The following is a 72,089-nucleotide window of genomic DNA, read 5'->3' as shown; positions in this document are numbered from 1 at the left end:
ATTTGACGAGATATTTCAGTCTAGACCAAAGTGATGGGCGGATCCACCAACCAACATCGTCATCTCCACAGCCAAGACACTACCTTAGAGGGTTAACACTTTATTTCATCCAAAATGAAACCATTGATTAAATTACATTTCATCTTGACTTTAAATTTTGCATATATGTCAAAGTAATAATTACAGTTCTGTTACGCTCCAAAGTGCTGCCAAATGTAAACTTGTTTTACCTCTAACTTTTCTGCCAGAATGCCAGAATATCAGGGGGACAGTTTTGACATGTTTTGATGTCTGAATTCAAGGGTTGACGATGGCTCACGGCTTGTCGAGCTGGGCAGAGCCTTTGTGGATAGAGGCATCTCATGGGCATACAGTGCACAAAAGAAAACTAATCTTTGATTAAAATGTCATTATAGCTCTTTAAAGTACGTTCTGCCCACAGTGAGTTTGTCACTTCCATAGAGCCTTTTTTTTTTTTTAACTTTGTCATGTCAGTAAATCCAAACACATTAAAATACAAGGAGTCTGTAGCTGTGAATGTGTTTGTTTGTGTGGTATGGACTTGGTTTGGCCTTGAAATGGACTTAATGACTCACAGTGTCTATCTGCTTCTCACCTGATGCATGCCTGGATTGGCTTGTGGAACTGTGACCCTAAGCAAAGTAAGCAAGTAAAGAAATGGCTGGATGGAAAAGGTGCATAATAAAGGATATTGTTTGAAGCTTATGTTGCTTAAGTATGTTGCTTTAAGTAAATACAGGCATGGCAAACAAATATCCCTGTCAGGATTATGCACTAAGGGAAGGGAGGGTAATCGTTTGTTTTTCTGAAATGCTTTAGAAACGCAAACAGAAAAGGTATAAAAGCCTTCGCTTCACAGGTATAGAAACTTTTCAAGAAAGGGGGCAACATGGAAGAAAGTTCATCTCAGCGTGCAGCTTAGCCTCTTGCGCCTCATTGGGTCTAGATTGATCCCTTCAAGAAACATCTCACTGTGGCTTTTACCTTGTCATTTGAACCTTGGTGGCTGATTATCGAGACATTTTCATCCTTTTCTCTCCACACTCAATTACTGTTCATCCTTATCACTGGCTTGTTCCCTGAGGATGATAAGACACACTCAGTTCTCAATTGTGTGACAACAAAATCATAGATCGTGCTTTTCCTGATTCAAACCACAACAGAATTTTGATTAAGTAGCTGCTATTGAGATCATAAGCTCAGTTGGTAGAACAGAAATGACTTTAATGATTGATCAGTCCCACTGGCTGTGCTGTGCATGCTTCAGTGACTGGGACGATGTTTTGGTAAATTGCCTATGGTAGAATTTTTAGATTTTTGATATCCTTAACCACCAGGGCTGCCCTATAGCAAGAAATTATCTTCGGTCCCCAAGTCTCAGGAGCTTTAGAGAGGCTTTGCTCCACTGACTGACTGGCTCAGAATATATTCTTGTCACTTCCACCACTGCTTTAGATTCATGTTGAACACCCATAGTGCGTGTGCTACATGACACATGAAATATTTACAATATCTATGCAGGTCTTTACTCCTGTATTCCATCACTTATTTTAAAGGTATCATGATGTTTTTTGACCATGTTGTAATTTGGTTTTAACAATCTGTTCAAACTCTGTTTCCAAAACCACCTAACTGGAAGACAATTAAAGGGACATATATTTTTCGTCTTACCTGTAGTGGTGTTTTTCTGTCTAGATAGTTTTAGCATAAGTTGCCAAGTGTTGCAAATATCTTCCGTAGAGATGTCTGTTGTCTCTGCAATATAATGGAACTGGATGCCACTCGGCTTATTGTGCTCAAAGCACCAAAATTTACATTTGAAAACTCAACAGCAATGCCTCTTTCCAGATACTCAAGAAAATCCACAGACCTTGTTGTGAACAGTTTCATGTAGGAACTATTTTCTTTGTACCAAACTACACCTGCCAACCATATCACTGTGTAGAAGAACGTGTGTGGCTTCTCATGGATGAGAGGCTTGAGTTTGCGATAGCGCAAGATGTAAACATTAATGGCGTCCTCCTCGGCTGAGCTGTAACTTTAGCGAGCTCATTGTTGCTAGGTAAGCTAGCACTAGATGTACATTTCTATCTGTACAGTGATAAAGTTGGTGGGTGTAGTTTGGTAGAGTAGTTCCTACATGAAACTGCTCACAACAGGGCCTGTGGGTTATTTTGAGTAACCTGGTCATAATTTCTGGAAAGAGACATTGCTGTTGAGTTTTTCAAACTTTTTCTTTTGGCACTTTGAACATCACAAGCCGAGTGCTATCTAACTCAATTATATTGAGAAGTAGGCAGACTTCTCTATGGCTGATATCGCAAACACTTTGCAACTCACACCAAAACAATCTAGATTGATAAATAGAGCTACAGGTAAGAGGAAACATATTTATTTTTGATTTTGGGGTGAACTGCCCCTTTAAACATGATTTTTCTGATAAGACTCTTATTGCTGTCAACTGATGGAGGAGTTAGCTGACATACTCCTAGACACCCTCAAACGCACTATTATACACACACGTGCGCTCACACGCACTCACTGTGGTAAAAAAAAAAATGAACATGATCTACTGATTTTATGCAGCAATTATATGCAACTATAAATATTAAGATTTAAGAATTTGTTTGACTGTGGTGAGAGATGAAGTTGCACTAATGATTTTATTACTTTAAACCCCTAAAAACAAATTAGCTCGGTTTCTCACAAAAACATGGAAAAAATGCAATGAGTAACTACAAGAAATTACCCCAAAATTAGAACAAAAGAGTAAAAGAACAGAAACAGGGAATTAATAAAAATGTTAAAAAATAAATAATACAAATATTTTTTCTTTCTGTAACCTAATTTTGAATATATAATCATTGATATTATAAATTGTTTTATTGATATCTTGCCTAGTTATTTGATATGTTTTCTATTCCTTCTTTAAAAGCTGATTTTCAGGTCATGTTCTCATCACCTTTCACATTTTTTAGCAACTTGTGGGACATTTCATACAAAGATGCTGATTTTTGCAATCAAACCAGTGTGCTTACATTTCAAATATTAAATACTTATGAAAGGCAATTGAATGCAGCATGTTGATCCAGGTAAATCCACTATTGGATTTACCCTTCATATTGGCGTTCTGCTTTCCCACTTTAAAGGGGAACAGACATGACTTCTCCAAGGTGACGGAAATGTTCCATGTGTTCTCCAAAGACTTATATAACATGTGATCATGTCACATAATAGTGTCATCTGTCCATACCCAAGCAATTTTCTATGCATACTGATATCAAAGTTTCAGATTATAAGAAACAAAAAATTCACATATTTGCTTTGCGATTCCACGATATATGAGCTGACTGAGTCACGCCTTTATGACTCACAGGCTGGAGGAGTAAGCCTGCTCTGTGAACAGGGTCTGAAGTACAGTGGTGGGTTCAGGGTAGCAATGTGTTTAACATGTTTTTAAATACATTTAATAATCTTTCCCCATTCCTGAGGGGATTAACTTCCCCATATTGAAAGGCCAGGCAGCATTTCATTAAATTAGATCAGATTTCTTTATCATTTAAAAGAACACACAGTCTCAGTTGAATACCTTATAAATATCCATGTATAGCATTGCTGTGCAAACATCTACTACACTAATATGTACACATTAATGAATTGTCAAGACTCAGCGTGCACTGTTATATGACTGATTCTGTAATACCTCTTAAATTCATTTAGAACTTATAAACAACAGTATTCCATATTTAGCGTGTGCATAATAAACAAGCATCAAATCAAAAGACAGCGCTCACATGTTTGGAGACAGTAAGGTCGTTGGAGTCCCATGATCTCAGCAGTGGTGGAAAAAAAATCTTTTGCTTGAGTAAAAGTAGCAATCCCACATTGTGACATTACTCTGTCACAAGTGAAAAGCCTACATTCAGAATTTTAATTATCCCTTTGAAATCTGGATCAACAATCTTTTTTTTTTTTTTTTGATGCTGCATTCAGGCGCCTTTAATAACCTGCCTAATCTTTTCAGCAAATTGGTTTGATTTCTTTCAAAATCACAGGGGGGAAGGCAGTGAGCAACTTAAGAAATATCCCACACATATCAAGATATCAAGAAAAGACCTATATATAATTGTGTTTTTTAAGAAGGAAGTTTAAATATCACAATTTTTAATGTTTTGGTTTTTTGTCCCCAGCACTTTTTGGGGGTCATTTTCTTGTAGGTTTTGTGCGCGCGCGTGTGTGTGTGTGTGTGTGTGTGTGTGTGTGTGTGTGTGTGTGTGTGTGTGTGTGTGTGTCTTTTTCAAGTGATTTTATTTAAACTTTTTAAAATAATTTTTTGGCTAATTTTGGGCCATTCTTAGGTTCTCCCTGTGTTTTTTGTGAGGTATCAAACCAATTTCCTTAGGTTGCGAGGGTTGAAAAGTACAAAATTATTAGAATCAACATAAACAGCCATTCAAAAGTTTGGAATCTCCTGCCACAAAAGCTTGACTCGCTACAGGCGGCTTAGAGGAGTGCTGTATATTTTTGAATGGCCTTTTATGCTTCAGGTTGCAGAAAGTCGCCTTTACAAATGAATCTTATTTTATATGATGAGTTTACAGAAAGTTGTGTTTTGTCAATGGGTTGATTTATAAGACAAAGGGCCCCTGGACATAAATGTGCAAAAGTCTTTGTGTCTGGCCCCACCGCCTATGCTACACAGGAGCCAGACACAAAGACTCTGTGTTGGTTTTCTTCTTTTTTGTTGTTTTGCATTTTTTTGTAGCCATTATGCATCTTTTTCTCATTTTGTGTCTTTTTAATTTTGCTTCATTTTTGGCCGCTTTGTCTCTGGGGTACTTTAACTTCATTTTAGCTAATTTTGTTTTTCTCTTTAAGGTAATTTTGCTTTATTTTTGGACATCTTGCCTCTGGGGTATTTCTTTGCCCCATTCATGCTAAATTTGTGTCTCTTCAAGCTAATTTGGTTTATTTTTTAGTCAATCTGTGTATCTTCAACATAATTTTATTTTATTTTGTTGTCTTGCTTCTGAGCGAATGTTAAAAAAATAAATAAATTTTGTTTCTCTTTAAGGTTATTTTGTTGCACTTTTAGTTGTCTTGTTTTAGAGGTATGTTTGTTTTTGGAAGCTTCTTGTCTCTCCAAGGTAATTTTGTTTCAGTTTTAGTCATTTTGTCTCTGGGTTGTTCTTGCCTCATTTTTGCTAACTTTCTGTTTCTTTAAAGTCATTTTGTTTTGTCTTTGGTCTTTTTATGTCTCTTTAAGATAGTTATATTTCACCTTTTGGTGTCTTGCCTCTAGGCATATTTTGTACAAATAAGTACAAATAATGCCCATGACAAGCTGTAATCAGTAGGCAATATGTTGTTATAGCAAAGCTGTTCTACAGACTTAACAATAGAAGCAGAGGAGTAGTTTCTGGGTTAACATTATCTGAATATCAGCTGAACATACTATGTACTTGCAAATCACAGCATAAATCTATTCAATCTAACCACTGAGTTAGTTGAGCAGAGGTCCCAAAGGAAAACGGCTCTAAAATATTTAGAGCCCAGTTGTGCTGTTGTGATTATATTATTAATCTGAATCAATGGAGATGCCATTTTTTTGAAAGTAGCAGGCATCTGCTAAAATTGCCAGAAAAGTTAAAATATCAAAAGCACCAAACAGCAGACAGACAAAGTTAGACACTAACTGGTAACCATAGTCAAGAATTCAGCAGCTGAAGAGCCACATTTGGTGGAGACCAGACGGCAACCTACAGGGCTGAAAAATGAAGCCAATGCACTACAAAAACTGAAGTTCCTCAAAAAGGCCACTTTAAGCTGGCTTCAGAAGTAAGTCAGTCCCCAAATACCACCATGTAAAGATGCCCAAATTTGAGCTCAACATTTATGCACTTGTGTTTTTAGCTCTTTTCAGCTTTATTGCCTTATTTAAAATATTTGATAGAAAAGTAATAAAATGTGGTAAGTTACATTGCTTTGATGAAGTAATTAAAATAGTTATGCAACTTATTACATTTTTTAACAGGGTAACTAATCATTTGTCACCTCTACATTCCAAAAGTAACCTTCCCATAAACTGCAGACCAAGCACCTGAAAATGAGTTTTGTTCTGTTTTAAAGGAGATAAAATTATTATTAAAGAAGTATTTAAAAATACAGGGGAAAATGTCCAGAAAAATGTGTTTATTTTTTTCTATATTTACAATTATGTTATGGAAAATGTATGTGTGTATATTAGCACTTTTCTTTTATTCATTTCCTTGTTATTTATCAATTAATTTATTTATCAGTAAACCCTTTTTTTCCTTTTCTGTCATTTTCTTGTAACTTTTTCTTTTCTTTTAGCAAATTTTCAGGACATTTTCTCATAACTTATTTCTCATTTTTTCCTTTTAAATTTGGCAAATTTTAGGGTCATTTTCTTGGGACTTTTTTCTTTCTTTTGGCAATTTTTTTAGGTCATTGTCTTGTAACTTCGAATTTCATTAACAAATCTTTGCCAATTTTAAGTAATTTCTTGTTAATTTGCTCATGGCCTTCTCCTTGTGTTTTTGAAAGAAACCATGCCAAATAACTTTCAAAGGGTTAACTTACTGCATTTATGTTGTTTTTCTGGTCCAGGAGGTAAGCCATTTCACATTTGCAATTTTCACCTCAGAAAGCTTTGCCCAAGTGAAAGAGCCCAAATAAATAACAACAAAGCCAGAACTCCAAAGACTTCTAAAGGCATCACTCCAGCATTTAAGCAGCTCTCAGGGGACCAACACATGGACCCCTAATGCAGCTGCCGCTCGCTCATCCCGAGGCTCCTCTGTCCTCATCTCACTGTGAAATTTGCATTCATAACTCAAACTTCATTCTCCTTCTGGCTTAATCAACTAGAAGCTAATTATGTTCCCTGGAAAATAGCCATGATATTGTGAAAACTATCTTGATCTGTCCATCTGAGAAATCATTAGCTCCCAAACACTGCTCTTTATTTTTCTTGGTGACGTGTCCCTCTGTCATTATTAAAAATATGTCGCACACAAGTTTTACCCTTTGAAACCTGAGAAAATTGGCCTGATTTCTGTCAAAAACATGGGAAGAAGGCGATGAGCAAGGAAAGAATAAATGACCCCAAAAATCAGCAAGAAATTGTTCAAAAGAAAAGAAGTATAAGAAAACTACCTGAAAAACATTTCAGAACGTAACATTTCTCAACAAGTTGAACATTTGCTTTGTCCTGCTGTTTGAAAGAAATCCAATGTGCTATGGGTTTAAAGAGTTAAATACTTGTAAAAAGGCATCTGTTAAATACTTGTAAAAAGGCATCTGAAAGGCATTTGAAGCCGCACACAAAAAATGGCTTTTAAAGGGTTAATGTCTTTTTTCCCCTGTACATCTGTGCCTGTGTTTTAATTTATTATTTAAATCTGTTCTTTTAGCTACCAAGTAAATAATAACTTTTCCTGCGTCTTTGCGGTTTTCTACTTTGAGCTCAGTCTTCATGAACTTTAAAGGTTCTCTATGCAACATTCAGAGCATTAAGTGTCAAGCGAGCAAGTCAAGTCAAGTCAATTTTATTTATAAAGCCCATTATCACAAAACACGATTTGCCTCAGAGGGCTTAACAGCGTACGACATCCCTCAACAAACACAGGCGTAGCTTCAGACAGGAACACAGCAATGGCAAAACCAAACAGCCATTTGCTCTGTCAAGATATAGTGGAGTAATGGCAGCTCGAGTAGAGAATAAAGTCATTCTCTGTGCATGTGCTGTAATCTGAGCTTCTCTGTTTTTTGTTGTGGTAGAGGGTCCAGCCACACATGCATGTAAGTGCATGTTAGCCCTGTGTGTGAGTCCAAACGACTACCAATCACTGCAGCTCTGCACTACATGCTCTTTGGATCGACATCACTTTTCTTGTGCTGCATTCAGAGGCCTTTCGCTAGAATTTAACCCTCTGAACCCAGAGCAAATTGGCTTAGCAATCAGCAACTTTACAAGAGCTGTCCCGCAATTAGTGGATTTTGATTTTTTTTTCTTTTAAAGCTAGGGAAAAATGTCAACATTCCATTATATATATTTTTTTGTCTTTCCCTTTTGTGGTGCAAATTTTCAGATTCCGAATTTCAGAATTTTCTTCTACTTTCTTGTACTGAATTCTAACGCACATAGCTTTAATATTTTAGCATTTACATTTATTGAGCAACTTGGTGGTATTTTTTCAAACACGTGGGGAAAAGGCAGTGAGCGACATCATAAGAAATGTTCCACCAACTGCAAGGAATTAGTAGATTTAAAGAAAAACTATGAAAAAATGTCTGTTTTTTTCTTTTATTGTAGTTGTTTTTGTTTTTTTTTATTACCAATTTTTAGGGTAATTTTCTTGTACTTTTTCTTAATTTCTTGATAGTTTTTGGGTCATGTCTTCTTTCATTGGTCATTGCCTTCTTCTATGGTCTTTTTAAAAGAAATCAAGCTAATTTGCCTTTTAGGGTTAACCTAAAAAAAAACTAAACCAAAAATAACAGGTCTAAACATGCTGCATATTAAAATATTTGTTTTGGGGCCCTTCTCACCACCTCTGCTATCAACACTGAATCACTCAAGTAGGCAGGACAACGGCGTTTCCAACTGCATCATGCTAGTGACCACTTCAAAATTACAGCCAACTAGTATGGAGAATAAAAAAAGAGCTTATTGTCCACATTATCTTTCACAACATACCTGCTTACCTGCTGAACTGCGAAGACAGAAAAATCAAACAAACAAACAAACTATCACACAACTATAACACAATTCAATTTTAAACCTTTTGGCATGTTTTTTCAGACCTTTCTCATCAATAATTTCTCATCACTTTATGCTTGACTAAATAAAAATAATAAAAGACATTTACAAAACTATGAACACGCTGAGGTTTATTTTGTGTAACATGAAAGTCTGAGAGCAGTTTTTTAGTTTTTTTTTTTTTCCGCACAGTGGTGCTTATAATACAGACTCTCTGTGAAGCTCCCTCACTAATGAGCCTGATAACTCATACACTGTGGAATGCACAGATCAAGTTGATCTTTCGTCTTTGTATTAACTTTCAGATCATCTCGACTTCATACTCTCTTATCATTGAAAGGAGTACACATAAGTTATACAAGCAATATATGTACTGTGATTAAACACATCTGAGTTATGCACTGATTATGTAAATGACTCAGATCCCTTCAGCACCTGCCTGCCCTTTCCTTCTGTAAATAATAAACAAGCGCTAGAATAATCTCATCAAATTATATCTGAGATCATTTGCTGTTTGGTTGTTTTCAAATCCAAAACAACTATTCTAGTTTGCTGCTCATTCTCATTGTTGTTAAATAAAACTGTAAACCCTTTAAGACCTGAATAAATCTGTGCTATGTCTTTAAACCAAAAAAAAAAAAAAAGGCGAAAAAGGCATTGATCAACTTGGCTGCTTGGGTGGGGCAAGGTAAAAACATAGCCGGTATGTTTGGGGTTCAAAGCTTAGAGGGCTTAAAGCAAAGCAAAATGAGTTGCAGTTTGATGGCATGGTTAATATTTATACTGACCCTTTCTGTAATGCCAGAACAGGCAGTAGATACTTGTCTGTAAGCTGGTTAACACATTAAACAAATCCCATGGTGGGAAGCACAGAGGAGATTTTCTTGAGCCTCGAGGGCTGAAGTTGATGCTCACTGTGAGCATAACTCCTTCATTTCACCCAAGGCACAGAATCTTAAGTCTGTCCTGAGGAGCTGCAGTATTTACTTACGGACAAACCCAAAACTTCACAGTACATTTACAGCTGCTTGGAAACTCGACAGCTAATTTCTGCTCTAACTGCCAACATACTATCTGCTCTAAGAGGATCCATGGTCACTGTCTTGCTCTCTCTCCCCACCACACACTCCTTACGCCCACACAACACATGCAGCTATTCCTTAAAGGAGCTAAGCTACTCCTATTACACCTGATTCACAATCAGCTGTGTGCATCACTTTTTAGTGTCCTGGAAACAGTTTCATTGTGCTGTGTGTGTTCTGTGTTTACAGCTCAACCAGGAGCACAAAACATATTAACATGTTCTCATCTCAAGTTGTCACATGCTTTGCAGTGGACTTCTGATTCTCTATATTACGTTTTTCATTCAGAAAAACATTACATTCAGAAAGGGGGTGAACACCTGGACTGAAGTCTGGGGTTTGTTGGACCCATACACTGCCCCTCCCTCCCGTAGTATAAGTGCCCGGCTGCATTCTCACCTGACGCCATCTAGCTGCAGTTCGTACTGATGCTAAAGGTGGCTTTTGGCGTTGCGATCTTAGGCCAAAAGCACCGTCAAAGCCGCAATATTTTACAAGTTGGTAATGAGAATGGGCTGAAAATTTATACTGACCCTTCTCTGTCATGAAAGAACAGGCAGTAGCTATTTAATTGTTAGATGATTAACATAATAAACAAATCCAGTGGTGGGAAAGCACAGAGGAGACTGTTTTGCCTTGAGGGCTGAAGTTGATGCTCATTGCAGGGATAACTCAAGGGATAGCTCACTCAACAGCTGTGAAGCAAGAAACACAAACTTAACTCTGTCTTGAGGAGCTGCAGTATATATTCATGGACAAGCCCACAGCTACACGGTACATTTAATTTAATTTATTATTATTATTTAATTTAGTGACAATGGGTGCCAATTCTTTTTTTATATCTTTCTCACCATTTTGTCTTGCGGCAGCCAGTTTTAAGTGGCCAGTTTGTGGTCACTGAGTCGGTATCGAGTAAGAATTTGTCTCTCTATTGGGGGTTTAATTTGGTTTAGACATTGGACAAATTGATATGCTTTGTCTAGTAAATTATGGCATTCTCATTTATGTATTCATTGAATTTCTTTTTGCTACTGATTAAAAAATATCAATTTAATAACTCCGTCAAATTGTTTTCGTTGTGGGAATTATTTTTATGCTATCACTTTGACGTAGGAAGGCTGTATGTTGGTCTGAGTCTGGATCCAACTCTAATGGATAATTCCAAAATTGATCCTCTTACTCCTCCTCTTACTTATTTTAATTAAGAGGGGGAATTGACCAAGTTCTGCTCTGCAACCATGATTTGGACAAATTCAGTGAACTCTTAGAGTTAGATTTATTATTTTGACAGGGTTTGAGTCCTAGTGTTCTTGTTTAATTAACCTTTTAAAACATCAGTTTTCTTGTGCTGTGTTCACACACCTTTAACAAGCTGTTTATCCCGTTACAACCTTTTGTTAACTGAAATGCTTGGTGCTTCAAGCGCGTGCCTTCTTCAATTCTATAAATGTGCTTGAAGTGGAAAGCTCTTCTTCTTCTTCTGTCCATATGTTGTGTTAGATGCTGTATGTACAGTCCACTCTCCCTGCTCTTTGTTAGATCTAGTTTCTGTTTTCCAGACACTTGCCCCTCATTGACCAACGAGTGACCATCTGCTTTGTGTCAGCACCTTAAGACTCAGTGACACCCCTACAAGTAAGTTTAAAATATATGTATGAAGGCTGAAAAGCAAATAGCAATTCTTATCTGTTGTGCATATTCATGTTCTCAGAGAGTTGTTTCCCATGCAGACTATTGTGTCCATTTTCTGCACAATTTACTGCATCTCTGCAGTCAACAATTATTCCACCATGGTATAATAGCTCGTAAACTGGCAGTTTATAAAAGACACTGGGTTTAAGGCGGAAACCCCTGTGGTTGTCCAGAACAGTTATCCCAGCTTCCCACAGAGTTTGCTTATAATGAAATTTTTAATTCCAAGTTTGACATTTAGAAAAAAAAATCTCATCCACCTTCCTGCCAAGAGTCAGAAGAGAAGATTGATTTTCCTTAATTAATTTGCTTGTGTTTCATGTTTTCTTAATTTGAAGTGTGTTGAGCTCTCAGAGCCACAGGTTACTGCAGATAAACACGGGAATATAGAATTTTGGGAAACAGGCTTATTGGCTTTGTTGCAGAGGGTTCGATGGGAAGATAATGCTCTGTTTTTGTGTTTAGTATGGAGCTGAAGCCAGGAGGTAATTAGCATAACTTAACATAAAGACTGGAAATGGAGAAACAGTCAACCGTTGTAAAAAAAAAACAAAAAAAAAAAACACTTCTAAAATTCACTACTTAAATGTGACCATATGACTCACCTTGAAATCAACAATTTCTGAATGGACATACAGTGATAAACAACATGTTCATGACCTTTGGAGGAGCTTGTTTGTTTTTATTTTTAACCCTGAAGACAACTAGGCTAGCTGTGTTACCCTGTTTTTCTGTCTTTATGCTAAACTAAGCTAAGCTAAGCTAAACTTGGCTAATTTCCTCCTAGCTTAAGTACATGTACTCTACTAATTTGAGGTATTTGTACTTGTGCCTTTTAATGTTACTTTTTACTTCTACTCAACACTACAATTATTTGACAGCTTTAGTCACGTTACCAATAAGGACATTTAATAGCCTATTAACCCTTTGACACCTGGATCAACATCACTTTCCTTGTGCTGCTTTCTTGCAATTTGTGGGACATTTCTTACCAAGTTGCTTACTGCCCTTTTCCTGATGTTTTAGGCCACAAAGAGAATGGAAATGAAGTAAGCAAAAAAGAAAAAAACTTTTGATATTGTCTAAGTTTGTTTTTAGCCATTGAACATGTTCATTATTGTTTGTGCTATTGTTCTTTGCACATGGTAAATGTACTTAGTTGTGTAAACATCAGGTTGTGTTTTTAATATGCTAACTGGCTAATCGGCACCTTGAATCTGTTCTGTTGGTTTTTCAGTTTCCCTTTTTGAATGACCAACATGGACTACCACTGCCTGCTGGTATGGAGAGCTGTTTTCTCTCACAAAGGTGTGGAACATGCTAGTTGACTGCTGGCTGTAGTCTTTGCAGTGCATTCAAGCTCAATGAGACACAGGCGACATGAAGCAGTGCAACAGTCCGTCAGTCAACCGGAGTACTTCAGTAATGTCGATTTGGTGAAGCTGGGCCTTTAAAGCTCTACGAATGTCACTATTCTATGCAGCATGGTAATTTAGAGATAAAACTCCCTGTAGGGGGAAGTCTTCATCAGGTATACAAAAAGATTCTTGCAAACAGAAATGTCACTAGTTTGCTGTACAAAGTTGCCTAAGATATTTATTGAAACATGAACAAAATGCCAAAAAAAAAGGAAAAATACAAACCTGGCCATATTGAAAAAAAAAAGGAAAAAATAAAACCTCAAAGACTTCTATCATGTGGTGACTTGGTGGTTTAGACTTAATGTTAAGCAATGCATCATGCAGACATGAAAGGTGGCTTTTAGCAGCTGGATCTTATGCAAAGAGCATTGCAAAAGCAGAGGAATTTGATGACATCAGAATGAGAACAGGCTGGAAGAGCACTGACTCCTATAAATTATGGTTATATACAACTAATTCGAAACAGCAGCATGTTTTCTGTTAACATAATGAGGAAATGTTGCTACTAAGGTTCCTGGCCAGTCAAAAAATGTTGACAATGAATGTATCAGCAAAATTTTTACTGACGACATATTTCAATTGTTTTCCTTTACTACTGTTACTATTTTTTTTTTTAATAAATCAAAAGATTGGAAAACTTCTTTCACATCTGCATTAGTCTGAACTCATGTGAGGACACCCATTAATAAAAAATGATAAATCATCTAAAGACCCAACCTCAGCTGTGGCTTGCATGGCTTCCATTGTGATTACTTGTTTGATTTTTCTATTTAGCTGAAAAGTAACAAAAAGTCTTGAAGAGTAAAGACATGTAGTTATAGAACAGCAAATTGCAGGCCAAGAAGAAAGCAATGTTTAAAAAATGATTGCATGTTCATAATTACATTTCAATGTGAACAGGGTGAAAACAGAGTGCTGAAGGGTGACAAAAGCTTAAATGACTATGTGCCGTGGAGTAATGAATAAAATGGAGGGGCTGTGCGACTACTGAGCGGGTGCATTGTGATGTCCTCAAAGCACCTGGAGGCGACAAACCGTGTGACGCGATCAAGAGTAACTATGAATTAGTAATGCTTTTGGGGTAATGGGCGAGTGTTTTGACTCAGATTCCCCAGCTGCTTCACTGATTAAATGTTAAAACATTCATCAACCATCTTCCTCTGAAACTAAATAATTACATAAATGTACCTCATCAAACACGCATGTTGCAGCTTTGTTGGTTGACCTCACATTGAGGGGTGGGTTAAAGGAGCAAATGTGCCGACAAAGTCAAAGATCGGAGAGTTTGGCATAGTTTGCATGATACTGGATCAACAAGTTCTCTGGGTTACAATGAAAAGCCCTGTTGTTTGGTGTGAAATACTCTTGCAAGGTTAGGGAAAAACTGTTCGAATTTAAACAACCGACTCATCAGCGACCTTCGCTGTCATGGTTACAGTTCGAAACACTAAGTTAATGCTAGTGCACTAGAATAAACAGAGTAATGACAACGGATGCTTAGGCGTCACGTGACTCATGGAGGCTTCGAATAGTTCCCCGGAAGTATCTGGCGGGCCGTTTGAATACATTATACGGAGAGACAAAATACAGTTTTTCGCTAAATAGCAGTGAATAACCGCATTGATTTACAATATACATGAAGCGCATTGTCTTTAGTTTCATTGTTTTATTGTTTTCTAACGTAAAAAATGCTTATATTTGAACATAAATGTTAACAGCTAGGGTTAGATTAGACACACATTTCAGCTGCTCAAGAGTTGGAAACAATAGAGAATAAGCAAGTGAGTGCCAAATAAGGGTTAAATATGATTAAAATACAACAAATAAAATAGATTGTAAAACACTATATGTATGTGTGTATATATATATATATATATATATATATATATATATATATACATAGAGAGAGAGAGAGAGAGAGAGAGAGAGACTATATATATGTATATATACACATATATAGTAGTTTTATATGTAAAATGTACAATGACATAGTATTAATATGAGCGATGTGGATATGACATATATGGTTATGCTAACATATTTTAGATTTACCACGGTAAAGGAGCAGGTTGCTGTTTATTGCTTATATATATATAAACGTGTATTTTATCTATCTTTGTCTTTCTACAGACTTACTGCAATTAATTAATTAAATTAATATCTAATAAACTAAGAAACATAAATAGCACATCAAGCAGTTGGTATATGTCCTTCTCTTGTGGTGTCCTCTCAGATTGTCTCCACCATGCTTTGCTGCGCTGCACAGGGACGATCCAGGTGTGTAGAGAGAGACACACTGACACGCAGATGAGAAAAATGTTGTTGAGTAATGCCAGCAGGAGTAGTCTGATACTCACCACAGATTACAACTACAAAGAATATGTGAGGTTATCCTTTTCAAAAACTGCATTAGAACATTTTACCCAAACAAAAAGCTCAACATTGAGAGGCCTTGTATATGGTTTAATAAAAATAAGAAACAGGGAATGGTCCAACGGTCCATTGGAGCAAACGGAGATGACGCGACTCTCTCTTAAAGGGCTCTGGTTAATGCTAGTGAATGATCATGGTCACACTTTAAAGAAAATACCATTGAATATAGCCCTTTAAACACAGAGATCATACAATTGGGATGCTTTAAAGAAAACGCCATTGACCTCTCATGTGACACAACATATGCAACAGTGGCCCTTTCTAAACAATAACAATGGCATTACTTGTCAATAGGCGGGTTTACATTAATCCTCAAATGCACAAATTGAAACTGTAAATATAAAATATCCCCCATGAATACACGTCAATTTTAAAAAAAACTAACATTTATCGCAAAAAGTTTTTGCGCTCACATGAGGCGATATTTCAGGAGATTCAAAAAAGCCATATTTCGCAAAAAAACGCTTAATGGACACTTTTTTTGCCTTCTATAGGTCACATGATGCTATGACTGTGCTTGTCAGTAGGGAACTGGCTCCCTCATGATGCAGCAGACGCTACAAGAGGTGATATTGCATCACTTAACTCTTCAAAAGCTGAGATCATCCACACTTGCATCCACACTTGACCCAGATTTTACAAAATGACAGCCTTCAAAAGCACAAGGATCCAGCGAGAAAACACGCAGTCGAAATTTTAATGAACTTCCTAAATTCAACGTATAGTAATCTTTATCCATGAACGAAATCTGAACCCTTAAATAGTCTTCTGAGAATGTGAGGAAAATACCTAATGTTCCTGAAAGACAAGACGTCGTCACTCTCAAAGTAAGATTGGTCCTCACAAAGACAGACAACAGCCTTTGGAAGATACCGAACAGTTATCTTACAGCACCGGCTCTTTACTGTCTCTCTACAGGAAGAGATAACGAGAGCGAGGGAGGGAGAGCGACACCCTTTTGTGCTGAACATTAAGGACTCTTCATTGTTGTGCACATAGGAATGCAGTTATGTATTGTGCAATCTTATTATAGTACATCCAGATCTGCAACTATTCAAATGCAAATTTAGTCACGGATGGGCTGGAGGGAAGAAAAATATCTTGGCACTTGCTGACCTGCTGAGGCAGCCTGTTAGTGAAATTGCAGTCCAAATGTACAACTTGTGCAAAGACATCTAGTCAGGTAATCACAACTATTAGCCGTGTTGATTTGAAACATTTCTCTGCATGAGCTTAAGGAAAAAGACAGTCAGTTGCCCTTTTATTTGCTCAGCAATCAGCCTTATGAGTCTGTCTCACACTGCTGTTATGAAATACTGCAAGAGATGCACTGTTGTGCAGGTTTTATTTTTCATTTATATAACCAGATAAGAACCCCATTGAGATCAAGATCTCTTTCACAAGGGTGACCAGGCCAAGAGGTCAGCAGCACACGTCATGATGAACAAATATTAACAGACAGGTAACAGATACGTTAAGACACACACCTATTTTAAAGGTGCAAACTTGCTCACAATTAAAGTGCAGGAGTTTTTGACACAAGTGACTGTTTAAAAACACAGGCACTATTCAATGGTCTTGCATTGTCTATCTTTTAAGACAGAACGAAAGGCTCCCAAGATTGCATTTTCCCTACATAACAGCAGGAGTTGGTTGGGATTAAAAAAATGAGGTTGCTCGTACATGACCCTAAAGGCCGTGACACACCAAGCTGATGGCCAGCAACCCGCCCACATTGGGCCAACGGCCAGCAGCCTTGTCACAGCGGTGTGTCCCTCACCGTTGGCCTTTGTCAACCCTCGTCTGTTTTTTTTCCACCAGTTTAGTTTTGGATGTTGAATCAGCAGTGGCCACTGAACCCATCTGTGAGTGACATCACTCTGATTGGATGTTCAGCTTGGTGCACGAGAAGTGAAACAGAAGTGAAAAATGTCTACAAGGGGCTAAAGACAAGAGGAAGTGAGGGTGAAACTAATTTGTTCTAATTGGTACAATTGTTTTTCTTTAGCCATTGCGCTCTTAACAGAAACTTTTCCTGATAGTTTGTGGTGTTATTCACTTGTACACACTGAATATGTTGTGTTCTTTCAGCACTGGATTGTGTTTTTAATGAGTATACTGGCTTACTAGCATCATAATTGCCTCCAGTTTCCGGTTTTGAATGATGAATACCGCCTCATTTCATGCAGACATGGCAGGTCCCACCTGTCCTTCTGCCGCTGTATAATAACACCGCGAATGATTTCCTCTGGCTTCATTCTCACCTGATACCCTCCAGTGGTGCTTCATGCGCACACGAAAGCTGTTTTTTTGTGTTGCAATCTCCTGCTAAAAGCAATGTCAAAGTCGCACTATTTTACGAGTTCTGAATGCAAACAGGCTCAATATTTGCTTTGATTTTGTTAGTAAGATCACACACACTCAACACACTTTTTATGTGCTAAATTTTTATGGGATTGCCTTGTAGTTTTTGATTATATAGTGTAGGGCTGCAACAACTAATCAATAAAATCGATTATAATCGATCATTATATGTGTTGGAAACAAATAAAATTATCAATTCGTTGTGTCGCACGATTATTATTCACCATTTTTCTAGTAGCACTTGTTCGGAGTGTCTCCGCTGCGTGTCAGCTGCAGCACATCTAGAGAAACGGTGGTTCGCCGATTTTTTATGTGTGATACGCACGTTTGTCAGCAGAAATAGACAGTGAAGATTGCGTTTTGATGATTATATTGAAAGAAAAAACCCTCTGACAGCGTTTCTGTGGAATCCCATCAGTTGCTGATACAAGGCATTTTATTTTTAAACATTTACAGGACCGTGTTGTCGGCTGTGTGGGAGCTTGCAAGACTTCATAAATGAGTAGAATTTGTGCTTGTAAATGTGGAAGTACAGTACTAATATCTGTGGTCCGTGACACAACAGCGACATTGCAACAACACTGCATGCGTGAACACCACAAGCATGAAACACGCTGCAGTTTGGCAAGGCTGAAGTCAAACTGAACATATGTCGTTTTTTGTCGACTCAAAGTAAGGAAATGTACCAGGATCTTGTAAAAGCAGTCAACATTTAGTTTTTGAACTGTTTTATATTTGATTTTGCAGTTATTTATTATTTATAATTTAATATTATTTTGACAGCTCAGGGATGTTCAAGCAACCCCATTTATGCACTTTTTTAACTGTTGCCAATGATAATCTATTTTTGAGCAAAGTGTTGGGAAAATCCGATTCATCTATAATCAAAAAAAATAATCGACCAATTAATCGATTATCAAAATAATCGTTAATTGCAGCCCTAAAATACTCAAAGACACTGATGATCTGAGCTTGAGCATTTGTAATATTAAGCACTGTTGTTTCCCTTCTGGTGCATGGCATTAAAGGTCTCTCCATCTCATAGCCCCAGTCCATCACTGCTAGTCATTAGTCCATACTCCACTCCGGCACCCAAAAGACTCTGCACCACAGACAGAGGAAGTGTGATTCATGCCATCCAAAGAAGCCAAGAGGGCCCTCACTGCCTGGGTATCTATTATGTCAACCTATACATGAAAAAAACACTCTGAAATAGTACAAAGCTATGATGGAGATAACAAAACCAAGAAGAACTTCTACTACCCAATACATCATGGAGTACTCCAAAACCATCAAATGAGGACATCACAAATTTCATGGGAGACATGAACTCAAGGACACAGAGAAACAACAACGGTTTGAGATGATAATGGGAAAAGTTACATGAATATACATGGAGAAAGATTTGCAATATTCTGTCCAGACAGCAACTCGATTATCAGAGGCTCGTCTTTGCCACACAAGGCCATCCATAAAGCAACATGGGTTTCTGCAAACCAAACAATGGAAAATCAAACTGACTTTATTTTCATTGACCAAACTAGCCTGCTATTTTTTGATGAGAGTCAACTTTTCACATTCAGAACCAAGTTATTTTTGGTAGAAACTTCTGAACAGTACAAAATTAGGTTTTGAAACCGCAACGGAACCAGTTCCGTGGTGGCTTGAAAAAGGGTTAAGAGCGAAAAGCACTACAACACCAAGAAACAGAAACCCCAAGTTGCAGAGATGCGGAAAGATCCGAAAAGCATATGGCAGGATTGGTGAAAAAGCAGTAGGGAGAAAGACAAAAAGCAAAGTCTGGTTATCCACAGAAAGACACAAGAAAGTAAGTGAGAGAAGGGGAAAATGAAAGAAACAGAACAAAAAAAGCAGCAACACAGAAGAATATGAGGCAGCAAACAAGGCAGTGAAGAAAAGTCTCACAAGGCACGAAAATAATCACACTGAGGATTTAGTGCAGCAGACAGAAGATGCAAGAGGATCAAAATGATCAAACGAGCGCACGTACGCACGTACGCACGTACGCACGTACGCATTCAGGACACAAAAGTATGAAAGCAAAATAGGGTCTGTGTGTCACTTCATCTGAATGTGTGAGAACATTTTTGTGTGAATACATTTAAATGTTCGAATATTTCTGAACTGATAAGTTTAATTTTTTTGATGTGTAAAGTGATCTATAACCATGCACAACATTTTGTAAATAGATGAAAAAAGATTTGCACAAATAATTCCCCAAAGTGTGAATGCATAAAGACGACTTGCACAAAGGTTTGCTGCTACAAAGAGGGTTTGCAGTACCGAGTCTGTGGGTAAAAAAAAAAAAAATTTCAAACACAATTGTATGTTTGAAACCTTGTAAAATTTTCTGCTACAAATCAAACCTACCAGTACAAGTACTTTAGACTATTATTTAAAGATTCCCTCCTAGATAAACATTATGTAACTATCCAACTATGAAGCCAGAAGGGCGAGCCTTCTTTGTTGCAAGTCTGAGGCTACAGTGTCTCCAAAAACAGCAATATGGGACACTGAATTTAATTAATTTACTGTTTATCGGACCACCAAGACAAGTATTGACTGCCTAGCAGACCCTGCAATGCACCTCGAATCATAGATTATAAAAAATAAATGGAAGTAGACAACTTTCCTTACCTTCCACAATATTTTGTATTTTTTGCAGTGTACTTTTGGGCTTTTTTCAGCTTTGGTTTAACAAACAAATGAAATAGCAACTGTAACAACTGTGATTTTCTCTCCTCGTGTTTTAGTTTGCAGAAATTTCCATATTAGCCAGTCATTTAGTCCATTGCTTAGACAAGCTGAAATCTTATTTCCTCAAACCAAGAAAATAAAAATCTGTAAATGATTTGTTATAGCTTCACCTGGTTATGACAAACACGTTTGAACTTTTTTTTCTCATTTTACGTATTCTTAAAGGTCTGGTGTGTGGGATTACGTAGTATTGAGCAGTGAGGTTGCAGAGTCAAAACCTCTCCCATGTACCAAAGATGTAGGAGAGCTGTGGTGGCCGACAGGGAAAAAAAGTGGATGGCCCTATACGGAGCAATAGTTTGGTTTGTACATTCTGGGCTACTGTAGAAACAATACGGTGGACTATGTGTAAGAGGATCTGCTCCGTATGTATATAAACTGTAGATAAACTGCTAATTCTAAAGTGACACAAACACAGTGATTGTTGTTTTATGTGATTATAAACAAATGAGAACATAGTTAAGAACAATATATATAATAACTGCCAACAGATGCCCATAAATCCTGCATGTATCGGAACACTCAGTATTCAAAAAGTTGTTGTTTTTTGTTTTTTGCTTGAAATAATAAAGAATGGCTGGAACATTAACTGCTTCTTTCATCATTTCATAACAGTTGACCACAGTAAAATAATGATTTTAACCCAGAATTTGGGTTGTATTTTTCAACCCACTTTTTGGTGGATAAACTCAACTCATTATATGCTGGGTCAAACACAAAATTCAACCCTGCTGGGTCGTTCCCTTTTTGACCAACAAAATAACTGGATTTGGGCTATTTCTAACCCAGCACTTTTCTTTGCCTTTTCACTGGTGTTTTCATGAACAAGCTGCAGTCTGCAATTTCATTCGTGTGAAAACATACATGGCAATAAAATGTATAAAAAAGGATGAACTTCATCTGCCACACACTGGGATTGTCTGACATTTGCCTTGTTTACTGTCACCAGACAAAAGATCAATATGATGATGACATTCCCCTATCGCAGTTACCTGTTCTGGGTTTTTTTAGTCAGTTCTGTGCACACTAAAAAGCAGGACTCAAGACTAAACTCAAATGAATGAGCACATACAAGAAGAATACAAGGACTCTTTGGCAAATAGGTTCTGTGATCTCACTGCTGTGTAACTAGATGACTGGTAACATTGATGTTTCGGATCAAAGATCTTCTCCAGGTTACTTTCTGGGTGGAAGGGCGCAGTAAACTAACTTCAGTCATAGAGGACGTGGTCTATTGTTTCCCTGATAATGCTACATTGAACAAATCTGTGTTGAAAACAGCTGGAGAGCTACTTAATGTTAGCGGTTACACAGGGTCCCACGCATTATTATGGAAAAAACTCAAAGCTTTTTCAAAACTTACCTCTGATATCGCACATGTTGAAGCATGTTGGAACTGCGTAACCTTAACAGCAACAGAAAATACATATGCCATTATGTTACATTACTCGAAGGTTATCCATGGAAGATGACTTTAACTATTTCATTACACACAATGACTTTGTCTAACTTCATAATTCTTCCAGGCCTGGAAAAATGTGATTGGGAAATTCCATGACTTTTCCGGGTTTTCCATGACCATGGGAACCCTGCTGTTAGCAGCTGATGGCTTGCATTGAGTTACATTATGATGTGTTCAGCTCTATTCAGTAAAAATGAGAAGTGGGCAAATTTGAATCATAATGGTCTCATGATGTGCAAAACAACTATTTTGCTATAAACTTGAATAAATACAGTTATGTGAAGGAAAGATTTGTTGAGGTTTTCATGCATAAAATAGATAACAGAGGTGGAATTATGGCATATGTACTATGTAAAAGTTCTTTTGAAGAAGTTATATTATATTAAAAATGTTTTGTATATTAATATGATATATGATGGATTTGTACTCAAGGGTAGTGTAAAGAGGGTCTAATTTACCTTACATAAAACAGTTCTATTATTTTTTATAATGAAGATAACAAAAACAAGAAATGACAACAAAAACAGAAAAAACAACTGCAAAAAACATTAGCAATAAGCCAAATTGTTGTATGAAAGATCAGTATCGTTCCAAAACTTCACAATCAGTGCATTCCTTGTTTTATTAGAAATTCAACATCCAACAGTATAGGTATACAAGTGAAGCTTCAACAATTGGCTAATTAATAAAGTAGCAGTAAAAAACATTATTGGCCAATATTCTGCTAAACCAGTTATTCTTCAAGCAAACACATTTCACGATCCCAACTTCTACAGATTTAATTATGTGAAGGCATTTGATTTATGTTTAATAGTTTAGCTGGTACAACTAGGTGGTCAAAACAATCATTGTGAAGGGGTCACTCTGGGTTATGAAAATTTGGGATATGCATTTCTCTCTATGTTCAGTTTGCTCGCGCGCTCTCTCTCTCTCTCTCTCTCTCTCTCTCTCTCTCTCTCTCTCTCTCACACACACACACACACACACACACACACACACACACACACACACACACACACACACACACACACACACACACACACTGTAAACCTCAAGCACTAAACTTTGTGGTTTAAAAATGTAGTATTAAAACTGTGCGCCATTCTTTTGAATGTTATTGCAGCCCCCAACAGAGCCTGCAGGTATTGACAGAAGTAACTCACCTCTGCTCAGATCTCTGAACCCCTCAGTGCTTAAGAGGGTTGCTTAAGCTGTGTAGCTGCTACGTATGCTGCGTAACTTCTGGTTCAAGCGCCTAGACAAGGGACATCCAAAGGTTGTTTTTAGTTGTCTGTGAAGAGGTTAGAAATTAGGTGCCAAATACAGCAAATGATAACACAGAGGGAAATAATGCAGCTCAGAATAACTTCAAAGAAAACCTTGCAAAAGTGTGGATCTCATTTCCCGTCTCAATGATGCAAAAAGCTTATTATTCAAAAGACACAGCGTTTGTTCATCATGATGCTCAACAGACAACTTGAATTTCCTTTCATATTAACATCAAAATGGCTTTAAAGATTATCACTTTGGGCTTTTATTACCTTTAATTGGCAGAACAGTGTGAGCGTGAAAGGGAGAGAGAGAGAGGGGGAGACATGCAGCAAAGGGCCGAGGCCGGATTCGAACCCGCGGCTGCTGCAGCGAGGACAAAGCCTCTGTACATGAGGCACTACTCTTTCCGCTGAGCCACCAGGCGCCCCATCAAAGTGGCTTAAGAGGCTGACTAGGGGACACGTTCTGTATAAATACGAGTTCAAGTAAAGAGCTAATAGGATGCAAGATCATGTCTCAAATTTTCATTTACCTACTGTCCATTTTACTTACACGGACAAGAAGAGGGAAAAAAACATCTGCATGCGTGTTTTTCAGTCATGAGATGGGAACCACATTGACACAATCTTCCACCATCTCAAACAGGGCGTGATGTGGGCCAGTGCGTCGGGCCACCTCACTGGCTGTCTCCCCACTGCTGCTGCGGAGCCCCGGCTTCAGGTGTCGCTGAGAGAGGAGGAGCTCTATCGTGTGAGGACAGTCTGTTCTGAAGGGGGTGGTGTTAGAGGCGGCCAGGTGCAGTGGCGTGAGCCCACCGTTGGTCTGGGCGTTCAGTTCAGCTCCTAGTCGGAGCAGTAAACTCGCCACCGCGACGCGGCTCCAGCGGCAGGCGCTGTGAAGGGGCGTCCAGCCGTCGATGGTGCGAGGGTTGACCTTAGACCCGGCGGCGATCAGAGCAGAAACCACATTGACGTGGCCGTTGTATGCTGCGCGGTGCAGAGGAGTGTATCCGTCCTCATCGCAGCAGTTCACCAGCGATGGATCAGCTGTTATCAACCTCTGGACTGTTAAAACCTGAGAGACAATGCAGAAATGCAGACAGTCAGAAAACAATAGTCTCACATGATATGTTTTATTTGATTTTATTATCATAATACAATCCCAATACCAAATACGTTGGGACGCTGTAGAACCTAAATAAAAACAGGATGCAATAATCAGAAAATTCTTTTTGATTGGTATTCAATTGCATACTGTAAAAACACAATACTTTAATGTTCAAACTAGGGCGGTCAAAATAACGTGTTATTTTCGATTAATAAATGACAGAAAGAAAATTATGTGTTAAAATCCATCAGAGTACTTTCAAGCCTGAAATATCACCTTGATTCAAAGCATTTAGAAGTGAACCCGCAGGTTAGAGCTAGCACAGCCTCTGATAGTAGAGCTAGCAGCCAGCCTCAAGCCACATTCAACCAGGCGTTCAGACGCAAACTGAGCCAGATTCACAGTGGAAGCTGACACAGTGCATGACGGGAACTTCGCCGAACTGCAGCGTGTCCTCGAGCTTATGGGGTTCACACTGGTAGCATCAGGGCTGCATGCTGCTATGAGTTCTGTAATTCCACATTTATAAGCACAGATTGCACTCACTACACATATTTTAAAATAAAATGCCTTGTGTCAACAACTGATGGGATTCTGTCAACAGAGACCTTGCCAGAGGGCTTTTATTATGAAACAGAAGTAGGAAGGTTGGAGTAAAATGGATGTATTTGTATTTTCTCATCTTTGTGAGAGATAAAGACACTGATAAACTGAATTAAAACTGTAATAAAAGGTAGGATAAAGTCAATAAAATTATCAAAATACCATTTTCACCATCCAAGTCTACCCGTGACCGACTAACTCGCTTGCAAAATTGATTACAATGGTATGCAGAGCAGTTTGGGTGGTAGAGGACACAGAGTTATCAGAGGCTTTACAGAAGGCATCCTCTGACACAGTTTACAAGCGAGAAGCACAATTGTATCCAAAAACCAGCAGCTTGATGGCACAGAAAAGAGGACAAAAGAAGATGCAGTGGCGGGGGCCAAATATATTGACAGACTTGGGATTACTGGACTTTACTTAGGTGTTACTGCACACGTCATTGACAATGAGTGAAAACTTCAGTCATTTGCATTAACTATACTAAAAATTATTCAGTTATTCATTGGTTCACTCATCTGCCAAAATTCAACAAATGAATTGAACTGAATTTACTTTCATGGCAAGCGATTCATTTTGATGACATCATCACAGAGCATGTAATTATTTAATTTAATCACTAAAGGTGTTTTTGTGAAATATTATAATGTCACAGTGAAGCTGACCTTTGACCTTTCAGATATGAAATGTCATCACCTTATCTCCTTTTTTTTTAGACATTTGTGGGAAGATTATTCATAAAGAGCCAATGAATTCTTGTGTTACTTACAAAATCAAATTAGTTTTTGAGCCTGACATCAACATGCAATAAACTATATTGAAAGACAATTACTACCCAACCAGCACATAGCAATGTTATACCTCTCAAATACTATTTAGCATATTCACAATCATTTATGGCTTCATTTTAGCGAGAAAGGAAGACTAGTTCCTTTTCTGGCTTTAACTCTGCTCTGGTACATGTGACGACATCAACCTGTACTAAAAACTCTTTCAAAGGTGATACTGATGGTCGGGATGCTGAAGAATTTCTTTGACTCACTCTTTCGAATTTGCACTTCTGTTAGCCTCCACAACTCCAGGAATTCGGACTCACTTTCTGAATCAGGACACATCAGGCATCTTTCCAGCTTGCATCAGGGCTTTGCTTTTTGAAGAAACTACCCACAGATTTTTGCTGCTTCTTCACAGCCAGTGGTGGTTCTGCAGCAGCTCCTCCTTCTGCTCCATCTGTTCAACTGACTCTCTTGCCTGACAAGGACTCAATGCACAAACCCACTACTATTTACTATATATATATATGTATATATATATATATATATATATATATATATATATATATATATATATATATATATATATATATATATGTGTATATATATATATATATATATATATGTATATATATATATATATATATACACACACCACTGAGACTCTCACTTGTTGTCTGTTGATGATAAACAGGGTGAAGATTTCACTCTGTATCACCGGTGAACAAGGAAATACAGCGAGTGCAGCTAGACGGAGCAGCGAATGACAACAACCCAGCCCACATGTAAGAGTACAGTCTGTGATGGAAATGCTTAACAGATCTAGGGTCTAGGTACCTGTTTATAGGTGGTATTTTTGGTTCCAAAGGTACTTTACCAAAAGCTTTTGATGGAAATGCAGCTTTAGTGCCTATGGCATAACTTGCACATCTGTGAAGAAAACATAAATGGTGAAAGATACGTAGGGGTTTTAGAGCAACATATGCTGCCATCCAGACGTCTTCTTCAGAGATGTCGCTTCTTATACAAGCAAGACAATGCCAGGCACTCATTTTGCACATTACAGCAGCGTGGCTTTGTAATAAAAAAGTGCAGGTACTAGGCTGGCCTGCCTACAGTCCAGAACCTTCTACCACTGAACATGTGCGGCACATTATTAAACATAAAATACAACAACTGACACCCCAGATGGTTGAGCATCTTAAGTCATTTATCAAATGAGAATGGGAAATTATTTTAATTTAAAACAAATCTTCAACAAACGATACTGAGCCCAAAGAATACGGAAGGACAGCACCCACCCCAGCCTGCTAAAATTTTGAGCAGCTTCATTCCCCAGGATGTGAGACTCCTAAACTCCTCCTTTAACTCCAAAAGATATAGTAGGATCAAGGAGATTTTTTTTTTAATGACCATAAATCTATCTTGTACCATGTACAATTAGTGTCCTCAGTTCCCAAATGCTTACTGAGTGTTGTTCAAAGAAAAGGTGAGGTAACGTGTAAACATTCCCTTCTTAACTTTTTTGAAACGTGTTGAAGGCATCAAATTCAGAATGAGTGTACATTTACAAGAAATCAGTTTGGATGTTACATGTTTTGTCTTTGTACTGTATTCATATAAATACTGGTTGAAAAGGATATGCATATCATTGCAGTTTGTTTTTATTTACATTTCACAAATATGCATTTTTTTTAAATCGGGTTTGTAATTTCATTGGAATAATTAAGTATTACTTTAATTATTTTAATCCTCTTACAGCCTTTCATGTTAGTAACTTCTACCTCTTGAAAAAAAATCCAACTAAATTATATTCTATTCAGGTCACATGTATACTTAGCACTTTTAGAGCATTATGTCTTTTTTCATTTGTATAAGGACTGCAGTGAAAACACAGCTAATGCCTGACAATCCTTGCAAAGATGGATGTCTAAATCGTTATTGAAAGGACTAAAAACAAGGTCTCAAAAAGTTACTTGGATTGTGAGTTGCATGTTTGGGAAAGAAACGATGTTGTGACATTTACTGATCTTCAGCATTGTCCAGGCTCACAAGGACATGACATTAATGTTCTTTCCCAAAAATGTTGAATGTAACCTATGGGCTTGTTGACCTCTATTATTGCTGTACAGCAAGTTCTTGATAAGTAGGATTTACTGTTTTTTGTATCGTGTGCTCCATGGCTGACCAGCTCAGTGCTGGTTTGAGCCCGGTGGTCATGGTTTTCACTCCATTTGTATTCAAGTCAGTTTTATTTATATAGCCCATTATCACAAAACATGGTTTGCCTCAGAGGGCTTTACAGTGTACGACATCCCTCTGCCCTTAGACCCTCACATCACCCAAGGAAAAACTCCCCAAAAAGAACCCCTGTAACGGGGAAAAAAAAGAGGAAGAAACCTCAGGAAGAGCGGTAGAGGATAGTGAGGGATCCCTCTTCCAGGACAGACAGACGAGCAATAGATGTCGTAAATAGCAAGTGAAATACAAATTCAGCATTCATTATGGCACATGCCACCTATGCCTCATTTCAACATCATGGGAAACAATACAGACTAATGAAGACATATTTCAGAACAAAGGCTCTATATTGCTAGATCAAAATTGAAAAGGTACTCATCTTTTCCTGCCAACCCTTGAAGAGGCACTTCGGTAATTTAGTACTGCACTTCCATTAAGTTCAGGGACTTGCAATACACAGATCTAAAAATGATAACAATTGATGCTGCAGAGCACTTGAGTATGAGCTTAACTCCTTTATCTCTGGATACAAAATTTCCCGTAATGCAGCTCAATAGCATCTATCATTCGATCCTCACTGACTGGGATTTGGCCATGTCTTGGGCCATGTCTTTAAATTTCCAGTTCGAAATGCAAGGTTGCGGCCATTCATTTGCAGCCCTTTGAGCCAAAGCTAAAGATATTCTCAGACATGACAAAGATCCCTCCAGAACCATGCAGCACATTGCACAACTGTTTTCACAGGCTGAGTGGTACCAGCCATGACTAGTAAACTCATAATCATGTGGACTCAGTTGAGTACTAATTTAAAAGCTGTGAAAAGATGAAAAATGTTTTTTAAAGTTTAAAAAGAACATCTCCACATGTTACTGTTTGGCTGCGAGCTGACAGAGATTCAGAGTCAGACCTGCCACCTCACATGTTGCCTGTACTCCATTTAATCGCGTTTAATTAGGCTACATTTGAGCTACATTGATGGGACAGTTTCACCTTATGAAAAGTCCTCAGTGGACAGATACAATCAGTACATTTACATGATGTTAGAAAGTCAAACTGTTGTGTTAGTTTGACTAAAAATCTAATTTGTAAAAGTCGGACTAACACACCCAAATAATGCGGTTATGAATCGAGTCAATATTTTATGTATACACCTCAACTGGACCTGAACTACCCTAATCGCCACACTGGGCTTTGACCGGGAAGTCAAACAGTATAAATGCACAGAGGAAAGCCAGGAAAAACAAAAGAAAACGAATAATGGAAGAAAACAAAACAATATGTAGAAAAAGTAAAGCTTTGAGTATGTACGAAATGTACAGAGCCGAAAAGTTATCTATGTTTTCACCATTGGACATGCTACCTTTTCGCCACTTGCTAACTTGTTTGGTGTGTGACAAAATAGGCCAACTAAAGGACGTTCCAATAGCAACTAACTGAAAGGGGCATATCGCCACCTACAATGGCAGAGTCAGACATACTTCCATCTAGGGTTGCACCTAACGATTATTTTTTTATTGATTAATCTATCGATTTTTTTTTATTGATCTAACTATTATTTTTTTATTATTCAATAAATATAATACAGAATTTACTAAAAATAACATTTTAAAACTTGTCATACACTGCAGGGCATTATTTCCCAACAAAATATAGCCCAGTCTTAACTGGTAATCTGTGTTTTACAGTCTGGTATAAAGTCTCTCCAAAATAAAAGTAAAATAAGTAAAGTAAGTAAGTAAAAGGAATGTAATACAATCTACATTTAGCAATCCAACAGCAAAATAAATAAAACTATGTAAAAATCAAGTCACTTAACAAAACAGTTACTCTATGTTACAGTAACAAACCTCAAATCTAGTAGTCCAACAAAACATCTTACAGTAAAATAATGCAATTTGAATAACACTATAACTCTTCTAACAAATAATTAGAACTAGTACATTCTAGGCAGCGGCCTGCGGATATGAGTGCTGTATTTTAATATTCATAAGCGCATATTCCACTCATTTATGAAGTTATACAAGCTCCTGCACAACTGACTTCCCCGTCCTGTAAATATTTCAAAATAAAATGCATTGCATCAGCAACTGATGGCATTCTGTCCACAGAGAAACAGTCAGATAGCTTTTGTTTTGAAAGGGAAGCAAGGAAGTGGAGTTAAAACAAACATCTTTGTATTTCCTCATCTCTGTGACAGAGAGAGACTTTAAACTGCAGTATAAAGTGGTATAGAGTCAACAAACGCGAGCATAACGTGTAAAAAAACAGCGAGCCACCGTTTCTCTAGATGTGCTGAAGCTGACATGCAGCTCAGACATGCCTGACAAGTGCTGCTCAGCCGTGCAGTGTGCATGCTCTAACTTGATACACGAGCGCCGAAACAAAAAACAACATGCCCGGCACTGCTCGAGCTCTCATTATGCGCTGTGTGAAACGGTGCGACTGGTTGATGCACATTATGTGAATTGACATATTCACGTAATCGATTACATCAATAAATTGATTCTCCCCCTTGTGCTAGTATACCGGGAAAATGACGGTCGTCCACCTGGTCTAATCGAGCTATAACTGTAGCTCCACTTAAGTGTGCATGTAAAAGGCAAGGCAAACTTATTGATATAGCCCATTTCATACCCAAAGGCAACCCAAATTGCTTCACAAATTGGTCAAGTCAAAGATCATTTGTAGGCTAATCACAAGTAATGCCCCAAAGGACTGTAGAAAGTAATTTCAACTCAATTTTAATAAGCTCTATAAAGTCCAGCAAATCACATTTAGCCTCAAAGGGGTTTACATCATACAACATCCCTCTGTCCGTGGTCCCTCACAGTGGGGGAAAAAATGTCAGAATATGGTGAAAAACTACAATCACAGCACCGCCTTGAGAAAGAGGAAAAACATATTGTACCAAATAAGTAATTTGAAGAGTGTTTTAAATCAGTCTAAATGCAAAGTCACTGTAACAGAAATTATCACAAAAGACAGACTGATACAAGACAGCAGAACTAAGCAGACATCACACACAAGACTGCTCAAACACTCGTCACATCCTTAATGCTTCTGGCAAAGAATTTTTAAATTTTTTTTTTTTATCCCAGTGCAATTAATTTGTTAAATTCATGTTTTGTGTTTTGAAAATGGTTAGAGGGCATCAGCGTTATTGTGTGCATAATGAAATGTGATTAAATTAGGCTAGGGCAGAATTTTGTGTTCATTGTGAAGCACTGTTTGATTATCCACAGGGTACATAGTGTTCTTTGTGGCCTTAATGCCTTTGAAAGGTTTCAGGGTTTGTTTCATGAGTTCACTCTTCGGCATTGGTTCCCTCTGTGCCATGTATTGCCTTGCGGGGTGCAAAGTCACGCGTGTTTCCCATTCTTCAACCTAATTACTGCAATTACTTACAACTAAATGTTGACTGTGCTGTGAGGGACAGCAGTATACTATGTACAGAATATTGTTTTACTTCCGGAGAGTTCTGCTAAAACAAAAGGTTTAATCTTTAGACGGATGTCATGGCACTACATGATCCTCTTTGGAAGCATTTCTTTTGATGGCTTAGGCAGCTAAAAGACTCTAGATGTAATACATGACGTCTACTGTGCATGACGACTCCACTCAAATTTCTCAATATGAATTAAAAAACAGGTTTTTAAACAAGAGATCAATAAACTTTTTGAATTATTTATACACATACATATACGCTCATCGGCCACTTTATTAGGTACACCTTGCTAGTACTGGGTTGGACCCTGTTTTGCCTTCAGAACTGCCTTAATCCTTCGTGGCATAGATTCAACAAGGTACTGGAAACAGTCCTCAGAGAGTTTGGTCCATATTGACATGATAGCATCACTAAGTTGCTGCAGATTTGTCGGCTGCACACCACATCCCAAAGGTGCTCTATTGGATTGAGATCTGGTGACTGTGGAGGCCATTTGAGTACAGTGAACTCATTGTCATGTTCAAGAAACCAGTCTGAGATGATTCGAGCTTTATGACATGGCGCATTATCCTGCTGGAAGTAGCCATCAGAAGATGGGTACACTGTGGTCATAAAGGGATGGACATGGTCAGCAACAATACTCAGGTAGGCTGTGGCGTTGCAACGATACTCAATTGGTACTAAGGGGTCCAAAGTGTGTCAAGAAAATATCCCCCACACCATTAGACCACCACCACCAGCCTGAACCGTTGATACAAGGCAGGATGGATCCATGCTTTCATGTTGTTGGCGCCAAATTCTGACCCTACCATCCGAATGTCGCAGCAGAAATCGAGACTCATCAGACCAGGCAACGTTTTTCCAATCTTCTATTGTCCAATTTTGGTGAGCCTGTGCGAATTGTAGCCTCAGTTTCCTGTTCTTAGCTGTCAGGAGTGGCACCTGGTGTGGTCTTTTGCTGCTGTAGCCCATCTACCTCAAGGTTTGACGTGTTGTGTGTTCAGAGATGCTCTTCTGCATACCTCGGTTGTAACGAGTGGTTATTTGAGTTACTGTTGCCTTTCTATCAGCTCGAACCAGTCTGGCCATTCTCCTCTGACCTCTGGCATCAACAAGGCATTTTCGTCCACAGAACTGCCGCTCACTGGATATTTTCTCTTTTTCGGACCATTCTCTGTAAAGTCTAGAGATGGTTGTGCATGAAAATCCCAGTAGATCAGCAGTTTCTGAAATACTCAGACCAGCCCGTCTGGCACCAACAACCATGCCACATTCAAAGTCACTTAAATCACCTTTCTTCCCCATTCTGATGCTCGGTTTGAACTGCAGCAGATCGTCCTGACCATGTCTACATGCCTAAATGCATTGAGTTGCTGCCATGTGATTGGCTGATTAGAAATTTGCGTTCACGAGCAGTTGGACAGGTGTGCCTAATAAAGTGTATATATATATATATATAGTTATTAATTAGTTCCTTTTATTGGTGGAAAAAAAAGTCTTGGTAAAATGTGTCTTAGTGCTTTTTGTTTTATCTAATTTTAAAAATTTCAAATTTTGACTCTAACACAAGAACATGCCCTAAATAAAAGACTCTGAACACCAGCTAATTTTTTTTTTTTTTTACCTGGCTCCTACAGTCATTTTTCACTCAAATATTCATACTGGTGTCTGCTTCCAGCAGTTTCATATATTCTGTCTTTGGGTTTTGGAGTGTTGGCCTTAAAAAAAGGAGAAGGCATTTGAACATGTCACACAGGGGTTGGAGAAGTAGGGAGTTCTATCACCCAGCGCCAGGGCTGGGCAATTATACCTCAAATCAATATCATGATTAATTTACCTTGTTTACAATTAATGAACGATGATTTAGTTTTTTGCCCTCATAGTTCACTGACAGTTTCATTTGACCATGGTGTGTTGCAGTGTAATAAACATATGGAGCATTATTATTTATCAAACTATCCAGTATTATTTAAGAATTAAAAGCTCCATCTTAAACAACCTCTCCTGACTGCAGGATTTTGATGTGAACTTCTGCTGTGCGCTTTTCTTGGGAAAAACAGTTTTGAATAGGCTACTTCTTCTACAGCTGCCAACAGCCTGCCAACATTCCAAGTTAGAGAAAGGTTGAAAATTAGGCAATGTGCCTGTGGCCCCAAGTCCCCACAACATTACATCTGCCCCTGATAATAATGAAAGCTCTGCGCAAGCACCTGGATGAGACATGGAGCGATGCATCCTGGTGTTTCTAAATAATTCCAGCCAAAGTCTGACTTAACCTGAAACTAAAACAAAGCAGTCTGTAGAACTCTAAAGAAGTTACGTCCCAGCGCTGAATATTTGGCTGTTTGTTGATTCAGACACTGAGGAGAAGCTCTGCTCTGTTTCTGTCTCACTGCGCTGCTGTCAGACGATCAGCAGTTTGAACCGTCATAATGAAACACTGTGGAAGCACATACGACTTGGTTGTATATTCAGCTCTTTTCTGGAGTCAAAGTCATTCACTGCATTACATGATTGTTCAGCACTTCTGCTGTTGCAATGTTTTGCCATGAGATTTTTCTTGGTGTCCTGAGAACCTGAGGCAGAGCAGAAAAAGGACTCGCGCCAGATGCATGGGAGTTGGCAACCCCGCTGGGGAAAAGATTAACACATTTTTTAAATGACCGAAATAACCAACACAGGCAAGATTATGTCAGTTAGAGGTTCTGAATGTTGGTTTTGATTGATTTTCGATTAACTGCCCAGCCCTACCCAGCGCTATATTTAATATATGCTAGTTATTTAATAACATAAGCACAAAAGAGAAACCAAATGGGTGCTTCTGACTTGTGACTCATTGCTTATCGCTTTCTCTTTGTGGAGAGCAAGACTAAATAAATACTCCACTGTGTAAAGTCCACTTAATGGAGCAGCACTGCGTACTTTATTCCTTATCAGCATTCATAGCAGCCTGTCTCTTAGAAACATATATTAGGCCTCAAATTGCTCTTTATTAAACATAATAAACAGATATCAAAATGCAGGCATACATACAACATCCAATTTAGTGACAGTATAAAATAACATCATGCAGTCTTTGCACTGTTTTTGCTCGTAACACAGTGAGGTGTGAGAGCTGCAGTGGGGGAGTTACTGTAAATCCCTGATCGTGGAGATAACTCTTTTGAGCAGGGCTGGGCAAGATATCAATATTATATTAATATTGTGACATGAGACTAGATGTTGTCTTATATTTTCAATACTGTAATGTTGTGTTATCCTGTCCCAGTTTTAAAGGCTGCATTACAGTTCACTGCTGTAATTTTCTAAACTCACCAGACTGTTCTGATTTACTATTTGCCGTTCCCCAATTGGTCTATATGGACATTACTGATGCTTATCTCGGGCTGCCCCCTGAAAGTCAGGGATTTGAATCATCAGTCAGAAACCCCTCACACGACCAAAATTACTTCAAGTCGAGCATTCCTTATTTTGTTTTTGTTTTTTCTAGTCGAAGTTGTTTTTTCAAAGTCTGGGGACATTTTGGTCCCCAGACTTTGACAGTATTTGGCAGACTGAGTGCTCTTGACTGTCACGCTGCTCTTAATTAGAGGCTGCAGCAACACAGAGGAAGAGATACTGAGACTGTAAGGCTCAGAAATAACATTATCATCTCTCTTCTGCTTAGCAGTGAATTTACAGCTCATAGCTAGTTAATACACTGCAGTCTCTGGCTTTTGTTTGATATCTATTAAAAAACATTGTTGCACATATGTGATCTGTTACTGCCTTTAGCTTGTGTACTATATGTCACATACAGAATGCGAATGCCACTGTCACACTGAATGTCCCGCTAAGCCTTCAGAACGTTACACCCGTCACTCCCATGATCCTGCTCTACCAGCTTTCCCTTTTACATAGACCTCAATTTTGCACTGTTGCTACCTCTGTTGCCTGCTAAATGGCAAGACAACCCTGTACCCCCATTCCGCAACTGTACCTTATATATAGAAAGGCAAGGCTGCATAACGGCATATTTGTAGAGTGAAAGGGGCTACAAAAAATTAAGCTATATACAGAATAATACATATACAGTTCAATACAAATATGTGTATTGTTACATCCCTACTTGATTGTAAAACAGCAGTAGAGTGAAAACTGGTGTTATATTAAAATTGTCTTGCAGAAGATGCTACTGTTTTGAGTACATACAATCCTTCCAGAGCTAAAACTAATGTTATTCTCATGACGTTAAATGGCAACACGTTAACACGTTAAATGGCAATGACAAGCCAGATAATTTTCTTACAGGATAAATCGAACTCTATCCACAAATCTGTACTGTGATACCACTAAGTTTGGTAGAGACAAAGTGGATGGATCACACTAAAGCTTTTCTTCCATTTTTTCCTATACTGGAATGCTCAAATAATGGCAGGTTCTGAAGCACCAGCAGATAGACAAACGGGATCAGAGGATTGAAAACCATCATCCAGAGAATAATTGCTCTCAATGAAGCACTTCAGTTTCACTTTGTGTTTGAACCGTGGCACGGCAAATCACAAATAATGTCAGTTACACACACTTTACATGCTCAGCTGCAGGCTGAAATATTTATGTGATTTTTGACACTCAAATATCTACTGAAAAAATGTCTCAATTTCTGACCTGTTGATTTCACTTAGCTCTTTGACAAATTAAAAATGTCATGACACCAAAAGGTGAAAGGCCAAGTTGTAGTTAATGATTTACCCTGCTTTCGTGATTGCTACTTATATTCCTGTGAGCCTGACCTCCCGAGCTGCCAGATAAATATTCTCTCTCAATTAAAAACAGCGTCCTTCACACTGCTCAGTGGTAAGTTTTATCACAATGCGATGAATTCATAGACCTCACTAGGTTTTCATGTTTTCTGTGTGTGTGCGTGCGTGTGCATGTTTACCAGTCAAGAAGGATTGCATGTTGTCGGTAACTACCCCGATGGGACATAACAAAGTCAGGAAGTCATTGCTTAAACATGACTTCTGCATCAGATTTGTTATAGTAACGGACACATGCAAATTCAGCTTTAACGTATGCCCAGCCACTGGCACATGTCACAGTTAACGGGTGAATGTTTTAAAAAGAAAAATAGGAGACAAGAGAAAAGACAGAACCAGTAAAGGCCTGTGTCCATAAAGTGTTGTTTTCTGGGTGCCAGCGTCTTTATCTATTGTTCCCAGTGAGGAGAAAGTATATGTGGCCACATGTGGCCAGAGAATAAAGCGGTTTTTTTTCAGGGTGTTACGCTTTATTTGTGCTGCTGTTTCAATCACTTTTATTTGAAAATCTCTGATCAATCTCTGACGACAAATACAAAAGCCCATTTGTGGGAGCAGATCGGCCAGACACTGAGAGACTTCTTTTCCACCAAATGGAGGTGGTTCTGTTCCAGTTCCCAAACCTAATTTTGAACCGCATTTTGACCAAAAATTACTTGGTTCAGAATGACACATTATGATGTGCAGTTCACCCTAGAAGGGGCAAACAAAGAAGTGAAAAAAGTGCAATTAGTGGTATCACTGGTCAGCTGCTAAATCCTTTTTGTTTTTTCAAATTATAAGAACAAGCGGCAGCACCTGGATCAGAACATTTAAGATACCAAAAATCTTGACATATCACAAACTGTGGGATTTTATCTGTCTACTGGGACTGAGCAGACCTGACGCAGCACAATTTGGACAAGATGAGGACTTTTTGGTAGCAAGTTGTCTCACTTATTACAAGCTGGATGAACTGTTGGCCTTGTTTCTATTTCCACAAAGTGGTCAGTAAATGTTATGCTGATTTTTTTGGGAAATACCAATTATTAGCATGCTCATATTTCTATGCCGTACTCACTGTAAATATATACTTTACATTGTAGAGGAAAGAATGAGCAATTGAGGGAGAAACAATAACAATAAGGTCAAAGAAACCTAAAAGAAGGAACTCCTTCAAAATAATGAGCTACAAGGGTTGATCCTGTAGAACCCAATCTCCCAATCAATCTCACCCTGTGGTGCCAGAATAAAACATCACTCACGCGATTGTTTTCCGCTGCCCACAGAATGAGCCACTTTGGCTCATCTTTGAGACTTTCTTCTTTTTCTTGATACCACTCTTCACTGTGGTCCCCCTCCTCCTCTTCGCCCTCTTCCTCCTCGTCTTTGCTTCCAGTCCAAAGGCTGCTGGCCCCTCGGGGGATCAGGTGTCCATGTGAATTCAGAAGCTCAAGCTGGTTGAAATCTTCAGGAAACTCCATCACTTACTGTTTTTGTCAGAGAATCTAAGCCATAGAACGAAACAGAGAAATCAGAAAGATATATTAGTGGCGCCGGCATAGCTCAATATTTCATAACAAAGGTTCATTTTGTGATAAAAGCACCAAATTCAGCAGATGTGTTGATAGATATATTGGGAAAAAATCTAGATATTGGGCCATCACAAACTCGGACTCTGGTTGCCGTGGCAGCCCTTTTTCCATTTTTTTTTTTTTAATTTCCATTGGATCCATATGCCATAATGGACATAATCTACATCCTAGTAACCCTGAGAACAAAATAAAATACTGTTATAAAGTAATTAGTCATTAAACTACATTACAATTTTATTATATTGTGCTGTGAATCAGTAAAAACTGCTCTCCTATTATTTTAGCACATGGAAGATACTACAGTACATGAGGCACGGAGTACTTCATATGTAACTGCCCACTAACTTATGTTAGTATCTAAGCACTTTGTTTTGCATGTTTGCAGACACCCCTATTGAATTTCAAGCATTTTGTTTTTTAATATTAAAAGCCAGAATCACCTGTGGGTATATAGGCTGTGGGCTTGCACTGCATTCTTCAGGAGACAGTTAGTACCTAATACCATTAACACCACTGAAGACCAGCCAACATACTGGGTATGTTTACATGCACACCAATATTATCCTATTATTCAGAGTATGACAAAATTCTGAGTTTGATGTGAGTCATAAAAAAAACAGCATATTCCTTTTAAATATTCTGAATAAGCCCTTTTTCCCCCTGAATCTAGCTTTTTCAGTTTAAGACAATAAGGGCAAAAAAACTAAATATTTTGTGCATGTAGACATACTTATTGATTGCTCTCCGTTAGTTTTTCAGGTGGGTTAATGTCACCTAAGTACTTTTACATGTTATTAGTGCTATTGTTTCTCTAGTAATGTTGTTGTTTTCAAATTTTGTGCTTTATTAGATTGCTTGAGTATATATTATATTCTAACCTAACTGAGAAGAAATGAAAATCAGAGATGGAGGAGATGATATGAGAGAACCATACGATTTAAAAGAATATTTATGTTTAATACTTTCGATGCTCTTGGATTGAATTTAGTATCTATTGTGACCATCAAAGGTATTTTAAACTTTCACACTGTCCCTGAAAAGCTAAACTACCTCTGGATGTCCTCAGTTGTCATTTGTTACCTTGAATCTGAATAGAGTCGGTCTAGTGCTCTTTTGAAATACACTGTCCTTATAAAATTCTTATTTCATTTGAGTTGTTTTACCTTACATGTTTCAAACGAAGCCTAATCAATGAAAGTGAGCAGCAGCTCGTTTTTCTCTGTGTCCAAAAGCAGATCATTACAGCCACGACTGCCAATGTCAGTTGGTATTACCAAGTGTATGCTTGCATTTAACTTGGGACCAATAAAAAATTTAAAAACATTCAATATTTGAGCAACCTTTTCTACATGAAAAAAAAAACTTTTTTTTTGCTCTGCCTGCACATCTGTTTTTACTGTATGATTCTTTTCTTGCATGCTAACTTGTTAAAAAAAAAAGGTGCCGCTTAAACAATTACACGATTAATAACCAGAAAATGAATTTGCTACTATTCTGATAACTGATTTATTTTTCTAAGCAGAAATACCAAATATTCTCTTTCTGCAGATTCTTAAATGTTAAGGCGCAACTTGTACTTTTTATAACTACATTTATGCTTTATCTTCTCAGAAAATAGCCATTTGAAAAGTTTATGGAAGATTTTATGTGTTTTACAAGACATTATGGTAGAAATTAGTAGCCATTCTGACCAATGCTCCTAAATAGGCTTTTTTTTCCAATATCAAACGTCAGACATGGCACATAACAGAATGTAAGAGGGTTCTTTTACTTGACTCTACCTCATCTCAACGTGCTGTACTAGGTATTGGTGGTTTTGAGTGGTCATGACATAGTGATTTGGTATTTTTTTCAATAGACTGGCGTGTTGTACCATTTTTTTCATCATGGTGAAGTATTGTATTTGTGCACTTTGCACAAAATCCATTCTGCCAGGACATGAATCAGTGGTTTTCCTAACAGAAAAAAGGACAGAGCTAGCTTTTGGTGCCTGGAAGTGGTTTACGCAGTTGAACAGACGGGACATCACTGCGGCATCGGTAACAAAAACACAGTTGTTACAAAGAAAAGGACAGTGTTGCCGATATGATGGGAGTTCAGGATGAGATTTCGAAGCCAGGACCATGTGAGGCTTATAAAGCATACGGTTCCTTTAGCCCATTCAGCTGCCTCAGCAGCAGCAGGCACCCATTTGCACATTTGCACCCACCATATTCTTAGCTGCTCCAGGGGTCTTGACCACCTATCAGTTCGATAACTGTATGGCTGTGGCCCGTCATATGTATAAGCATACACATTCCCACCTCTTCTTTGTCAAAACTAGCACTGTTATCCATATTTTCCATTGTTTCATTTGGCCACTCTCCCTAACTTCACTTCCATTTTGCTTTTTCTTGATGCAGAAATAGAAAATCCTCAACAAAAAACAAAAACGAAAAAAAGGCTTTGAAGGTAAACACTGTACTGTATATTTCTGTGTTTTACTTTTAAAGTTTAGCTTCTATATAATTTTCGCACACACTAATTCACTAGGATGTCTAACCTGCAAGTTGCTCTTTACGGGTGTTACTTTTATCTTTGGGTTTTGGACTTTTGGTTGGATAAAACAAGTTACAATGTCCCATTAATTACTGAAAAATAAGGCATTTTACGCTACTTTGTGAAGTATTATAGACCAAACAATGAATTAGGGAAATCATTAGTAACATGCATTAAAATCATACAAAAATTACACTACTACTACTACTACAACTACTACTACTACTACTACTAATAATAATAATAATAATAATAATAATAATAATAATATTACATAAGAAAAGAAAACGAAAATAGCTGCAGCCCTAGAATCTTGCTTTGACTTTTATTTTCTGTTTTCTATTGTTAAATCTAAATCTATTAAACAATTGTTTATTGGAATCACGGACATGCCAATTATTATATTTTGTCCGAGATTAGTCCAAATATAAAGATAAACTCCCAATGTAATGCAATACAGTATAGGAGCACTACAAACTAAAATCTCCAAAACAACTAGTTCAATCAACACCTCTTCAAACACTGCCAACAAAAACCGTCCATAATAACCTTTAGGCAGAGATTAACGTTAAATGCGGGGCTGCATTAGTTTTATCTAAACTAGCTGTGTACCCAATAAATTGGCACGTGTGTCTATAGTGCTGTATCCATTGGCGAAAAGATAAACGTTCAATATTTAATGAACGTAAACGCCGTAGATAATTTAGCTGTTACGCAGCAAGTTACAAGACAAGTTAAGCTAGCGTTTTCTTTACATTGACGCTAACTGTTAGCCTACGTACGACGTTTGTGTGTTAGACATTTACGTACCTGTCGAAGCTAACATGTATCACATCAAAACAGCGACACTTCTCACACACTCTGGGGCTTAAAATGCTCAAAGCAGTAACATTAAAAATTACTTGACGCTCACCTTTGAGCCTGGCGAGTTCAAAACAAACCACCGCCGTAATTCTACTTCTTCGTCGTTTGAATTTCCGGCAGACTGGACACCTCGCTGCACTCGGCCGCCTCTCACAGGTCGACAATATATTGCAGGTCGACTTCGCAAGCCAAGGCAAATGTATTTAACAAAACATCTTTCATATCCAAAGGCAACACAAAATACTACAGATTAGTCAAGTCAAAGTTTATTGTAATCCAATCACAAAGCATCCCTCAAAGGACTGTACAAATAATGATTTCAATTAAATTTCAATTTCAATTTTATCTATAAAGCCCAACACCACATATCACAATTTGCTTCAGAGGGCTTTACAGCATATAGGGTAAGTCAACAGTCTTAGACTAATCTCAGTGGGACTAAGCACACTCCTTTTTAGGCGAATTTCCATTAACCCTCAAATTGCACAAATTGAAATTGCAAATATAAAATATGCCTAATGGAAACACATCAATTTTGAAAAAAAAAAAAATCCCATTTATCGCAAAAAAAAAAAAAAAAATCACGCTCACTTGAGTGTGATTCGAAAAACCTATATTTGGCAAAAGTGCAATGGATATACTTAGTCCACTTAGTTGATTTGAGAGGGATGTTGTATGCTGTAAAGGCAAATTGTGATTTGTGATAATGGGCTTTAAAAATAAAATTGACCTCCCTTTCTCTTTAAACATCAACATTTTTCTCATATCTTGAGTACATCCTCATTACCATTTTCTGATCTGTCTCTTTTCTGCTGCCTGTCAAGGTCATTTTGGCTGCCCTTTCCCCCTTAGCTTTGGCTTCCTCCCAAAAACATACAGTAGATTAGCTTCTATGGCTAACACCTCACAGTGTTGTCTGGCTGTCAGGTCCATTAGTCCACATCTCCAAATCATATAAATGAGGCTAGTATCAAACCCAAATGTTGCTCTTCACAGTGATTCGTTTTGTCAGAAATGTTCGTTACCAACCATGACTTCAAAAACTGCACTACAAAACCATCCAGCTGCTCCTGACCTATCTCCCACAAGACACAGACAGCTGTAGTGAAGACATATGGGATATGTGCCTGTTTCTGCCATTTATCAGTCATTATTTGAGATAACAGATGCTTGGCAGAAAATTATTCAAGTGTCAGGTAGAAATCCGAATTTAGACTTAATGCACCCGTACCTCCATCAGAACACTCATTAGGCAGCAGATGAAGACTTCCATTAATCTAATGTGTTCTCACAAAGTTATTCATTGCACACATCATCATGCTTATGAAGTAAAAAAAAAACCAAGACACAGGCACAGCCTACAATAAGACAGGGTCTACATTAGCAGCGAGTGCTCTCAGTTGTGATCACTCACCCTGGCATTGTTAAAGTGGAGAGCGGATTTACTTTAGATTATACAAGAGTGAGTTCCAAAAGTCCTGATATAGAGTATAGCATCACTAGCTTTTTTGCTTTTATGCTCTTATTTTTTATGACTTTAAAATGTGCTTTTATGTTAAATGTTCTTATCTGATTTCTTTTATGCTAATGATTTTATCTTGTAGCATTTACAATGAACTAACATTTGTTCCAAAATTGTTAGTGCATTACAAATAAAATATATTATTATTATTATGACTTTACACATTTTCTAAACTGCTAATTACTTTAACCATTAATTACCCTAAGTAAACGGTTGGCGAAACAACAGTTGCTTGCAAATATGGACATATTACCACAAATGTGGTAGTATGTCAAAAGTGAAATAATGAATGATGTCAGAATAGGATGAAGGGAAGGACAGAAGCCGGGAGCTGTGCTCATCTGACATCAAGCGCTGATGTCACAATGTTACGATTACAGACATCTTACCAAAACATCCATTCAAAAAACTCATTCAGTTCATTTACATGATGTTAGAAAAAGTCAAATTATTGTGATAGTCTGACTAAAACTGGACTTTTAAAATACATGCCGACTGAAATAGCACTACATCGAATTTCTCAAAGTCAGACTAACACAACCAGATAATGCAATTGTAATTTGAATTCTTCCATTTTGTAAACACCATAGTCATACTTTAACCAGACTCTGTGTTCTGCGAGTGCTCCCAGTCACCGCTTCAGCCTCCCTCAGTGGTTAGGGATAGGGACTGTTTGTACTGCTGTGGACAGGGTTGCAGCAAAACATACTTTAGCCTAAAATATATATATATATATGTTTAAGCGCACACTATTTTACACTATTTAAGTATTTTCTCCTCTTTACCTTACACAACAGCTGATGGAGGCAGCGGTATACCAGCAACTCCGCTGGTCAGTGGAGTAAAATGACTGTTTATCTCTATGGAGTTTGCTGTTTTTCATATAACGGCTTCAAATCATTGGCAGTAAGGGCTGTCTTACGGCAAGGTTGAGTGGTGAAAATGTTGTAAATATGGCATAAAATGAAACAGATGTTCTTTTATGTGGCTTAAAACTAATCAATGAAGGCAGAGTGCTCAGCGCTGTTTGATTGCACATAATGTGGTGGTTTTCTACCCTGAAGTTACTGTTTATACAGTTGTTATTGTGATTAGGTCTATAGCATAGACTGTATAGATAATATAGGTTTATAGCAACTAGCTGAAAGGGGGCATATCTCTACCATCTGCAGCAGGGTCGGACATACTGCCGTCAATAAATCGATTCTTCCCCGCTGCTTGTATACTGGGACAAGGACAGCAGTCCAATTAAATGACCTAATCAAGCTATAACTGTAGCTTGACTAAACTGTGCATGTAAATGTATGGATTGACTTCGACACAAGGGAACCGAAGGTGCTATAATGCTAACTCATTTCCAGGTTTTAGGACTCATTCTTGCACCAGTCTGTTGTGGAATTATTTGTGTTGGCAGAGACAAAACAATGATTAAATAAACAAATAAATCATAATCTGTTGTTGTATGCTGTTATTGACTAATAAATGATACTTGTAGATCTGTTATATAAAAGAATTATCACACAATAAGTAGTGCTGTTGAAATGAATATGCAACACATTCTCATCCTGAGTCATCTTATATTGCCACTTTGTAGTGGACTTCAGTGTCTAAATATTACACTCTAGGTATCATTCTGCATCTGCTCTTTATGTTCAGGGATGCCGCTACTGTGATGTCAACCCGAGCACATGGTGGGATTATGCTGCACCCAGCTTTATTAAGGCAACAAAAGCACATGGCAACCAATGCCGGGATGTCAACAAAGACACATATTGGCACGGATGGTTAGGATTAGGCAACAAGGACACGAATAGTTAGGTTTAGAGGAAGGAGGCACATGGTAAGGTGTAGCAAAAAATATCACATTCATACAGGCAGCAAACACCAGAATCCCACATGAAAGTCTGGGTTTTGTAGGATCCATCCACCACACTCACAGTTTTGTTGTTACCGGCGGCTTTTCAGCCTTACACAGTCCTGCCACGTTTCAGGCTGACGCGACAAGTTCCATCCGGCCGTGCTCTCAAGTGACACAGCGGGTGCCGTCCATCCTATGATAACATGGCGTATCATGAGGATGCATTTGACTTCTGGATCTTCCACCAAAAGCACTGCAAATGTGGCAGTATTTGATGATTTTGGCATGAGAATTGGTATAAACTAGGGCACTCTGTGTGTGCAGACCTCCGCCAAATCCAATGCCCAATACCATAGGTTACCATAGGTTAAAAATAATGTGTATATCCGCTTCATGCCTTGAACCAGCTCCAAAATTTTATGGGTTCTTCCTTGGCTTTTAATGAAAATCAGGGTAGTCATTTTTCTGTTATTCTGCTGACAGAGGGACTAACAAACACACAAGCAGAATTGGATCAATAACTTCCTTGTTGGAAGATAATATGTAGTGTGGAACTCTGATTGACTTCAAACCCACTGAATGGTATGTTTTCTCATCAATAAGACAAGAAATCCGCATTCACTCACTTTGATTTGTTGTAATTTGTATGGGAAATGTTTGTTCACACAGTGCTGATATAGACCATCTTTCGCGGCCAACATACCTCTATCGTAGTCCAAGATTTATTTATGTCCATTATATTACACAAGGTAAGAAGATCACTCAAACATCTTTTTTTGAAATTTTACATTACATACATACATATATACAAACATTACTTGCATGATTATTACTGCTGTGCTGCTGGTTGCTCAGCTGCTGTGCACCCTTGAACCTGATTAAATTCAGAGGCACAAGAGATAGACATAAAAATTGCAGTGCCAGAAACCAGTGAAACCTTTTGAAGACTCTGAAATACATTTAATTCATTCATAAATTAGTCACTGCATGAACAGCTCCTGTCTCTGTTGACTTGGCAGCATTATAATAAGGTAAGAGTGCAGCTTTTTACTTATTATTGCTTTCAGTTAGACTCGCAAAACCGTAACTAAAACGGCATCTATGGAGCTCCATGACATGTTGATGCAGCCGAAATGGTACTGCTGATCCCCGTTCAGGCAGTGTTTCATTGTGTTTGCCGCTCAAGGGACAGCCAGTGATTGATACTGCCTGAAATCAGTGGTGGGAATGTAATTAGGAATATTCACTAGTACTGTACTCAAGAACAAATTTGCAGGTCTTGTAGTGTACTTGGTATTTCCATTTTTTGCAAATTCCTTCTTCTTCTCCACCCTGTCTCAGAGACAAACATTATACTTTTTAATCCTCTAAACTTATTTGACAGCTTTAGTTACGATTTAGTTTTCAAATTACAACGCTTGTTTGTTTTGGGTTCAAACACCAAGTTTTGCTGAAAGAAACACGGCTGTTAAATGTCCCAACATCTCATTAAAAATACCTTGTCTTGTCGCCAAAGAAACCTCTGCCAAATGTCCCAAAGTCTCATTAAAAATACCTGGTTTTGCTGACAGAATAGCTGCTGCTGAAGGTCACCACATCTCACTAAAAATACAGTATATTTAAAAATATAAATAAAATATATTTGGTTTTGTTGCCCATTATACGTCCTAACATCTTGTTTAAAATGCCTTTTTTATTTACAGAAGACTACTGCTAAATGTCACAACGTCTCGTTAAAAACACTTTTTTTCCCCCAAAAAAACAGCTGCTTAGTGTCCAGATGTCTTTGAAAAATGCCCAATTTTGTTAGGTACATTACTTTTCATACTTCAAGTACATTTTGTTGATAATACTTGCATACTTTTACTTAAGTAAGGTTTTTAGGGGGCTCAGTGGGTAGAGCAGGTACCCCATGTACAGAGGCTGAGATCTCGCTGCAGCGGCCGTGAGTTTGATTCCAACCTCATCCCTTTGCTGCATGTCTTCCCCCTCTCTCCCCCTTTCACACTTTAGCTTTCCTATCAATGAAAGGCATAAAAGCCCAAAAAATGCAGTAAAGGATCTGAATACGTGCCAGCATGTGCATTTGTTGACATAACGCATTTGGCTGCCATATAACCATGTGCCGCATCACCCCACTATGTGCATTTGTTGACATCATGGTAGCGGCATTCAGACAGCAGACGCAGGAGGATACCTAAATCATAATATGTAGATGTGCTAGTCCACTGCAGAGTGGCAACATGTGACGAGTTGCGATGACAACATGCTGAATTGGCTGAATTTGAGTTTATTGTTAAAATTACAATCCCTAATGGGATCCTTGAGTGTCTTCCTCTTGGTTTTACCTACATTTTCTCTTTATGTCGTTTATGTTAAAAGTGCTGAGGCAAACATGAGTATGGCTCATAATTCCATTGTTACCTTGAGATACAATAGGAGAACACAAGAAGCAGAAAAACAAATCCATTTATCTTGCTATTTTAAAAACGTTTCACAAAAGTTTCACAAACACACAAAATAAAGATTGAAAGGAAAAAAGATAACAAAAAATGTCTAGAGAAAAAAAAAGGACAAGGACAAACATTGAGGAAAATTATTACAAAGAATTGTAATAACCATAATAATTAAATAATATTACAAAAATGATATACTTCAAGCACATTATTTCCAAGTAATTTAATTGTCTTACTTACTTTTTCATCTTTTTTGGCCGGTTTCGGGCAGTTTTTCTGTTTTGTTTTTTCCCCCCTAATTTCTTGTTACATTTTGGGCCACTTCTTCTGAAGTTGCTCTTTGCCTTCTTCCCACGTTCTTTCAGAAATTAAGCTGATTTGCTCAGATTTCAAAGGGTTTAAGTTACAATTTGCAATTCTCAGTTGAACAAAAACAACCAATCATCCAAAGCTCTCAGTAATGTCAGTCACTGCTCAAGAACAAACTAATATCAATTAAGATTCTTTTACTGTATTGCCTATTTTTTACCTAACTTGTTTTTTAAGTGATATATTTTTAGTGAACTGTAGCTGTAAAATGAGTTTGCTCTTGCTGGGTTCGGCTTAACAGAATACAAATTTAGTTTAAGGTAAAAGGAGATGGTCTATTGCTGTGTTGCCAAACTATTGATTTATCAAAACATATCAATTCTAAATGTTTGAAATGGTTTCAATACTGATTTTTAAATAGTGTAGATACACTGGTTTCAGCTGCACTGTCTGACTCTCTGTTATTGCTAATGTTTGCTACAGTCATTCTGCTCATCTCTGCTACTAACCAAGACAAGAAAAATCACTGTTGTCATGGTATAACTGGTGAGATTTATTTTTTCATAATAATTCAGAATTGTATGTCTTCAATATTTCCCCTGCGGTATCAAAATGTTATCAAACATCAGAACAAACTATGCCAAACAGAAGTGTTATCATTTTTTCATAAACCTCAGCGACAGGTCAAAAAGTACATGCATATAACAGCAGATTTGGTGTTGCATAAATGTAAAAAATATTGAATTATTGATATGATTAGTGAACAACTGGTCCCCACATCCTCACACTTTCCACGCTTCCTTTTTATCATCATTCATCACTAGAGCAGGGATTAAGATAACGGGTACGCGTGTCAACGGATCTCACACTATTAAATTCATGGCTTTTGTATGAATTTTTTCACACGGATTATTACTTGAAATGTTTTAAAGTTGTGACTCAGATGGCGATGACAAATGATTGTCAGTGATGAGTAATTCTAAATAATACATTTTATTCTCCACATCATGTTCAAAGCAAAGTCAATTTTCATATCTCATTCTAGCACAGCAAATATACAGAATAATTGTCTGCACTGAGTAGCAGGCAACCAAGTCTTTGACTTAGATAATCAAAACTTGTAATAAAATGTCTTTGGACTGAAAAGTGGGATTCAAGGCCCTTCTTTTAAGGATTGTGGGATATCGTCTGGATATTTTCACCATTAACACTCAGCAGGTGTTTGTGGTTCCTTTTTATATACCAGATCATCAGTACACAAATGTTACAGTCAAATAAAATAACAGCAAAACAATTTCATGGTTCCTTTAGTTCAAAAAGTAATCAAATAAGTCATTAACATGAAGAATATGGAAACACCTTGGCAGAGCTCAAGAGAGAACAAATGTCTCTTTTTAATTTTCCACGTACAGGAGCAGAACTACTGCACTGAAAGCAGCTATGAGTTTGGTAGCTTTAAAGCGTCTATTTGTCTCTTCAGACAGCTGCCATCTGTCCCTGCACTAATGAGTGTGAAAATCAACAAGTAGTTCTGCACAGCAAAAGTGGGCTTTTAATTTACATGCTGTTATTAAGGATAGAGTCTGAGCTTTTAAAGTGCCTGAATGGTGTGGAGTCCCATATCAATGAGTCAATCAAAGATTGTGCAATTTGTTTGTGAAGGTATACATATATATATATATATGTATATAATATATTCAACACTGAAGTTCTCTCTCAGGGGTGTATGAAGCCTCTTAGAGGTTGTGGGGCAAAAAAGAGAGAGGGGTCCTACCCGAGTGTCAACACTAGGAGCTTAAAAATAGGGCTGTCGAGCGATGAAAAAAAAAAAATCTAATTACTTGCTCTGTGATTAATTAATCTGAATTAATCGCAAACATCAATTGTTGCTGTGAAAGTATTTTAAAAAAATTAAATTCACATTTTAAGCACAGATTTAACTTATTTCTGAAGTCTTGCAGCTTCTGTATTGTCAACAGCATGGCCCTACATATATTTTAAAATAATATACCTTGTGTCAACAACTGATGGGATTCTGTCAACAGAGACGTTGTCAGAGGACTTTATTTTGAAATGGAAGCAGGGAAGTTCGGCTGCTAGCGCTACCATCAGAGGCTGTGTGAGCTTGGATCCCTGGGTTTCGCTGCTAAATGTTTTGAGATGATATTTCAGGCTTGAAGTAGGCCGATAGCACCAAACCTCACGTTACAAAGCCACTGTGGCCTTCAATGAGGCACCAGGTCAAAGCGCACCACAGAAAGCAATTAATCAGTGTAAATTTTTAATTAATCGAAATGTAGGTGTTATTTTGAAAGCCCTACTTTAAAAATCAAGTATGATATAAGATCACAATGCCAATAGCCACCTTTTGCATACACATGAAACAACGTTGTGGACAGTGAAACGGCGGTGTCAGGTGAAAACACAGCCCGACGGAACCTGTCATGTCCGCATGAAACGCAGCGGGACGGCATCAGGTTAAATGCTGCCAGTGTCAGCATAGTATAAGGAATGCAAGAGTAACCATAGAGTGGGCAGGAAGGTGGATCAATCCAACAAACCTCAGAGTTTCATGCAGGAGTCCAGTGTTCACTTCCCGTCTGTATGTGATATTTTTTTCTACACCTTACCATGTGCTTCTTTCCCCTGATCCTAATCATCCGTGTCAGCATGTGCGTTTGTTTACACCATGTGCTTGTGATGACATCATGTGGCGCCATCTCTGAACGTTAAGAGCAGACGTAGAAGGATACCTCGAGCGTAATATGTAGACACAGAAGTCCAATACGTGACAACTTGGGATGAGAACGTGTTGGATCCATTGCTCACATCTCCACAGCTTCAACCTCTCACCCAGATATAGTCACTTCTAGCTCAAAAAAAAAAAAAAAGATGGTGATGGTGGAAAATGCTGAAATCAAGGCTTCAAAATGGTAATACACAAACTAGTGGGTGACGTTACGCTAGCTCTGTCCATTATTTTCATAGTCTAGGATCCCTAGTAACACCCTGTTACTCCCACTTCCTATACACTGTGTAGGCTTGTGGACAGTAGTGCAGATATCCAACCAGAGTAAATGAGCCTTAACAGGTCAGACTGGGTTGCATAAATGTCAGGTTACGTTTTTTAGTTTTTTACTGCATGTGACAGGCTATTTCAGCTGGAAAATGCCCATGTAACTGGTAGGTAGCTAATTAACGAGGACGTAAAACAAAATAAGTCATCAAACAGAGTAGGACAGAGCTGGAGCTTGCAGCTCAAAGCTACACTAGCCACTACCAGCATAACACACAAATCTCTGACTACACTGTTTGCAGTAAAGTAGCATTGTGGGTTATGTAGGCGCCAGGAGTTGCCAAGAAAGAAGAATGTGTGAAATATAAACAACAATCTCTCTGGCTTTGTTACAGGGAATTTTAACCTTTTGTTGCAGGTTTGTCCTGAAAACAGTCATTCGCCTCCCTTCAACCCACATGCTGAGTGTTAAAACAACCCTCTTGAGCACTATGCATTAAGATTGTTGTGTTAAATGTCAAGTTCATTTAAAAGTAGGATTGCAGCCACACAGTCTACTTTGTTCACAGTCACACGGTCCCGCCTTTAGTGGGTAAATATCAACATATGCATTATTTGTCTGCTGAATTCAGATGGTTAGATTATGTGATGATGGCTCATTTTGTCCCTTTACTACCATCTCCTGGACCAAAGAGCAAACAGCAGCCTGTCTTTCAGTTTCTAAAGTGTATAGAGACTGTAAACCAATAATTGTAAAGAGGTCTTTGACAGTCTGAATACGAACGCCTTCCTTTCAGTCTCTTGTGAAAGTAAAGTGCCAACATTTAATGAAGAGAAAATGATGAATCTCTTGAATGCCAAGAAGATTTTGCTGCCACGTCCAGAGTTTACATTGAAATGATGGAAATTTCAAGTCACAGCTCTAACAGTTATTCGGGTTTGATTGTGAACACAGTGAGAGACACTTGCTGTGCTGTGCTGTAGCCCTTGTGTTTGTTTTTGTGTTCACTTTGTTGATAGCTTTGCCGAGAACATTTTATATTCATGAAACAGAAGAAAAACAAGTCAATTAATGGGGTTCTTGAGTTCTCTTGGATTTTTCTGTCTGAGCAGCAGTCCTTAGAAAGAGGAGTTAGACAGCATGTAGTACTGCATCAGGAGGAGCCTGTCGGGATCTGACTGTAATAACTTTTATGTTGTATCTTGAAAAAGCCCAGAGAAGATAGAAGATAGGACCTTAAACCACTAAAAAACTCAGCTGTTCAGTAGTCCGTTCGTTAGAGAATATTGAGTTTCACAACCCAAGTCAAAAGTTTTAATTTATTTTGAAAATATTTTTCTTTCAAAAACATAAAGGAATGCAAAGAGCAATGTACAAAGAAATGACCCAAAATAAACATGAAAATTAGATTATTATTATTATTACTATTATTATTATTAATAATAATATAAATAAATAAATGAATTAAATTAAATGTAAATACATTTTTTAAAAAGTGAAAATAAATAAATAAATAAAAAAACACACACACACACGGAAATTACCTGAAATAAGTTCTTGAAAATTATGATTTCTTTTTAATTTAAAAGAGAATATATACATATGGGGGAAGAAACAAAATCATTGAGAGAGTATCTCACAGCCCCTGAAAAGCTGGTCTCTGCTGACCTCTGGTGGTGTCTTTGTCACCCTGCTGCAGTGGAGTGCAGGTGTAGTCCTGGACCTCACAAAGTCACTGTTGGATGCAGTCATAATGTCATATATGCAAGAGGTTTGAAACTCCCAGTCAGGGAGGGCAGCACATCAGGTCTTGGCTGATGACTGATTCACAGCTCAGGGGTCATTAGTGGGGTAATGTGTTGAAAATAGGACTGTCAGTGTTAACGTGTTCATCAAGATGCAATTAAGGTCTAAGCATTATTTTTTACCATTAATATTAGTTTTTAAAATTATATTAATCGTTGTTTCCTGCTGCAATGTTGGAATATAAGACACAACTGCATTTTTGAATGGCTCACTTCACTTTAAAAAAACTCTCAGAATGCTCAGTTGACAAGTCAAAAGTAACATGAATTAATATAGGAATGAAGACATCACAGAGGTATTCTTTTATTTTGATTATCTTCTTCTGTTTGTGTATAAGTATCTTTGTAATTTTACTTCTTTTTTCTGTCTTTTTAAAATAAATTTTCAAATGCACGAATGGAAACCTGACACCTATTTGGAACTGGAATTGCACTGTAAATTCAGCATGTGTTCATAAAAACCAAATCTTACGGAACATCTTCTCATCCAGAGTCATCATATGTTGCCGCCTTGCACTGGTATTATGCATCTACATATTACGCTCTGGGTATATTTCTGTGGCTGCTCTTTATGTTGCGGGATGCCGCAACCGTGATGTCAGCACAAGCACATGGTGGAATTGCGCTGCATCTATTTATGTTTAGACGACAAAAGCATAGAAATAGAAACAGGCAGAGGCACTGCCAGGGATTTTGGGCCCCCCTGTGCAAATGTTAAAACCACACCTCTAGAACACATTGACATTAGAAACAATAAGTCTACAGATATGATACTTTGAAGGGAGCCATTCTGCATTATGAGTGGTTTTTAATTTTCATACTTTAAATACAGTTTTCTGATAATACTTCCCATCCCAGTATTTTTTAGACAGTGGTAATTCTTCTTTAGCACAAAAATCATAGTACTTCTTCCACCATTGGTAAAAACATCATAGCCTAAATTTCAAGAAGGGTGTATCTGCAGGCTTGCAGGCAGCAGTTTCAGGACCCCAGATCCAGGACCCTTGTTTTTCTGTACATGTGCACTGCTTGGCTTCAGTTAATTGGCTTTGTATTCACTTGACACATGTTGAAGATGGACTACGAACAGACCATAAGTACTGAATATGAATTAAGTTAAATTTGTTTAAAATGAGACACAAAAATTGGGGACAATAGTTTAAAGTAATTCAATGAAGACATAGCTTCATTTTGCCAAGTACATACATAATTGTTGATTTAGTGACAATAATGTTAATTTGGTTCATTCTTTCTAAGTTTCTAAGTTATCAGCTTACATTAAATATTAAAGCCTAAACTATCAAGGGAAGCAAGTATAAAGTATATGTTAACGTTAGTGCCTTTAATACCAGTACTGTCATAGTTTAACATTAACTTTACACAATGCCATGTGGCTAGATGTTGTTCATTTTGCTGTTCAGTTCCCCAATATATGTGTCTCACTTTAAGCAAATTTAACTTAATTCATATTTGAGTGTATCCTTATAAAGCACTATTTTGGTGGTACTTGTTTAATAATATTTTGGTGGAATAAACCTTTAAGTATCATGTATTTTTGCATTCATCCACTTCACTGGGTGGCGCTGTTGCAAAAAACGAGGGTCCTAGATCTGCGGTCCTGAAACTGCTGCCTGCAAGCCTGCAGAGAGATACTATTGAAAATTTCAGTAAGTATCAGCTGACAAATCATGAGCTCACCTCCTTCTTCAGCTGGGAGTGTGGCTGGGTCATTGGTGGGGGGAGACAGGCCTGCTGAGGATGAAGCTGCATCTGTACTCTGGCCTGATAGTGGACAGGGACAGAAAGGGACAACAGATTTAGTATGAATAACCTGCTAAAAATTTGCATGTATTGATTAAATGACGGTTAAAAAAGGAGCAAAATGTAAACAACATGAATTTTCCGTGCAGATATTAGCTAATTAGCAAAGGAAGGCTAGCTTATTTCACTACCAACTAAACAGGTTCATTTCCACCACTCACAGTGCCCCACCTTTCTTTGTCAAGAACTGGGTAACTTGCTGTCACCTTCTCCTTTTTCTCTGTCTTTGTTTTGGTTTTTGGTACCCAAACTTTTCTCGTGAAAGCTTTAACTTGAGGATCAGCTCCACCGACACTCCTCACTTCACTTTGCTAGCAGGTACCGTTAGCGCCAGGTGTGAAGACAGGACCCAACCATTTCATGAAAAGACAGGTGGGGGGGAGGTAATAACTCTTTTTTTTTCCTTAAAGAAACAACAAAAGATAAAGAAACCGTAACTATAAGCATATTCTTAATAAAATCTTCTGTTAATGATGATTATTATTATTATTGAGGTTCACTGAAGTGTCCACACTTTTTATACTGGGGTGGCCCAAGTGAGCTACTTGGATAGCATGAAGTACAGGCGTTGCTGTGACAACATGCCACAGCATATCTTTCACAAATTTTGTCACCCCTGCCTATATCTACTTTACTTACTAATATTAATAATTTTATTTTTTAAATTTTCAATTCATTTTTTATTTAACTTATTTTTTCTTCCTTTTTCCATACATATATATATATATATATATATATATAGAGAGAGAGAGAGAGAGAGAGAGAGAGAGAGCGAGAGAGAGAGGCTGATGATATATTTATGACAAGTCATGCTGCCCCTAAAATAAAATTTAAAAAATAAAATAAAAGGGTTTGGTCCCAAGGAGGGATCAGTTATGTAGTTCCTGTGGTTTACTAATGTTTGGGTGCATTGATCAAAGTTCTAGTATTAAAATAGCACTTTAAATAATCAATATAAATAAAGCATATAAAAACTATAGCCAAACAGAAAGAAGGGAAAACAGAAGATACATATAAAAAAAGATAAAAGATATAGAAAAGATACAAATAAAAAATATATGAATAATTTAAAATAGAGTTATGTAAGTCCACAAGTAAAAATAAGTGCTAAAGTAATTAAAACACACTTAAACACTCTTAGGTTTACAGAAAAAAAAACATAAACTTAAAGTGCTAGAAGTATCACACCATAAATAAACGGAGGGTTTGGGACGGGTTTAGATGGGGGCACACACATCTACAGGGAAAGTCTTTGACGAATCACCCTTCTCTGTTTATGGTTTATACACCAACACCTCCATCTAGTGTTTGTAACAGTGAATTGCATGTAGGAGACAAAGCTGTAAATAAATGCTGAGTTTCTGACCATTATTTACAAGATATTTTACAATAACATCAATAGTAAACATTCATATAACACAGTACCAGTTGCTACATTGTTTGCACCATTTCACTATGGGTTGAGTATGGCACCAAAATTAATAACCACAGCACAAAACATAGAGCTTTAAATTTTTATAAGACTTATAAAAAAGAAAAAACATAACACAATAACCAAGGCATGTCATACATTGTGTTTTTTCTTTGTTTCTCTGAGGAGTATTTACAAACAGGCTTATTTACAGATAGCAATAACTCAGAAATGGAAAAAGCTACATATAGCCTAGCACAAACAACCAGTTAGCATAATGATAATAGATTTGTTATGTACAATGTAACTGGCAAGGCTAGAGCGAGAAAGAACATAAAGATTCTGCAAAAGGTTTAAATAACTTCAAGTATCTGTCTTGAGGTGTCATGGAGGTTTTAGTCCAATGGACACAGAGTTTCAGCGACACCGAAGGGAAACTGAAAATCTGGTCGAGCTGCAAACCGTGTAGTGTGGCTGGGGAAGGACAGGAGGAGCTCTAGCCACTGGGAAAGACGACACAGACGATGCAACACACGTGGTAACAGAACAACCTCTGATAAATGCCCACTTTTAGAAACGTTTAAAACAACCAAGGGTAATCTTCTCTCCATGTATAAAGTGATATCCAGCTTATTGGCCTATAGCACCTTTTTTACTGCTCTGAATAAACAAATGTGCAACAGGCAGAAAAAACAAAAAACAATTGGAATCAAGAACATGCTGTTCTTCAAGGGGAAGTGGAAGCTGTTGACATCTTGAGTCCAACGCAACAGGTTTCCGAACAGGTTTCCGAGCACGTTTCTGGACTTGGCACGTGGTTTAACCCTTGGCAAAACCAAATAGGTTTGATTTCTAGCAAAAATAAGGGTTGAAGGCAATGAGAAACTTAACAAGACATGGCTTAAAAATAAGCAAGAAATTAGTAAAAGATTACAAGAAAATTCCCCGAAAATAAGCTACTGACATTTGGAAACAGTATTTTTTCTGTAACACAATAACAATTATTATAATTAGGAATTTTATTTTCTGAGTAGTAGTAAGTAAGTGAGTAGGAGTAAGTATTTTTTTTTTAAATAAATATATAAACTCCCCTTTTTTAAAAAAAGATCTTTACTTTTTTCAGGTCTTTTTTTAGTCACCTACTAATTTCACAAATTTCTTGTATTGTGTGGGAAATTTTCTGCCAAGTTGCTCTCCCCCCTTCTCACATATTTTGAAAGAAATAAAAAACAACGACAAAAAATGGCAAAAAAAAGAATGTACTGATATATATGTCCATATATATATGGACATCTTTTCCTTTTTTTCCCCCTTTAAAACAAACAAACAAACAAACAAAAAACTACTTTTCATGTCGTTTTCCTGTAACATTTTACTAATTTCTTGCAATGTGTGGAACATTTCCTGGCAAGTTGCTCACTGCCTTTCTTCCCATGTTTTTGAAATCAAATCAATTTGCTGTGTTTTCAAAGGGTTAAAGTGCTTGTAAAAAGCGTCCAAATGCAGCACAAGAAAACTGATGTCGATCTAGGTTTCAAAGGGTTAACTGAGCATCTTAGGTATCCAAAGATAACTTCACAACATTCTGAGGCCATTTCATTGTCTCTCTCATGAAACCCGACACTTTGGAGTTTGTCAAAAAACATCTCCGTCGTTAAATCCTGTGTTCCACTTTAAAAAATCTTCATAAAACTGCAAAAGAGTAACTCGTTCATCACCTAGTACCGTACATGTAAATGATGATTCAGATATAATGTAACCGCTGTCAGAAGTGCACAGTCAGCTGTATGAAAAGAAAGAAAGATGTGGTTATTATTCTAGGTTAACAGTAGTTAGGCCTACTCTAATTATATAGCCACTATTGAGAAAAGTGTGACCCAAGCACAGGCCATTTGTCCTATTAACGTCTCCAAGTGCATGAAACACTAATGCTACTTCACGACGTTCATATAACAACACTGTGGGGCTCAACCGCCTCCCTTGTTAATTTCAGTTTAGTGTATCTGTTTTGGAAGGAGAGAAAAAATGTCCATATACAACACAGGCTGCGGCCAGTGTCCCCCAAGTCCCCCAAGGCATGTCTCAAACGGCACCCGTCCAAGTGCAAGACTTGCACTATCACCCTCAGACCAGGAACATCACCATGACTCTAGTGTCATTTTTAAGACCTCAAAGTGGAGCAGCAAATATAAAAAAAAATCAGATTTCTGTTCTTGTGTGGCTCAAAATGAAAACTGCAATCAGGTGTCCGATTAAAAACCATACCAGAAAAGAGTGAAATTAAGGACCGTCCTCTTAAAATGAGTGCTGCCTGGGCAGCAGGGTACCATTTGAGAATCTGCTCTGATCAGCTGCAACACAACAGACCCCCCTCCCACTCCCTCCCCCTCCCACTCTGTCCCTTCAGCAGACAGTGAGAGGCTGGGGCTCACTTTCCCGCCGCTGGTTTTTCTTCAGCAGCTGAATGCGGTTGTGGCAGTAGAATTTGATGGCTCTCCAGTCGCGGTGGTTGCTGACCAATAGGGGGCACTGCTGCAGGCAGCGCTCGCAGTCGGCCTTTGCCGGCACTCGCAGCTCGGTGATGTTTTGGGTCAGGTGCTCCTCCACGGCCGCACGCTCCGCCTCTGACCAGGGACGCTTCAGGACGCCTCGCTTCCCTACAGAGGAGGAGAGATGAATGACGACGACGTTTAACAGCTTCTCTCATTTGGCATGAGTGATGTGGAACCTCCAATGGACCCCATGAACACAAATCGCCAGGGCTGCCCCTTGAACGTCCAAGATTAGAATCATCAGTTGAAGACCCCATTGTCAACTGAAATTGCTTTAAGTCAAGAAGTCTCTTTATGTGTTATTGTTATTGCATGTCAGTGTGCACGAGGGCATTGGTCCCCAGATATTGCTGCAGAGTGAGTGCTCTTGACTTTCACGATACTCTTTGGTAGAGGGAGTTGTTTAAGATTCTGAGATAACTTTATCTTCTCTCTACATCTCAGACATTGTGAATTTACAGCTCAGCAACTTAATACAACACAGTCTCAGGCTTTTCATTGATAGCTCGTGTTGGCAAACAAATTTTGTTTCACATTTCTGATGCGTTGTTAGCGCTGTTAGCTTGTTTACTATTTTACCTGATTGCTGCTGTTACACTGAACTGTCCTGCTGAGCCCATTCAAACTTTAAAACTTTATATGAAAAAAAAACATTAATCACTGAAAATTCATACTGAACAGCCAAATCTGATTGGACTAGCATAATTCTGAGTCGGGTACAGCCCTGCAAATCACACTATATTCTTCTCAACACATGGAACATTTGACAAGCAACTCTGAAAACTTAATTCACCTGTATCCATTGGTCAGTTTAGATGTCTGATCACCAGTAATTCTGTCACAGTCTGCAACTGCCTTGAATGATTATTGATTATTTTAACTGTATTGTTTTAATTGCTTTTAATTTGTTAGATTACTTTATTACTCTTCTTGTTGTGCACTTTTACTTTTTATGTATTTTTTTATGTATTCTTCTCAGTGTCACAGTAAAGCTAGCTCTCAATGATCCATTGAGACTAAAGAAGATCAAATGAAGGTGTAAGCTGCTGAATTTACAATAATTTAAGTTGCACTTTTCAGATTTCAGCATGTTTTGGTCAGTCGGTCCAAGGCTGTTTGTTTTGCAACAAGCGGTGCCTGAGGTTTGTTGTCACTCATTTACTGTATACAGTAGATGTGTGCTATTAACTCCATATTCAGTGGTTTTGAAGTACAAACATGAAAAATGAAAACTGTTGTTTACTGCTTGTCTTGTTCCTTTGATTTATACTATCGATGAAAAAAAGACCAACAGTTCGGAAACAAGGAGGAATCTGTCTGTATCCATTTTTTGTTGTTAGTTGCATAACAACAGTGTTGTCACAAGTTTAAAAGCTAATTCACAAGTTCAATTTGAACAGGTTTTTTCCACACTTCATGGTTTGCAACACCCAAAGTTCAAATTAGTTTGCTCTCAGTTCTCAAGTCAGAGTCCAGAAAGCACTGATTGTCTTTAATATCACTATAAGAACTAGGGAAAACTATTTACTCTGATGTTACAATCAGAGGTGCCCCCAGAATTGTCTAGACAGCTATTCAATCAATTAAAAAAAATTACCAGCAGATTAATTGATAATAAAAATAATCATTAGTCATAATTTATTTGAAATTGAAGTCAGCGTTTATCAAAAACGGTTTCATCCATAAAGAATAATTTCCATCCTCCAGGATATCAAACTCCTTCAGGGAATCCTGACACTGACATAACATCTGCTAATCAGTCCACATCAGCTGACAAGAAGTGCCGTGGAACAGGAAGAACTTTGGAAATTCTGAACTTGCTCACACTATTTTGGTTCTGCTCTCAGCGGTGTGCATTTCTTCCAATTTGACCAGTGACCTTTGCCTGCTGGGATAAACATGTACCAGTACGCTTAGTGCTTTACCTTCAAATACTGACTTGGAGTCTGGCTGACAAAGCAAACAGCTTCAGCTGCCCATGTTCTGAATCTCGTCTCTCCTCTCTTAACTTGGATGCATAGACACTACTGCACTATGTTCTGTTATATTCTTACTTTTTTGCTTCCCTAAATACTTTTTTGGCTTCATTTTGTATATATTTTTCCTTTATCTTTAGATGCAGGTGGTTTGTTTTTTAAATGTCACGGGCACAATTGTATTCCTCTTCCTCAGTTTGTTTACTTGAACGATTATTCATTTACTTAAAACCCAAGAAAGCAAAGATTTGGGCTGACCTGAGCCTCTCCTGCGGTTCGGGGGTGGAGGAGGTGGAGGGGCTGGCTGGGTGTTCTTGAGCTTCTTGGGTCGTCCCACTCGCCCGTTGTTCTTGCCCTTCCTGACATATAGCAGGGTGGGCGTGGGGTTCGGAGCGGGAGCAGGGGCGGGTGCCTCAGGCTTCTCCTTCACCTGCTCCCCTTCAGACTCTCCCTCTGAGTACGAGTCTGCAGAGTTTCCTGACATCACTGGAAAAGAAAGAGCACAACTTCATCCAGAGTTCATAGACATTTTTAACCAAATACATTTCCATGACTTCAAGGTAAATTTATTTACCAAACATTTTCTAAAACGACTATCGTTACTCCTTATCGGCTCTTTTTTGTCACTATACAATAGCTCTTTAAAATATAGACAAGAAAATCAAAACAGGATTGGAATATGAATATTTAAAAATAATTTAGAGACTGTTTGTTAGAAATGACAGGGGAGGGGTGGTGCAAAAAGGACGAGGCGTGTCAAATAATTCTTTAAGCACTGGGGAGGGACTTTTGCTTTAGGGAGGGGTATACATTTTTAAATGGCTGTATTTTGTATTTATTTTACCGACGATTTCTTGAGAAAAAATGCCTCCCCATGCATGTTTTGGCCTTTTTTTGTAATATAGGGGATTTGTAAAGACAGAATTTAAGCAATTTTTTTTCTCTAAACATTTTGGTGTTTATGTATGTATATATTGATGATATTTTTCAAAGAAACCATGCCTTCCAATCCCATGGGCCCACCAAAATAATCAGAAATCAGAAAGAATTATGGCAAGATCACAGCCAGGTCCTGGAACAAGTCATGTGTTATTTTACTGGCTTGTGAAACAAAAATTCATGCCTTTTCCAAAACTCTCAGGCTATATTTGGTTTTGAAAACGTTTCCAGGCCTGAAAATTTCTAATAAAATTCAATGACTTTTCATGACTGTACAAACTCTGTGTATTAGTCTAATCTGTCCCTGTTCTCCTATCAAACACCTCCTCCTCCACACACACACATCCACAAAAACTGGAAGGAGGGTTGCAGTCCTTTTCCAGCCAGAGGATGTTTGACACCAGAGAAGGAGGGATGATACAGCTCGTCTTGGACAAGAGAAAAAGACATCAGTCCCATTCATTCATTCATTCAGCTCACCATCCAGCTCCAGGCAGATGTGGTTCAGGCTCATTCCTCTGAACAGCACTCCATCTCTCTCTCCACAAAGCACCACTCTGCCCACTCTGCCCATCAGGCCTGGGTCTTGGCCAATGCCGGCACAGTTCTGTGTCACATGGTACTCCCTCTCCAGGAAGTGCTCCAGCCTCTCCACGGCACTGCCTCCAGGCTGCCCGGGTTCCTCTCCTTCTCCCAGTAGCAGCAGCTGGGTCAATATAGCTACCTGGCGGCGAACCCTGGTCTGGGTCAGGGCACGCGGGTTGCGGGTACCACTCGATCGGGCCAAGCTGCGGAGGAGGTCAGTACCTCGCAGAGGTGTGGCGGGGGAGTGATAGGGCCTGGCAAAGACGTACGGGTTTGCAGGGTCTACTCCCACGTCTTGCCTTGTCTGCAGGAGGAGCTCCAGACAGGGCTCGCAGTGAGGGGGGAGGATGAGGGGCTGGACTCGTCCGCGTTTACCCTGGACCCCCACTCTGGGGAGATGAGGAAGCACCAGGCGCTCAAAGGGGGACAGTGAGGCCTCCAGTGGAGTGAGAGCTGGAGGTGCACCAGGTGGGACAGGAACAGGGCACTGGGGAGTGACGCGAGCTCGGTATTCGGCGATGGACAGCTTGGAGACCTCACACTCTCGTCGTCGATTGTACAGGATGAGGAGAGCCAGGCTGGAGTGGCAGAGAAGGCGCCAGGCCTCTGCTGACTGTAGCTGGCGAGACAGGGACAGGAAGGCTGAGTGCTGCAGCCGACGCAGGTACAGCACCAGAGAGGACAAAGACGAGAGGAGGGGCAGCATGTGGTGACGTCCCGAACCACTGAAAAAATGACAGATGTCTACAAATTACTTGATTTATTCATACTAATAGTATTAGTTCCAGTTAACTTATAACAACTTTAATGTTCAGTGTTTAAGATTCAGGGGGATTTATTGGCAGCTAGAGGTGAGGATTACAGATTGAAACCAGCTGAAACTTCTCCTTTTTAGAATTTCTTTTGGTGTTAATTGTTCAGGAAGTTTTATCCGCAGAGGTCTCTTCTTCTCCAGAACACACAGACCAGGTGATTTTAACCACTAAAACATTGGATAAAGCAGTTTCCCATTTATAAACGGCGCTGTTAGTGTTTTTGTTGCAAATGAGCTGCTAACCACAGTGATCAACTCGAAAACACAAAAACATTAATGGCCCTATCTGGAGCCAGTGTTTGCCCATTCTGGGCTCCTGTAGAAACATGGTGATGCAACATGACAATCTCCATAAACAAAGACCACCAGCACCCTATGTAGATATTGATGGCTTATTGTAAGGTATGAAAACACAACTATTATTTTTTTTTAGGTAACTATACACTAAAGAAAACTATATATTTAGTGTTTTCTACAGAATTTTAATGCATGTGTGGTGGTAGCTGATGAAGGACAACTATGACAATTCTTATTATTTTTTTTATGTGTGTTCCTTTGTATCAATCTGTGTCCCCTCTCTAAATTTTGAGGGTTTTGCAGATCCATGAACACAGCACAGGCAGAGCAATCCATGAGTACCACTTTCCCCAACAGCAGTTTTTGACTCATGAGGTGGACAGTTGATTTGTGAATCCTCTCAGAGCTGAAACTTTTAAACTTTTAGACCAAGCAGAATTAACAGTTAAGTTTCACTTTAAATTACATTTCATTTCACTGCTCCAGCTGTGCCCAGAGTACTTGCTTCTCTCCCACAAAGTGGTGCAAAAAATAACCGAATGGTATTTCAACAGCAATCCTAATGAATGATCCAACTCCAAAAATCAAGCATTTATTTGTAGCAGTGGACGTTTTAATCACGGCTAATAAATGAATGTTTGGAAAACCCTGAAATTCAATTTCTGCCAATATATCCCCTTAAATCCTACGGATTTAATTGCAGTGCGTTATCATACAATCTCACAATAACATTTTTTGTACAACAGCAATAGTGTTATAAGATTGAGCAGCAGGTTTTTGGGGGTGAACTTTGGGATGATTTGAGTGCATAGTTGGAAAATAAATCCGTTTTAGGCCAATAACACAATGGTAATCTATTGAGTGGCTAGTAGACTTTTGAATTCACAAGCAATGACAGGTAGACAAAGAAAGTTCAATTCCAACCATGGTTGCAACTAATGATTATTTTTAAAATTAATTTATCTGTTGATTTTTTTCTTAACTAGTCTGCAACTATTTCAATAATCAAATTTTCATTTTTTAAAAGAAAAAATGGCAAACTGTTACTGGCTCCAGCATCTTAAATGTGAGAATTGTATGCTATTTTTGGTCACAGATGAAGGTAAACTAAATATCTTTGGGTTTGTGACTGTTGGTTGGCCAAAGCATTTTATAGACAAAATGATTAATCGATTAATCAACAATGAAATGAATCTTTAGTTGCAGCCCTTTTCTCAAATTTGCTAACAAAGCAAACAAAGTCCTCAAGTTACCTCAGCAAGTCCTTTTCCTTATCCTCTGTGCCACTCTCATCCTCCACCTCCATCACTCCATTCTCCTCCTCCTCTTCCTCTTCTTCCTCATCCTCTTCATCATCCTCTTCTTTTGGGGGCTCCATCTCTTTGGCCAACTTTCTGCTGAAGGGCTGCGGGCACACCACCTCAACATCCTCCTCCTCTTTGGGCCTCTTTACCTCCACGACCTCCACATCTTCTTCATCTACATCCTCCCCCTCGTCGTCCTCCTCCTCCGGCCTCTCTGTCTTTAGCCTCCTCATTGCTCCCTTCCTGGACTGCGAGACAGCTACAGGAGGTGGGCTCCTCTTTAGGACAGACACGGGCACTGCGTTCTGTCCTCGGGGGGGTGTCAGCACAGGGGGGGTGGAGTTTCTTCCAGAGGAGGTAGGGGATTGGTTCGCTGCAGTGAGAGTGGGCGGAGGCATGGAGAGGTCCTGGACGCCGATCTGTGAAAGATCTGAGCTGCGGCTCTGTCCCGCCGCTTGTGATGACTTTGAGTGCTGCGGGGTGTGTGTGTGAGCTGTGGTGGGGCTTTTGTTCTGTGCGTGCAGACGGGGCATTTGTGTGTAGCGCTCCACCAGCGCGGAGCACACTTCAGGCTGGTGGGCATGGTGTTTATCCAAGTGGCGGCCCAGGGAGCGGAAGTGGCGTCCACAGTGCTCACAGGTTTGGCGCATGGAGTCTATGGACACTCCTCCTCTGGGGACATTTATGTTGACGTTGCCTTTGGTGTTGGCGCCCAGCGGAGCCGGAGCTTTGAACACAGGCTTAGCTGAAGAAGAGGAGGAGGAGGATGAGCAGGGAGGGGAGGACTGCGCTGGAGGGTGGGATGAAGGAAGCGGACGGTTGTGATGAGGAATGCTAGTCGAGACTGTCGGCGGCCGCCCCGGTGGAGTCCGATGGGTGGTCTTTTTCTTTGAAGGAGTGCCACGCCGTTTTTTACGCCGGCGTGGTGCACGCCCGCGAGGGCTGGCGTTGTCTTCATCTCCAGCGTCTGAGTCACTGGCGTCAGAGTGAGAGATGGGGGAGGAGGAGGGGGAGAGGGACCAAGAGGGGGTGACGTACTCCTGCTGCTGCTGCTGCTGCTGTTGCCGCTGCTGCTGCTGGGCTGTCAGAGAGAGAGGCTCGTCCTCCTGGATGTGAGAGACAGTGACAGGATGGGGAAAAAAAGGACATGTCACCTGCTGTCAAAAGACATTTTTTTGCTATCTATAGGACATTTAAGAGAAAAATACTTATTTTTCTTGTAACTAATCGTCTAATAAGTTTTCTTTTTAAAATCATTTTATTTACAGAGATTTTTCAGTTTATCTGACAAGACGTTAACATAAGATATAATCTCAAAGTACATATATAAAGAGAAATGTAAAGAGACATGGAAGGAAGAAAAAGAAAAAAAACAGAAAATGACAAAACAAAATGTGCGCATCTTGGTGCATTTTAACACATATAGGACAGACCACTTGTGGAGGTATGAATTTAAAGTTTCAGGCCAGGAAGCTTATTCACATAGTTTATCTACTAATCCCAGGTTTTGTAAAATCTCTTTATGGAGCCGTTTAGAGTGCTTGTTTTTTTCAGGTTGATGTTCTGCATCACATCTTCGATCCATTGGTCGTGTGATGTAGAGGTTATATCCTTCCATTTAAATAGAATTGAGCGTCTAGCTAATAGGAAGGAAAAGACAATGACCTTCTGTAAGTGAGCAGGGATACTGGAATTATCTGGAATTGAGAGGGTGCCAAAAATAGCTATCGAAGGAGGAGGCATAATATTACAGAGATGGTTTCAAAAAAGGATAATCAGAAGGGGGCGACCTTTAAAGAAGACCAAAACATATGGCAGATGGTTGCCGGGGTCTGTCACATACAGGGCGTATGTTTGGTGATCGTCTTGCAAGTTTAGCTTTCGAAAGTGTAGCCAATGAAACACTTAAAACTGTATTGAGGCGTGTCTTGATAAATGACCTTTTCAGGACAACAGAAACCTCTCATAGTGATCACGGTTACAGTGATCAGCTGCTTATATAGATCAAAAAGCTTGAGACAAAATCAGTCCTATACAAATTCTGTTTAAATAGAGGACCCCAGTAATGAGTCCTAAAACCTGTGAGCATTTTAGCACTCCCTATTCCCTCGTCTCAAAGTCAATGGGTTTTTTGTTAGCGTTGTAGTGGTAGCATAGCGACCGTACTGTAGTTAGTTTATGGCTTGATAATAGCTTTTTACTTCTGGGGATAACATTTAGACTTCAAAAATCCCAAAAGTGGTGTTCATCAGTGAAGATTACCTTGCTGAACAAAATGTGTAAGTATCATAAACGTTTGTTTGCCTCAGGGATTATTTTCTGAAATTATCAAAAATCCAATGAAAGAATCTCATAGGCTTTTTGACGAGGGAACCAGGACGATGCTAACTTCCTGGTCAGCCTACAGAAAAATGTCACATATAAAACCTACGATAAATCTTTTGGAGGGTTGTTTTACTTTAAAATAGCATTTCTCAACAGCGGCAGCACTGACCCCCAGGGAGCTTAAAGAGAACACCGGGGAGCGCTGAAAGCAATATTTTTAAAAGGAGGGGCAATGAGGTGTTCTCTGGGATATTTGGATGTTTCTGCTTTTCTGTGCCAGTGCACAATTTCAAAATTTTATCATTAAACTTGCTTTTACCACCATCATCTGAAGCTAATTTTCAGCAAACTGGACATTTTTATCTTGTATGTGTGTGCTCTTTTCATTGTTTCCCCTCTCCAAACACAGTGCAGGTGGCTCTTGTCATGAGTTTTAATAATAATAATAACAATAATAATAATAATAATTTAAAAAAATAATAATAATAAATAACAAAATTGTATATGTATACGTCAACAGCACTCCAAATGAACAGTCTAGCTGCAAAACTAGAAAATCTACACATGGCAGCCGATGTAAAATCATAGAGGGTTGCAACAAAATCAAACAAAACTCACAAAAACCCTGCTGCACTTTGTAATAAACAACGACACCAAAAATAAGTTTGAATGTTAAATTTCTAACTGTTACATTTGCCTAACACTCAAAGATAATTTCTTAAGCCACGTCAGTCTTCTTTGAGCGAGAGTGAGTTGAATTCAAATAGTCTACAGTTGTGTTTCTCTGTTTAATAAGGAAAATAGGAGTGAAAATATTAATTTTCTTAACATTTTGTGGGTTTGTTTTGTGTATTTTTCAGTCTGAAAGTAGTAGTAGTAAAGAAAGTAAAGTAGTAGTAAGTAGCGCACTCGCCACCGGGGTGGTGGTTGTGGGGGGTTGTTAGTACCGCACGCTTTTACCGTCACATACTGTAGACCCTGGTGAAATGTCATGAAGGCATGAAGGTATGAAATATTACATACCACCGAAGCCTGAAGTATGAGACCATAAGGCTCAATATCTGGAGAGCAAAACCCACCAGACGCCCAGAGGTGCTTTCTCTAAACAACAGTGGTCCCTAACCACTTGGATGTTTAAACTAACTACCCACCAATTCACCATCGTTTCCACCTCCACCACAGTGCAGCCTGAACATCGTTACTGACATTACTGCTCGGATGCGATAAACTTTCACTAGTCTAATCAGATGCACAGTCAGGAGAGTCATTACATTTTAAAGCAATAAGCAAAAGGTGGGCAAGAGAATCAACAGTGAATAGTCTGCACGCAAGTGATAAATGATTGCTGCTCTGTTTCCCAACCGGACCCTTAAGTGTGTGACAGGAGGCCAACTTACAGCAGAGGGCTCAATGAAGCTAAGCAATTCATGTTTCTTATGCGGTTTTACTTTTAAAAGACATAAACCCGATGACATCTTGTATCATTAATACACATAATAAAACAATTATCCAGAGCAGGGGGTGGAAGACTTGATGATAATGATTATATTGAGTCCAATGTCAGTGTTGTCCACCCACATCCAGACAGGTGGCATCCTGCAGGCACAGCAGCGCATCACAACAGCATCTACATTCCCCCACTAATGTTCTGTTTGTATTGTACAGAGTCAGTGCTGTTTTTCACAGTGATGTTTGGCAGAAATGCATCACAGAGCAGAAATAAGTATCAGATGCCATGCATGTATTCAAAATACTCTCTGATACAGTGACGGTTCAGGCCATCTTTTTTTTCTCAGCAAAAATACTTTACATTTCTTTAACAATACAGTTTTGGGAGAGTGACAATCACAGAATTTAGATTCTAGTCAAGATTAAAAAGTTTCCAAAGAAACAAAATAGGTTAGCTTGACTTTTGGGGGAACTTGCATCTTAAACATGAACTAGATTATGTTTGGGGGGCAGCAGAAACCATATAAAAGATAGTGTTATCAACTTTTTGAGTTAATATGGTGACCTAGTTAGCACACAGTTGCCTGTTGACTCATCCAGCAGCTGCAGAGCAACAATGTTATTTTTTTTGAAGTCGTGTTTTATCTACCTGGACCTGTAAGTCCGACATTCACTCTCTTTTAGGTCCATGTTTGGGTCCTAATGGAAATATCTATCTTTTAAGTTTCTATAAATGCTCCACTAGCTTGTCTCTTATTCAGTAGTGAGCAGGTAGTGTACAGTGGGTAGATGGTATTTGGTAATCGGTGCCCATTGTCTTGTCACTTCTTAAAATAATAAAATTGATGTTTTGTCAGTCTGACTGTGGGTGTTTTAGGTGAAATGTGGCATTTTTCTCTTACCTTTTTGATATTGTTGTTATTCTCGGAGTCAGAGTTACACTCGTGTTGCGCTGGAGACACAGTGCCACGGAAACCCTGTGGGACATTAAGCAGTCACATTAAAACAGCCAGCACACTCCTCATTAATGTCTGCCATCACAATCAGACTGAGCTGTCACTCAGGAAGCAGGAGGACACCCCTCCACAGTTGGTCATAAGCACAGAGGTTGATTAGGACTCCAAATCTCCCACTAAGGAGCCAAACTGGAGAAGTGAGCAGAGCTTGCAAACATAGTCAACTTCTTATGAGCGATAAACATGGGACTTATCAACTCGACTCGGATAAAGACAGAAATGAAAACCTAAAACAATCAGTTTTGGACTTAATTTCAGTCAAATTGAATTTGGCTTTGAAGGAACTGTGAGCAACCTAGTCTCACCTAAACCTGTAATGTCAATTTCTCAATTTTGTCAATTTAATTTCCTTCAACGGATTCTGGTATCATCATTTTGTTGAGTAAATTGATCCGATCTAATGAGATCCCTTAAAGGAACAGATGTCATGTAATAACCATGGTTACTGTTGCTAAAGCACTATAGGTAGAGAGAGAACTGGAGCTCAGCCATCACCATGGTAACCCCATGTCTTGCTTAGCTTTGTGTGTGTAGCATGAATGTGTGTGCGTGGCGGGTAGTGTAAATGTGTGTGTATGTGTGTGCATGTGCGCATGACAGACAGTGAGTGTGTAAAGCTGATCAGCAGTGTGTGAATACACATATGGTTTCCTATCTGAAGTCATCAGAGATATGCACAGTGTGTAAAATGTATTTCTACACTTATGAGGACCAAGCAGCGGAGGACAGACAGATGCAGAAAAGTCAAAATAAATAATTCACGTTCGGGATTAGACATTTAAAATATTTAGAGTTGATCTCAAAATTAGGTTTCGCATCTGGTTAGATTTAAGGTGAGACAAAATAAACTATAATCAGACAGCGAAGCGATGGCAGGCATGAGCAGTCCTGTGTATCCATTGTGTTCTGGTCTATTGAAGCGTCCGGGGTCTATTTTCTTTTTTTACAACTAATTTCCTTCTGAGTGACTGTTGAAAGTCAACCTAAAATGGTGAATCCTGCATGTAGCCCTTGTTATTCATTTTCGACACCAAATTTTCATGTCAATTTTTTACATCGCTTAAAATATTTTCTGCTTTTTTCCATCTTTTCTGTGTAGCTGCACTGAAAACATCTTATCTTATACTGATCTTATGATTTACCAGCAACACCAACAAAATGCAAGACACATCACCAAATAGCAAGTTTCATTGTGTAAAATATACATTTTTTAGGGGGTTAATTAACTCTTTGAAACCTGGATCGACATTACATTATTTATGCTGCATTCAAATGCTTTTACAAGTATTAAAACCTTTGAACTGCGAGCAAATTGGTGTGCTTTCTATTCAACACATGGGAAAAACACATTGAGTAACTTTGCAAAAATGTTCTGCAAAATGCAGGAAACAGGAAGTTTTAGGAAATTAATTCTTTTAAAAAAGTTGGGGGAAAAAAGTCCAAAAAAAACATATTTTTAATTCTCATTACTGTATATTAAAACATATTTTACAAAATAATTCTAATTTTTTAAAGCATTTTTCAGGTAGTTTCCCTTTTTTGTATATTTGTTTTTTTCTTTCTGTCTTTCTTTTTGGAGAATTTTTGGGTAATTTAGTATTAATTAGGAAAACATTTTTGCTAATCTTAGTTCATTTCTTTGTTAGTTGCTCATTGCCTTCTTTCCATGTTTTTGAAATCCAGTCAAATTTCTCAAATTTCAAAGGTTTAAAAAAGAGGGAATACATTTCTTTAAAATAAGTCACAGGGGTGATAGTGGAGACATATGTGTGTAGTATTATGATCTTTCTTTAAATGCACTGACCAGGTTCTCTCCCCACTCTGTCAGGCTGTAGTCCACGGTGATCTCCTCCCCCTTGGTGATGTCTCGGATGGCGATAACGACCAGCCGCACCTGGCTGCCACAGTGAACTTCTCGGATGCGGCAGTTGGGGGAGGGTGGGAATGAGCTAGCTGTCGGCGCTGGAGCAGAGGCTGTCGGGGCAGCCGGAGCTGTGGACGCGGGGGTCAGAGACGGGGCCTGAGCTGAAGCGGCCGTGGCCGGAGCGGGAGCAGGGAGCGGTGTTGGGGTTGGGGCTGAGGAAGCAGGAGGAGCTGGAGCTGGGGTAGAGGCTGAGCAGGAGCTGGTCTTGGATCCGGTGGAGACTTTTTCAGGAGCTTGCGTTGACGGACTACTGGTAGGTGAAGGAGGTGGAGGACTGAAAGTTAAATTCGCTACATTCATCACACAATATTTGGGGTTGTTTTTATGGTAGAAACACATACTGCAAATTTGTTATGCATTTTTTTAAATAATTTAAAGGTATATTATGCAGGATTGTCCTTAAAAACAATGTATAGACTCATAAAAGTAATGTCAATCCATCATCACTCGTGACCCAATAGAAAGGTGTCGCGCTGTGTTTTTCTGTGGAGACCCTGCCCGCCACCTGGATTTTCTTATTTTATTTGTTTATTTTGCTGTGCGCAGGACGTTTATAAGCCTGCAACCACCTGCCGATTAAAGCACACAGCGAAGGTCAGGCCTTTATCTAAAGGTAGCGACTAGGTACAAGACCGTTAGGAGCACGGACCTTAAGGCCCAGACACACTGAGCCAATGGCAACATTGGGCCATTGGTGAGTGCCTGTCGTCCTAGTCGCTGTGGTATGTCCTGCACTGTCGGCCCTTGTCATCCTATGTTAGCCGCATTTTTCAGCCAATTCAGCATGTTGCGTGCGATGGTGGACCTTACTGGTGACTGAAATCATTTTGATTGGCAGTTAAGCTCAGTGACCGAGAAGAGAAACAGAAGTTTTGCACTTAACAGTATGAATGTAAGAGTTTTGTCTACACAGTGTATTTTAGACTTGTTATGGGAGCTGAGCTGGAAATTCCAAGATGAAACAAAAACACACAATCTTGCCAAAATTTATGCCATATGCATGAACACAGTCAAAATAATCAAAAACTGAAGAATAAAAAGTGCGTAAAATGCATCAAACAGTCCCTAGGGGTTAAACAATTAGTTAATTGACAAAAAGTTAATCTACAATAATTTTCACATTTAGTTGTTGAAGTCATTATCAAGCAAAAGGCCAAACATTTACTGATTCCTTTTCTTTTTTTTTTTTTTTAAATGGGAACGTTTGTTGCTTTTTTTTAATGTAATTCTAAATTGAAAATATCAGATTTTGTATTTGTTAATTTCACACTAGATTCTGGGAAACTATGATGGGCTTTTTTCCAGTATTTTCTGTCATTTTGTCTAAAAACAAAACAAGAAAATCCAAATAATCAGTTATGCAGAAAAATAATCAAATTAAATGATAATGAAAATGATCATTAAATGCAGTACTATTGTTTTTTGTTTTGTTTTGTCGTATTCTTATTTATTTAT

At 38.5% G+C, this 72,089-nt stretch overlaps 2 protein-coding genes and 1 long non-coding RNA gene across 7 annotated transcripts in view; all 3 read right to left on the bottom strand.

The window, feature by feature from the left end:
* Positions 1–22,635: 22,635 nt before the first annotated feature.
* ankrd49 (ankyrin repeat domain 49) lies at positions 22,636–41,383 on the bottom strand. Of its 3 annotated transcripts, XM_042485298.2 has the most exons (4): positions 41,201–41,338; positions 37,523–37,765; positions 23,863–24,384; positions 22,636–23,293 (listed from the first exon to the last, which is right to left on the bottom strand). In XM_042485298.2, exons 2-3 carry the CDS (start codon positions 37,739–37,741, stop codon positions 23,908–23,910), a joined length of 696 nt encoding a protein of 231 aa, XP_042341232.2. In that variant the 5' UTR covers positions 37,742–37,765; positions 41,201–41,338; the 3' UTR covers positions 22,636–23,293; positions 23,863–23,907. The 3 variants fall into 3 exon arrangements, with proteins under 3 accessions (XP_042341232.2, XP_042341231.2, XP_042341230.2); XM_042485297.2 differs by having other exon boundaries at positions 22,636–24,384; positions 41,304–41,383; XM_042485296.2 differs by having other exon boundaries at positions 22,636–24,384.
* A 10,549-nt stretch (positions 41,384–51,932) lies between these two features.
* Positions 51,933–54,735, bottom strand: LOC121964720 (uncharacterized). The gene is made up of 3 exons (XR_006107398.2): positions 54,214–54,735; positions 53,920–54,003; positions 51,933–52,151 (listed from the first exon to the last, which is right to left on the bottom strand). It is a non-coding gene; the product is annotated as an uncharacterized LOC121964720 (long non-coding RNA).
* Positions 54,736–55,542: 807 nt separating this feature from the next.
* The window catches only part of LOC121942382 (uncharacterized), a 28,624-nt gene continuing 12,077 nt past the window's right edge, over positions 55,543–72,089 (bottom strand). The window contains exons 4-9 of one of the 3 annotated variants that reach the window (XM_042485568.2): positions 70,515–70,908; positions 68,597–68,671; positions 63,870–65,026; positions 61,401–62,230; positions 60,240–60,467; positions 55,543–58,110 (exon numbers count right to left, since the gene is read on the bottom strand). In XM_042485568.2, the coding sequence (XP_042341502.2) occupies positions 57,857–58,110; positions 60,240–60,467; positions 61,401–62,230; positions 63,870–65,026; positions 68,597–68,671; positions 70,515–70,908 (2,938 nt within the window). In that variant the 3' untranslated portion in view covers positions 55,543–57,856. The remainder of the gene's footprint in view (positions 58,111–60,239; positions 60,468–61,400; positions 62,231–63,869; positions 65,027–68,596; positions 68,672–70,514; positions 70,909–72,089) is intronic. The other 2 variants (XM_042485569.2, XM_042485570.2) reach the window with 2 other exon arrangements.

This window comes from Plectropomus leopardus, chromosome 3 (assembly GCF_026936395.1).
Source record: "Plectropomus leopardus strain MGB_pleo_1.0 chromosome 3, ASM2693639v1, whole genome shotgun sequence".
In the NCBI taxonomy this organism is placed as follows: Eukaryota; Metazoa; Chordata; class Actinopteri; order Perciformes; family Serranidae; genus Plectropomus; species Plectropomus leopardus.
This window is presented reverse-complemented; position numbering and strand designations above follow the sequence as displayed.

Excerpts from the sequence above, each read along its gene's own strand:
- ankrd49 (XM_042485297.2), bottom strand. The coding sequence starts at position 37,741 with ATGGAGTTTCCTGAAGATTTCAACCAGCTTGAGCTTCTGAATTCACAT. Across the intron at positions 24,385-37,522 it reads GGGCAGCGGAAAACAATCGC|GTTTTAACAGTCCAGAGGTT; the intron begins GTGAGTGATGTT and ends ATTGTCTCTCAG.